Here is a 57,015-nt window from a genome sequence, read left to right as displayed (position 1 = left end):
GAGATCATATTGCAAATATACGCTGGTTACTGGAGTGTACGAGAGAATTTCAGAAGAAAATCAGCTTGTGTTTCATAGATTACAGCAAAGCTTTTGACTGTGTGGATCATGAAAAGCTATGGCTGGTTTTAAAGGAAATGGGTGTGCCACAACATCTGATCGTTTTGATGCGCAACCTGTACTCTGGACAAGAGGCCTCAGTTAGAACAGAATATGGAGAAACGGAATGGTTTCCAATTGGCAAAGGTGTCAGACAAGGTTGTATTTTATCTCCCTATCTCTTCAATCTATATGCAGAACATATAATTAGGAAAGCTGGATTAGATTTAGATGAAGGTGGAGTGAAAATTGGAGGGAGGAACATTAATAATTTGAGATATGCTGATGACACTACATTATTGGCAGAAAATAGTGAAGATTTGAAACAACTATTGCTGAAAGTTAAAAGAGAAAGTGCCAAAGCAGGACTACAGCTGAACATCAAGAAAACAAAAGTAATGACTACAGGAGAATTACACAACTTTAAGGTTGACAATGAGGAAATTGAAATTGTTCAAGACTTTCTATTCCTTGGCTCCACCATCAACCAAAAGGGAGACTGCAGCCAAGAAATTAGAAGGAGATTGAGACTGGGAAGGGCAGCCATGAAGGAGCTAGAAAATATTTTGAAGTGTAAGGATGTGACTCTGGCCACCAAGACTAGATTAATTCATGCCATCATATTCCCTATTACTATGTATGGGTGTGAAAGCTGGACAGTGAAGAAAGCTGATAGGAAGAAAATAGATTCCTTTGAAATGTGGTGTTGGAGGAGAGTGTTACGGATTCCGTGGACTGCCAAAAAAACAAATCAGTGGGTTATAGATCAAATCAAGCCTGAACTGACCCTAGAAGCTAAAATGACTAAACTGAGGCTGTCGTATTTTGGTCACGTCATGAGACGACAAGAGTCACTGGAAAAGACCGTCATGTTAGGAAAAGTAGAGGGCAGCAGGAAAAGAGGAAGACCCAACAAGAGATGGATTGACTCAATAAAGGAAGCCACAGCCTTCAATTTGCAAGATCTGAGCAAGGCTGTCAAAGATAGGACATTTTGGAGGACTTTCATTCATAGGGTCGCCATGAGTCGGAAGCGACTTGACGGCACTTAACACACACACACACATATATATAGATATCTATATATAGATATCTATATCATAATATAATATATTATATATAATATAATATATATTATATATAATATAAAACAAAATAAACAAATACAATAACAAAAAAATAAAAAGAAAATACAAAAAAATACAAAAGAGTATCAATTATAATTATACAAAGTTATAAAGTTCAACAAAGCCAAAATACCCTTTTGACCCTCCACCCACCTTAAAAAGTGACCCTGGTATTGTCTATTCTGACCGGCATTAGCATTCCAGGGTCTCAGGCTAAGGTCTTTCACATCACCGACTTGCCTGGTCCCTTTAACTGGAGATGCCAGGGATTGAACCTGGGACCTTCGGCATGCTAAGCAGATAGGGTTGCCAACCTCCAGGTAGTCCTGGATAGAACTGAAGGCTCAGTGCTGTAAAGATAATGGAAAAGATTCAAAACAGCACTCACAACAATATCAAATAAGTGAAAATTTATAAAGGTGAAGAACGTGCAAAAAAGGTGAATAATATATACAATAAAGATACACACAAGCACAGATACAAGTTGGCAATAAACTGCCAGCAGAGCTCAAAAATCAATCAAAGGATATCATTATCATGAACAGAAGGTAAGTCAAAATTCATTGTCAATTGTCAACATGGCTTCATCAAATAAGTGACTGCCTTGAGACCAACTGGTCCTCCTTAAGACCTTATTTATTATGAGAAATCTTACTGGATACATATAGCTGATGAAGCCATGTGCGAAACGTGATCTTGATCTAGACGACACATCCTGAAGTCTCCTCCTTTTGGCTTTGCAAATTTTGCTTGACACCCAGCTGCTTGGATATTTGATATATAACCATAGAAGAAAAGAACTTTGTTGGACTATAATTGACAATGAATTTTGACTTACCTTCTGTTCATGATTATGATATCTTTTGATTGATTTTTGAGCTCTGCTGGGAGTTTATTGCCAACTTGTATCTGTGCTTGTGTGTATCTTTATTGTATATATTATTCACCTTTTTTGCACGTTCTTCACCTTTATAAATTTTCACACTTATTTGATATTGTTGTGAGTGCTGTTTTGAATCTTTTCCAACCTCCAGGTAGTAGCAGATCTCCTGTTATTACAACTGATCTCCAGCCAATAGAGATCAGATAACCTGGATAAAAATGGCCACTTTGGCAATTGGACTCTATAGCATTGAAGTCCCTCCCCAAACCCCGCCCTCCTCAGGCTCTGGCCCAAAAATCTCCCACCGGTGGCGAAGAGGGACCTGGCAACCCTACAGATGGAAGATCTCTATGTATTATCCCTAATTATGTTTCAGAAGGTAGCCGTGTTAGTCTGCAATAGAACAATTAGATTTGAGTCCAGTAGCACTTTAGAGACCAACAAGAGATTCAAGGTATAAGCTTTTGAGAGTCAAAGCTCCCTACATTAAACACCCTCCTCAGGCTCCACCCCAAAAACCTCCCGCCGATGGTGAAGAGGGACCTGGCAACCCCACAAGCAGATGCTCTATCACTGAGCCACAGCCCCTCCCTGAATGTTTGGGCTGCCTTGGCGTGTCAGTGATTCTTTTACACGTTACGTAAAGGCGATAAGGGGTCTCCTGAGTTCATTCGTTTTCGTATATATGACTAATCGGCAGTCAGTAGGAGTGAAGGTGACCATGCTTGTCTTCCTGGTTTATACTAAATAAGCCTGTAACCAGATTTTCTGTCATTAAACAGGGATATACTAAAACGAAGGACAGCTATTGCCCATAGACAACACATAATTGCCAATAGAGAATGCATGACTGCCCGTAGGGAATAAAGGAAACCACGCTTGCCCACAGGGAATAAAGGAAAGCATGCTTGCCCATAGGAGTGAACTGTTCGCATAAATCAGGAATGTCTTTCTGAAGCATTTAAAATTAAGCAGTTAGTGTTGCTCATTTTCAGATATTGACCCCAGAAAGCCTTGAAGGGTGGTGTTCTGGAGTTTTTCCAATAGATGCTAAGGCTTCGTTGAAAATAATAGAACTCTGGATTCAGAATTCTGTTAGAAGACTAGTACTGCCTCACTGGGTTTAGAATACTGTTCTTAATTAGTACTGTGCAACCGGATCCTTCCAGTGGGTAAGCAATATCAGTGTGTTTGAGTCACTGGTATTTTGTGGAATACATCAAAACTTATTCGATACACTACAGCATTTGAATTATTACAATTGATTGTGCTAAGAATGTTGCACAAGTAATGCTTATTTTTTTAAAAATACTGTTTTTAAGACCACACTTCCCAGGGTTTCAGTAATTGAGCCCACTTATCTGTATGTTATTTTTGCACTTATTGTTCCATGAGGAAGGAACAGATCTCCTTTCTAATGAGGATGTATTTCAGAGTGCTGTGTGGTTATCATACCCTAAATGAAGATTGTCCTTTTATGAAATATTGCATTATTCAACTCCATCTCATCATCTTACAAGACTTTCAGGAAAGGTCCATAATTCGTTACTCACATTTTGTATTAAATATAGAAATGTTCCTTTCCAGTTAGAAATAAAGGCATTACACATTTTTTTAATATTCTGCGTTGTAAATTATATCATGTTCTTCCACTTCAGTGCTCAAAAGGAGTCCATGTATGAGTAAGTAAATGCACTTATGGTTTGTTTTTGCTCTGTCATCTGCAGGATTAGTTAAAATGGATACTAATCCGCAGGATTAGTTAAAATGGATACTAGTCATGCTGCATACCTATTCTCTCTAGTATCAGAGGAACATGCCTATTATATTAGGTGCTGTGGAACATAGGCAGGATGGTGCTGCTGCAGTCATCTTGTGGCTTCCTAGAGCACCTGGTTGGCCACTGTGTGAACAGACTGCTGGACTTGATGGGCCTTGGTCTGATCCAGTAGGGCCTTTCTTATGTTCTTAGGAGTTTAACAGTGCAATCCTAAACAGAATTACACCCTTCTATATCCATTGAAGTCAATTATAATTGTTTACGGTTGCACTGTAAATACACTTAACAGAGCAATCCTAAACAGAGTTACACCTCTTAGCCAGTTGACTACAGTGGATTTAGAAAGACATAATTCTGTCTAGGATTGCACTATAATCCACTTTGTGATTTGATCTACAGATCACCCTATGTTAACTTTCTGCAGAGATCGATGAATTTGACAGAGTGAAGCACAGGTCATTAGGCAATGCAGTTTAATCATCAAACTGTTGATCTACCAGGTTATTTTTTTTAAAGGAAGGCATTATTGCATTATTGGTTCATCAGGCTGTACTTTATTTACAAACACAACAGAAATTGAATACACAGCAACAGTTTATATCCTGGAGTTTAGGATATTGTAAAAAAAAATCTGTAAACATTAAAGTACAAGTCACACAATTTCCCATCAAGTCAAGTGCAAGCATTTATAAAACCCTTCTCCAAAGCAAAAAAATCATTGGTCATCGGTTTGCTATGTTGATATGTTTCTTCATGCTGCAACTGTAAAGTCAAATGGAACATCACTATTTTCTCATATAAAAACACCAGGTTGGATACAAAGAAATTGCCGTAGGATTTCCCAGTTTCTCCTCCCTCCTGTAGCCCCTTCAGTACCCAAAAAGTCACTCTGGGGAGTTGGGGGACCCTCTAGAACAATGTGCAATATAGTGCTGCAGACAGAGGTGGGAACCAGGGATCACAAAGCCTTTCTTCCAGCCCTGTAGGTTCCATTCACATTGTTGCAGGACTAGGTATTTTATTTGCAATCCATCAGAACAACTCTCTTCTGTTTGTAAACATTCAGTATTCTTTTGTTTCAGCTTGCTTATTTGTATTTCAGTCACAAGGATATACAATTCAGAAAAATACTGCCAGAGATTTAGGGACAACACTTGTTTATATACTCCAGTCTTCTATTACCATAAACCTTGCTCCTTCACATTTGTCAAAATACAAAACAATTCTTGGGCAGGTGCAAATGCTTTGATTACCCCTCACCCTCAAATCACCACGAACTATCATCTTTATCCCCCACCCCCCAATCAGCTTTTATGGCTAATACTCCTAATAGTTGTTCATAGATGTATACAGTGGTAAGTCAATGTTGTATCTTGTTCTGCTGAAGAGTTAATTCCACAATTTGAGTAAGAGTGCTTGTTGTTGCTTCACTGTGTAAGTGGCAATAACTCCAGGAAAATGATGCTGAATGCAAATAGGTCAGAACAAAACACATGCATTCATTTCATGTGTATAGATTTACTGTTGATGTATGCATAACTGATCCTTCTGAAAAGTCTGAATAAAGAGCAGGTTTTGTTAACTCAGGTGAGGTCTCTTGTGTGGGCCACATTTCTACCCAAATAAATGATGCCCCAGACATTTTCTGGCTGCTCTTGCTTCCTGAGGATCTTTGCTTGTAATTGTGCCAAACTTGACGAATTGTTTCCCTGAAAGGCCTCGTGGTCAGTGTGTAGAGAATAGGGTTCAAGGCGCTGTTGATTGGTAATATAAAAATCACTACCCAGGAAGTTATGGAACCTGCAGGGTGGGGGGGAGGGGGCGGGAAATCAAACATTTAACTCAACAGTACCAGTAAGACAAGGCATGGTCTATAAATAAGGGATCTCACAGGCCCAGCTTTAAGTTGGGTAGGAATACATGAGCGTTCAAGTCCAATCACACTTTTAATCAGTACAGAAAAGCAGAAGAACTTTGCTTGAGAGGGTGATCATATAATTAATTATATCCTGACACACACTGGAGTAAACAAGCATGACTTTTTCTCTGCTTCTATCTCTCTAGAATAAAATATCAAAGCCACACTCCTGCTGGTGGGCAAAGAGATTGTAGCCTCAGAGTTCCCAGCCAAAAAACTGGAAAATGTGACAGAATAACTAAAAGAAATTAAGACCATACCTGGAATTTCTACTTGAAGTAAGGAAAGCAATTTTAGTATAAATATGGGAATCCAACACAGTGCATCAGTAAATACGATGAAAAAAAATCGTTTGGCAAGAGTCATCTCTTTCTTCACGTGATTCCGGATTTCAGTGGCAGTAATGGCTGTTTGATGAACACTGTAAAACATGCTTCCATAGGAGAACACGATGATGATGAATGCTACCAAATTAACACCTGTTGCCAAAAGACAAGGTATATTGACATTTCGACTGCTGTCTCAGGCCACATTATAAACCTGCATCAGCCTTACAACAGGTTGCAGGTATTTATTTTATTTAATTATTTACATTATTTAGAGTCCACCTTTCTTACGGAGATGGATTACACAGTGCAAGTCAATACAATTAACAGGATGGAACATCCAATAAACAGTGAAAAAGAATTTGGATTGCAGAAATCTGAAACCTAGCAGATAGCCGAAACAAAACCTGAGCTTTTAACATGACGTGTTAAACAATGCAGAAATTACATAGAATGATCCTTCTTTCTGGATACAGGTTCTGCACTGGCTGAGGCACTGTTCCTGGGGACTTCACCTCCATGCCCATTGTTTCCTATCTCTCCTTCTGTTCTGCCCACACCAGACTCCTCTGGGCCATCGATTTTAGGGCTCTCCCCAGCATATGGACATGCCCCCTGGCTGAATCCCACCCTCTTCTATGCCATTCCAGGCCTTTCACAGCAATAAGGGAAAGTCCTCTCCCCCAATAGCAGCACCTAACCAGCCTCTCCTGACAGTGTGAGTCCCAGGCAACATCTGGCCCATGGGCTTTCCCTGCTGTGCTGGCTGTTTCACTTGGTCTTGGTGGGTGGTCCTCAGGCCCCTCCCCAATCAGGTCCTCCCCTGCTTCCTGGTCTGGAGGAAGCAGGCCAGGATCTCTCGACACAGTAAAATACAAGTAAAAAGATGCTATCCCTTTGTATTGTGCAAGAAACAGATTAAGAGAATATCCTGAGTATCTAGACTTATTAGTGTTGTACTTTGTTCACTGGGAAACAGGTTTTTCATACAGTTACTACTTAGTGCTGATACACCTCAGTCAACATACACACATACAGGTAATTAGTTTGTTTTTCAGTTATAAACTAGAGTGAATAAGAAACGTACTTACCTAGAAAAATTACAACAGAATAGATTTGACCTCCAGTACTTTCCGATTGCTCAGAATGAAGAGGGAAACAGACACCATTAGTGCCATAGTAATTTTGGAAAAAGTTCCTATTGCTTAGTGGAATGAAAGCAACCACAAACCCTATAATCCAGATGAGAACCAAAATGGAAATCGTCCTGTACCTTCCTCGCTTCAGGCATCTAAAGGGGTAAACTATGCAGATGTATTTTTCCAAAGTCAGATAGGCTAACAATAAAACGGACACTTCTGTGGACAATACGGCCAAAGATCCCACCAGCTGGCACTGAATACTGTCCATCCATAACTGAGCATGTCTGTTGTATTCCCCACGATACTTCAGGTCGAAGGCTCCAATTACAAATAAGTATATGCCCATAAGGCAGTCCGCACCTACAAAGAAAGTGACATAAGAGTTCATGGGATTGCTATACATACATAAAATGTTTTTTTAACAAATATATAGTATAATATACTATATACATTATACTATATATAGGTAGACTTTGTAGTATAATTTCACAGATGCGTTACTAGTTGGGATCCAAATATGCCTTCTTTATTTAAGCTCGTTTGGAACCCTACACAGAATTTCTTGTTTTTATACTACTATGACTGGTTTAAAGCCATAATATTTTGCATGGAAAAGTTTTCACATTCCATATGTGGGGGCCTTCCTCTGACCCCAAGTGATGGAACTACCTTTCATAACTTGAATGTAAGGTGAATACTCACAGCAGAGAGACACTATTGACATGGCGTGGAGTTTGTTCTCCGATCGTATGTAAGGCCTCATGCAGATGACAAAGATGTTTCCAAAGCAAGTGACAGCAGACACAACCCAGACAAACACTCTCTGTATAATGCTGGCCAACAAGTTCTCAAAGGAAGAGATTCCATCAGTATTTGGTTTACAGCTGCGTACATGAGGGGCATAGCCACAATACTGGAATTTTGTAAAATATCTAAAAAGGAAAAAAAAGGAAAGGGGTTTTGAAGCAATGTGCATGGAGTTCTATTTTTTCTTTTTAAAAAACTATTAATATATTCACATAATTAGCCAAAAAACGTCTTTGAGAAAGAAATTCTTAAGAGACTTATAAGAAAATGATCTGCATTTTTGGTTGATGCTTGTTGAAAATACTGTATGTATTACTGAACATGAATACTAGTTACATACATTATACAGCATTTTGCAAACTATTGTAGAACCTGAACTAACTTTTTGAACAAGAAGAAAAAATTACTAAATAGTAGCAAAACAAAATACCAATACCCCCGACCCCCCAAGAGTGTTATGCCAAAGTGTCTGTATCTCTTTAAGAAATGTCAAGTTAGTGGGCCTGGGATAAAGTATGTTAGGAACCTCATGAAAGAAAGCAATTCAATTAACTTGGCCTTTCTCTACTTTAAGTGTTTCTATCATCAAAATATGTCAGTCTGTGAGTTGGTGTGTGTGGGAGAGTATGTGTGAGAGAGGACTTTCATATACTGCATTGGGTTCAGTGATACATATGCGGAAAGGAAAATATACTTAACACATTTCTGTTTGCAGAAGCATAGCACAGTAAGATACAACACTAATATAATTTCAGTTAAATGATGTGCACATGGTGCAACGGAATGTGCAACTGATGGTTGCATGGTTTTATTGCATTTTTTTCTGGAACTATATCAGAAGAAGAACCTTCAGCTATTCCTTGTACACCTGGAACAGTTAGTAGGGACACAATCACTTTTACTTTTGCACAAGCAGATAACGAGCAATTTTAGTGCTTTGGATTGCACAAGGACTAAGATTTGGGGGAAGAAATACTGCCATACTTATTTTCAGGTCAAGATATTAGCCCCAGTCCAGAGAACTACAGAAGCAGCAGGCTTTACACATTGTGCTTATGGAAAACCATGCCTAGAGTGCAAATACTTGTGGAACTGTGAGTCGGACAAGCACTGGCATTCTGGATGCAGTATTCCTTCTTCTGTGGAGTGGGCTTATGAGTACTTGGTTCAGCATATCCATATGTGAAACCTGTTTCAACAAAGGATTGTATCTGCTGGGTTGGGAACAGAATATATCCTCTCTCAGTGATATTGCTAGGCTTTCCATTCGCCCGGTTATGGTGGGCAATTGTCTGCCAATTAACTGGGCATCCTGCCACACCTCAGCTGATCAACAGGCGGAAGCATCTGTGGGCACAATGTGCATGCGGCGCAATGACGTCATTTCTGGGTTTACCCCGGAAGTGACGGCACTTTGACAGGGATGCTCTATCATTCTCCACCATATAGTCTATGGGTTGCAGTGCTTTACTCTTCATGGTAATTTATGTGGAGGGCTATATCTATATATAGATAGCTAGATAGACAGATATAATGTAAAATAGCTATTAATATATTATACTTACATATGGGAGAGATTTCTAAGTGGACTGAACATCCTTCTCTGGATAGTTGTAATTTCAATACCCTCTAGGCTACTATAAACATTAAAATAAAGTTTTCAGTATAAACAATATGTGAAGTCATATACATGGGAAGAGTGACTGGAAAAAACTACATGGAAAATAGATTATTTGATCAGCATAATTTATGGATCTTTCACATTTATTTCATAGACTCCCTAAAAATGGCCACATAAAATCTACAGAATACACCAAGCATTGACCTTTCAGCCCAGCCTAGTTCATGCTGAAGTCGGTGATGTCAATAATATCAATGACTTACATCAAAGAAATTTGACTTAATGAGTTTTCAGATATAATAGTTTAGAAGGCAGTGGCCTGTGAAGTACTTTGCTCCTTAGATTCACTACTGAAAGGAAATCCCACCCATTACTGATAAGCATTAGAAATGTGCTGGTCAAATAAAAATAATGAATATCTAGCATGCATATTCAATGAGCAGTTTTACAGAGCTACAATTCTCTGTGTATAACACTAACAAAATATTTTTCAAAAAGACTACATACACTTACAGAGAGTTGAGTTTTTCAAGATAATCGAACTGATCTGCTTGTATTTTCTGTACTGGATTGCATGAAATATTCCTGTAAAAAAAAAAAAACACAGTAAATTGTGGCTTACGATAAATGATTATTTGGTGGCTACGTCATGTTTATTAGATACTTTCCTTCCTTGGTCCATTGACTGGAAGTTGTGTGAAAGATTAATGCTAACATTTGCTGGGAATTTGAAAGTATCAAGTCTTGGCTAAATTTTACTTAAAATAAATTCAACAAATGACATCTAGTATAAAACATTAATTACAGTATATGTTGTATACTACAGTACACTACAGTTATTATAAAAACTTACAGTTGTGAGAGTTCCTTCAGGTCCTTAAATAGATATGGAGAAAATGATTCAATCTTGTTGTCAGCCAAGTCTCTGTGGGAAAATCCCCAGAATTTAGATCTAAATGGATTATTTTACTATCAAAAGTTTCTAACTTTACAAGTCACAATAAGTAGTTAATGTGTGGTACTTAAGTTATCTACTTACAATTCAACTAATCTGTGAAGATGAGAAAAGCTCTTTTCATTTAGAGAGCTGATTTCGTTTCTTCTCAAAACACTGAAATGATGAAACATTTAGTTAGTATATTCTAGGAGTAACTTTCCCCATTTATACCCTTCATGTCTAGTATGATCTTTAGGTCAGGCCCTACTCATGTGACATCAGAGAACAAAGCTGATTTTATAGTTTTTCTCGACTTTGTGGTTGTACCTATTCTATGGAATTTCCTCCCCAGGGAGATGCGGTCAGTGAAGGAGAGTAAAAGCAGAGGCCATTTCAGAGCCAAATTGGTTAAAAAAAAATGCTTCTTACTTACAGGACAGTTAAGTTGTTGCAGGAGATGAAAGTGGCATTGTTTAAATGATGGATTTTGTTGCCTTCGAAGTCCCTAGAGAATTCAAAAATTCTGTTAGTGTACAGTCATTAATTTTAACAGGACTAAACAGAACCTGCATAACATGGAAGTCCTATTTAATAGGGAAGTCCTTTGCTCTCTCAGAACGTTTGCTGTAGAAAGACATCACAGTTAATTGCAGTCAGATGGCATTGGGATCAATGGAAATATTTAGATTGTTTTCAGTGGTCAAAGTAATAGCTTTTTGCTACATGTAATTGTTAAACCTTATTTTTTTGTCCTTTAGGAAAAACTCTTTGCAAATGGGAAATAGAATGCATTTGGCTCACATTAAATCTAAGTTTAACTGTTTTAGAGACTGATGGACTCACAGCCAGCGCAGCCTTGGCATATGTTGGCAAAGGTGTTCATCAGGTAACTGTGCAAGAGCATTATTCATCAGAACTCTGGAAAAAAGTAAAAGGAAATCCCCAGGGTGTTAGTTTGATGACAATGAATGTGTGGTTTCATATTTAGGACTTCATCATAACAACTTGAGCTTCATTAGCTTATTTACATAAATTGTCTTATTTTAAGTATTTCTTAAGAACATAAGAAAGGCCATGCTGGATCAGACCAAGGCCCATCAAGTCCATCACAGTGGCCAACCAGGTGCCTCTATAAAGCCCACAAACAAGACGACTGCACAGCATTATTCTGCCTGTGTTCCACAGCACTCTTGCGAGGATCCTTCAAACTCCAATTCCTCACATGGAAATATAGAAATACAGAAAAGGGGTCTAAATCAGGGCTAGGTTCCTGAACTTGAGCATTGTTAGTCTGTTGCAGCAAAAGCTCACTGTAGCAAGCTATGATTTAAAGTGCCTGACACACCGAGCAATTATTTACGCATGAGCCTTTGCAGGTAAAACCCCACTTAATCAAAAGCAGGCAGTAAATCTTTTAAATTAGTTTTACAATCTGCTTCTAGCCTGAGGACTGTTATGGGTATCATTTAGACTTCCAAATGTTTTGTACTCTGGGTTTGTAAATGCTTTTATACTTCTGGATTTTTATCAGTTGTGTTTTTAATGGCTGTTAATCTGGATTATTTTATCTAGTTTTAGTTTGAGAGCTGCTTCAATCAGGTCTCTGAAGAGGTGGTATATAAATGTTTTAAATGATGAATATACATAAATAGGCTTAAAAGAAGTATAAGAAATTTATATTAGTAACAGGGATATAATAATCATTATAGCTATAGTGTCATTACATTCAGGCAGACTATAATGTTTCTCCAACTAGTTTCTGTAGTGTATCTATTTTTAACATCCATTCATTCTTTTACATAGATACTGTCTTGTGTATTGTATTGTAAAAGTAGTTGTATCCCGGGTGGTTTTAATAGTTCTCCTTTGACATACAAAATATATATAGTTTGTATGTCAAAGGAGAACTATTAAAACCACCCGGGATACAACTACTTTGTTGAGTGAGGTAACCATTGTTTTATTTAGGGTTGTTGAACTTCAGTTCTGAAGTTTATTTTTTCAAATATCCCATAAACTGTATTTTTATTTATTTTCATTATAGCTATAGTGACATTACATTCAGGCAGACTATAATGTTTCTCCAACTAGTTTCTGTAGTGTATCTATTTTTAACATCCATTCATTCTTTTACATAGATATGTCTTGTATATCGTATGTCAATGGCAGACTGAAAACCACTAAAAGAAAGATAATTAGTGCAGATTAAAGTACTTTAAAGGAGCCTGAACCCATCTTGTTCAATTCAGTACCTGGACTGTACTAGTTAAATTCAGTACTAGTTAAAATACTAGTACGTCCCCCTTAAATAGATCAGTATTCATAAGTGTTCTTGTTCTGAACAATGTTTTAAATTAACACCTCAATACTTACAAGAGAATAAGTGAGTTGAGCCCATAAAAGGTTAGTGGAGAGATGCATTTGATCTTATTATTTTCAATTATGCTGTAAATCAGAAAAAAAATATGCTTCTCAGTATGGAAAATAATAACTCCAGCTTTTAAGTATATGATATACATTATTATGCTTACTGCTATAAAAGAGAAATAGGAGTGCCTTAATTCTGACTGGGTCCACATGGAGAAGAAGAGAGTAATTCTTTCATCCCTGCATAGTTTATCCAATTAAAACTGATCTCTCCCATCCCCCCAAAAGACAGGTGCAGGTCTTCCTTCCAAAACTAATAGCAACAGGAGTGGGGTGGGAGTTCTGATTGCTGGGCTGGAAAAGTTAACCCCCCACGTAACCTTGGTCTGTATTGGGGGTTTATGTGGCTGTAATTGCTGCTTTAAAAATACTAGGAAGCACTAGGTTTGCCAACCTCCAGGTACTAGCTGGAGATCTCCTGATATTACAACTGATCTCTAGCTGATAGAGATCAGTTCACCTGGAGAAAATTCCCCTTCTTCCAATTTTCATTTTCAGCTTAGACATTTTTCCAACTGCTCTACAAGTCGGGTCGTATACGCAGTCTCGTGTGGGTGCTCTTTACTTTATATTGGCTCCACAATGAGACAAATCCGCCTTCGCATAGGTGAGCACAGGTCCCGCATCAGGGCGCGGAATTTTGAGGCGCCACTCACAAATCATTTCGTGACAAAAAAACATTCTGAAAACGACCTGTGCTTCTTTGTCCTTTGGGTTTATAAGGATCACCCTCATAATGATGACAATGTTCAGAAGATTCTTTTACAAAATGAAACGCGCTTCATTTTTTTGTTCAATGCCCTTACCCCTAATGGTTTAAATAAGGAATTCGACTTATCTTGTTTTATTTGAATATATCTTTAAGAGCCATGCTTTGCTCAGCAGCTGTTTCTAATTGAGCTAGACGTTTTCACAGTCACTCTTACACATGATTTATCAAGCTAGCAGCCCGTCAGGGAGCTCCATATTTATCCTAGGAATAGTATTATTAAGACTTTTTTGGTAATATATTTAAGCATGTTCACATTAGTATTTTTGTAGTTTAATTATAGAGTTTGTTTTGTATTATTGTGTACATGTATTTTTATATCAGGCTGATGAAGCTACTTTTGTAGTGAAAATGCTGGAATACATCTGGAGCCGCGTTACCATCTGCATCTCCGTCGCCTGAAGACACATTGAAATTGACTAGAACATGACTCTATGTCTTATATGAACTTTCTTACCCTTCATCAGCTTTTTTAGCTGGTTCCTTTTCTTCTTTATGTTGTTACTTCTCAGCTTTGTAACCTCGGTTGCTTAGCCTTGTTGCATATTATTTTCATTGTCATGTAATATAATCACAGCTTTGGCTGTTTTGTTGCCTGCTATCTATTGTCCGTTGCTTGTTTCATCTTTGCCTACTACTGTTTATTTGCCTCAATACTTTTTATAGTAGAGTGAGTTTTTTGGTATAACCTCCAGGTACTAGCTGGAGATCTCGTGATATTACAACTGATCTCTAGCTGATAGAGATCACTTCACCTGGAGAAAATGGCCGCTTTGGCAATTAGACTCTATGGCATTGAATTCCTTCCCCTCCCCAAACCCCCACATCCCGCCCCAAAAACCTCCCGCCAGTGGCGAAGAGGGACCTGGCAACCCTAGGAAGCACAGATCTTCAAGTGTCTAATCCAGTTACTAGTGGGCATACAGAACCATGCTGAAGGTGGATACATAACTCAATTCTAAGAGGCTTTATTAAAAAAAAATCAGCAAAATTCAAGACTGAACTAATATCTTGCTGGGCTAAACTTTCTGAACCTGTACATCTGTTCTCTTTTTATTTCAAGGTAAGGAACTAGATAATAATCAACTGACAATAGAAACCATTATTTCCAGAGACGTGTGATATCCCTTTTTTGAAAATTTAAAAAAAATGTAAAAATGTGAACAATTTTCTTGTCATTTGCTGCAATGATTTGATTGGTGCCTTGACACCATTTCACAGAGCATAACTTCAGAGCTAGAGTGTACCACAGTTTCCATAAGACAATACTTCACATGAAAAGGCGTACAGAAGAATATGTCAAGCATTTGTTCTTTAGAAGAATGGCAGCTGTGTCATTATTCATTCAATGCTGTTTGCTTCTAAATTGTCATTATTAATAAAAATGGATCTTCTTTTAAAAATTTAACAGTTGTAACCATGTCAAGCTTTCTAGTTACTGGTATTGATTTTGGAGGCCAGAATGGTGAAGAAAGATAGACCTTGGTTCTTGTAGGTTATCCGGGCTGTGTAACCGTGGTCTTGGAATTTTCTTTCCTGACGTTTCGCCAGCAACTGTGGCAGGCATCTTCAGAGTAGTAACTCTGCCTGCCACAGTTGCTGGCGAAACGTCAGGAAAGAAAATTCCAAGACCACGGTTACACAGCCCGGATAACCTACAAGAACCAATGAACTCTGACCGTGAAAGCCTTCGACAAAGATAGACCTATCTGTCAAAAATGCCTTGGCCAACTTAAACTTGAACCTTTCACATTTTAAAGCAGCAAAAATTTGAGTGAGCCTTCCCATCCCTCCTACCCAGAATACTTCCAGACAATAATGGTGGATGATTTACTACAGTCTTTCTTATTTAGGACTGTGTTGAAGTTCTGCTGAGAAAAATGAACCCTGTGAAAGGTATGGGGTGAAGACTTTTATCCAAATAGTAAAACTCCCTTAGCAGGGAGAGTCTTTTGGTGAAAAACTGCAATCCCTCACATACTCTTGGAAGCAAAGCACCTAACAAGAAAGGGAGGATGACATACTGCAGAGCGTCTCACTGAAGAGACAACTACTACCTTAGGAAGGCCATCTGAGTTAGAATCAATATGACTCCCATCACTTTGAAAAGCATATGCTTGGGGAGGACATTACATAAAATGCACTCTGGATTTGAATCAGAACTGCCGTTGTCTACTATACTATGAAAACAAAGAATGTGTCATGCTCTCTTAATTATACAGATTATATTTGCACGGTCAAGATGGCAAAATTATCAAATTATACAATTAAACCAATGCAAAAGCAGTACGTACAGCCATTCAAGTTTATGTAGATCTTCAAAGACATGGGGTTTCAGATAAGTTATGTTGTTGTGACTTAGGTATCTAAAACAAAAATAACACATCACAATAGGCAACTGTGTTAGAAGGTCATTGATTGGGTAAATTATTTGTGACTCATCCTTCCTTTAACTTGTTCTGAAATGCGTTAAACACACAATACCTCTTTGACTTGTCTAAAGCCATGCCTAGCATTAGAAGTGGCATCCTAAACAGAATTACATCCTTCTAATCCCATTTACCTCAATGTATTTAGAAGAGTGTAATTCTGTTTAGGATGGCACTGCAAGTCACTATACCACATTGAAAGGTACTTTGTAATGACCATTACAAAGCAAAAGTACTTTGTAATGACCCTAATGATCTTTGGCGGCATGTTTGTTGAGGTAGGTTAGCTGCCTGGCTTTGGAGTCTTCCACTGACTACGGACCAGCAACACTTTCTATTTATGTATGGATGCTAGCTCCTGCACTGAAGCTACTTTAAAATTATTTAAGTGGGAAAGTATTGATAGGTCTAGTGTATAACTGCAGCGGTGATACCTACAGTTTTGTCAGACTGTAAAGTCCTTTGAAAGCATATCCTGACACAAAGCTTATTTCATTATCTTGAAGATACCTGTGGAGATAAAAATATTTAAATAAAAATGCTGACAATGGTCATGAATGACAGGACAATCCTAAGCGAACTTACCGCCTTCTAAACCTTCAGTGGAGTTAGAAGGGTGTAGCTCTGCTTAGGGTTGCACTGTTTACATCTTTAATCAAAACAGTGCACTTTTATACATCATTTAAGGGATGCTATCAAGACTATGTTAAAAGTCAACTCCTGTTCACAGAATATTAGAGGCTGGTTAAGGGCTAAATTGAAGACCCGAGGCAAAAAAATCAACAGTGTTCTGCTATTCAAATTTTCAGATATATGAAATGACCTCCTTTTCCTGTGGAATTAACTGTACGTAAACTTGTGACCAGAAGAGGGTGCTGCAAAATATAAAAACATCTGAACTAGATGGCATCTAGTGGAAAAGACAGTTAAAGGGATGCATGCGATCTGTATACATTTTCGGAGTGCGCAAACAAAGAGGGAGTCAGATTTGGATAATTTGTCATCTTAACGTATGTTGGATTCTTTAATATCAAATTAAAACAAGCTGTAGTGGGACATCAATCCAATAATTGTTTTCATTGGTTGCTATGGGAAATACATTCCAGGGTGCAACTTCCCCCACAACTGGGATGAATATTTCAGGACAGAGAAATAATCCCTGCTATACAAATAAATAATCTCATTAACAGAGGGAACACAAGCAGCTATGAATTGGTGTGTGAGTGAGTCTTCTTTTTTGCCAGGATCATCACACGAAAAAGGAGGTGGATTTGGTTCTTTTTTCTTAAACAAAACAAAAATGGAGCCAATGGATGAGGGGAACTAAACCTTGTCCCTCCTGCACCTTTCTTCACTGCCTTCAGTGTTTTCCCCCAGCCTGGATTACATTCCCTGTTAGAGCCTAATCCAGGAGAAAAAAATGATTCAAATAGTGGGGAGCAAAGATGCAAGGTGTGCGGGTAGGGTTGCCAGCCTCCAGGTGGTGGCTGGAAATTTCCTGCTATTACCACTGATCTTTACGCAACAGCGGTTAGTTCCCCTGGAGAAAATGGCGATTGGCAATTGGACTCTATGGCATTGAAGTCCCTCCCCAAAATCTCCAGGTATTTCTCAATCTGGAGCTGGCAACCCTATGAGTGAGAAAGGCCCCACCCATCTTGCTTCTCACATGACTGGATGGACATATATATATATATGGTCTCCTAGGGTTGCCAGCAGCTAGGATTAAAAGATGCAATCTTCCTTTAATAAATGGGATGTTATTTACCAAGTGTTGGTATTTACCCCCTTGCCATGAAATGCTTCAGCTTTCCACATTAAACCTTTCTTAAAGGGACAGGGCTATTTTTCCTCCAGGCCTGTTGGTAAATGTAGGCCCCCCACTAGGGCTAAAATGCTTTTAAATACAACATCTGTGAGATCTCAGATCCTGAATCAGTAGTACTCTCACTTGTAAAGACAATATGATCCTTCATCATTACTGATGTACCCTGCATCTCCTAAGAATATGTTTGCTTGCTTGGGTTAGTGTGGAAAGTCTGCCTTTATTTACTACTATTCCCAGTTTGCAGGACTGGCAAGTTGTCACTGCTGTGGGGGAAGTGTGAGCCACAGCCTCTGATTTCCCCTGATCTCTGTGATGCTGAGTACCTTCCATTATATACAAGCAAAACCTTTGTCTCTTTTCCTGCTAAGTAGGGGGAAGGTATATATTCTGAGGATGAGCTGTTGTCTGTCTCCTCCCGCCTTGTGTTACAGCATGTACAAGCAACAATTTTGTCCCAGCCTAGCAGCAACAAATCCAACCCCAGAGAATAAACACCAAGTGAGAAGATTCTCATGTCCTTAGGATCTCATGTCCTTAGGATCTTAAAAGTAAAAAAAATAAAAATAAACAAACAAAAACACTTAACCATCTGTAGATTTGCCAATTGTTTTTCTAGGTGTAATTTTTATCCCCCCTTTCTCTTTGTCTATCTGTTTTATTTAATTTTGCCCTTCCTCTAACGAGTTCAGTATGGCATATATTTTATCTCCCCAACAATCCTGTGATGTAAATTAGGACATAAAGACCCGCCTAAAATCACTAAGTAAATTATCAGGAAGCAGGAACACTGCATGGTTTAGTGTACAGAGTGTTGGACTGGGGAGGCTTGGGTTCTAATCCTCACTCGGCCATGCTTACTGAGTGATAGATATTAAGGGATTAGTTTACTAGAAATTAAAGGTAAAGGTAGTCCTCTGTGCAAGCAGCAGATCATTACTGACCTATGGGGTGATGTCACTTCACGACTTTTACTAGGCAGACTATGTTTATGGAGTGGTTTCCCCAGTCATCTACACTCTACCCCCAGCAATCTGGATACTCAATTTTACCAACCTCGGAAGGATGAAAAGCTGAGTCAACCTTGAGCCGGCTACCTGAAACCGACTTCTGTTGGGATTGAACTCAGGTCACGAGCAGAGTTTTGACTGCAGTACTGCAGCTTATCACTCTGCGCCATAGGGCTCCATTACTAAAAATTAAGGTATCTGAATGAGAAATATTGGAAGAAATACGAGGCTACAAATACAATTGGTTAATAGAAACGCTACTGGCTTATAGAGTTTTAGGGAAACTTAAGACAAAGCAGAGACTTTAGTATACATAAGGACTTTCTGGCTCCAGATCTTGACAAATGTATCCTGGAAATTTCAGCTATGATTACATGTAGGTGGAATGATAGTGTTAATTTAAGATTGGACTATCAGTTCAACAGACAGCAAACAGAGTTAGCATGCCTCTCATTGTTGGGCAATTGTCCAACAGAAAACAGAATAATATGTGCAAGTAGAATCAGACAATTAAACAAACCATAGTTCAAGTTATGCAAAAAAAATTATATGTGATCTTTTCTTAATCACTGTGCCATAAAACAATGACATAGCAACAGTTTGAAGTTAAAACAGCGTCTTACAATTTTTTAAGATCCTGATATTTCTTGAAACTGTTGTCAACAAGCTTTCTCAGAAGATTCCTTTTCAGGGACCTGTAATAAACAATATGTTTACTGGATAAACTTGTTCACCAAGCCACTTCCCAATATAGCAGGCTTAACTTTCACTGTAATGGTAACAAGTATTTAAGGTGGGTGTACATGTCAGGTCCTGACCTGGATGGCCCAGGCTAGCTTGTTCTCAGCAGATCTTGGAAGCTAAGCATGGTTGGCCACCAAGGAAGTATAGGGCTGCTAGGCAGAGGCAGGCAATACACATGAACACATAAAGCTGCCTTATACTGAATCAGACCCCTGGTCCATCAAAGTCAGTATTGTCTAGTCAGACCAGCAGTGGCTCTCCAGGGTCTCAGGCAGAGGTCTTTCACATCACCTACTTGCCTATTCCCTTTAACTGGAGATGCCGGGGATTGAACCTACCGTAGGACCTTCTGCATGCCAAGCACATGCTCTGCCACTGAGCCATGGCCCTTCCCCTCTGTTTTCTCTTGCCTTGAAAATCCTACAAGGTTGCTATCCTTCAGCAGTGACTTGACCGCACTTTCCACCACCATATATATCAGAGCTGTCAGCTTTTTAAAAAATGGCCTCTACTCCTGTTCTTTGAACTGCAGCTGGATATGCACAAATTAAGCAGGAAAATCCCCCCAATTGCTTTTCTCTCCTAGCCAGGAAAGGTTTCTCCTGCTAAATTTCTGCATGTTGGACTACAAGAGGTATACAAGAAGAAACACTAAGAAATTTGACATGGTTTGTGCTCATGTTCATGTCAATTTGTAGTTTGTTCAACCGCTTGGCCCCCCGCCCCCAAGAGATGCAATTCCAGCCATGCCTGACAACTAGTATTACCCATGATGTTCTGTTGGACCAGGAGAGAATGTAGGCAGCACTACAGAGGGGGAAAAATGGGCAAAGATATTTTCCAGAAGCAAAATACTTCTTTAATTTCCCTGCACTTAACCAACACAAACCCTAGAGGGCCTCACAATATAGCAAATAATTTGGGCAAAGAACTCAGGAATGGAATTTCTCCAAATATCTATTTTATCTTATTGTATAATGGGAACAGGTCTCCCACAGTACATCCTCTGCACTACAAGCAAAGGAGCATAAATGAATGAAATGTAGGTTCTCAAAAACAGGAAACTTAAAGCACAATACTAAGCAGAGTAAGGCAATGGGCCTAGCAGGGTGTCACTGTTTAGGACTGTGCTGTTACTGTCCCACATGAACATTATTATCCCACAGAATAAAACCTTGGCTATACAGATGTTTAACAAAAACCTTCCTGGGTTCTTAGTGTATGTTTTTCTATGGAGTAAGTCTTGAAAGATTATATTGACGGTGAAGACGATGTAATTATTTTATTATTTAAAACATTTATTTCCTTACGGAGCTCAAGGCTGCTACCAACATAGACAAATAAATAAAATAAAAGACATAAAAACTTAAAATCCCAGTGCCGAGAGGTGGCTCAGTAAGATACTATGGTCAATAGTAATGAAGGCTGCTGAGAGATCCAGCAGAACTAGCAGTCCCCCTGCTAGTTCTGCTAGTCACACTCCCCCTGTCTAGTTCTCGGTAGAGGTAGGGTTGCCAACCACCAGGTACTAGCTGGAGATCTCCTGTTATTACAACTGATCTCCAGCCGATAGAGATCAGTTAACCTGGAGAAAAATGGCCGCTTTGATAATTGGATTCTATGGCACTGAAATCCCTCCCCAAACCCCACCCTCCTCAGGCTCCACCCCATAAATCTTCTGCTGGAAGTGAAGAGGGACCTTGCAACCCTAGGTAGAGGTCATCAACCAAGGAAACCAAAGCAGTTTCTGTTCCAAACTCTGGCCTGAAGCCAGACAGGAATGGGTCCGGAAAATCAGTCTCTTCCAAGAGCTGCTGAAGATCAGATAGGGTTGCCAACCTCCAGGTAGTTTATAATTCAAGGTGCAAGCACCAGCAAAAGTAAACCTAAAATAAGGTAACTACAATACAAAATTGCTCTTAAAATGTATATTAAAGGTAATTACTAACAGGCACAACCTTGGTTGAACAAACAGGAAATTTACAAAAGGTTCAAAGTGAATTCAATGTAACAGCATACAAGCTTTACACAAAGATAAATATAGGCAAAAGTGCTCAATGCATAACATAATTTCATGTCCATGCATTATGATATGCATTATGATATGCATTGAGCTCTTTTGCCTATATTTATCTTTAATATACATTTTAAGAGCAATTTTGTATTGTAGTTACCTTATTTTAGGTTTACTTTTGCTGGTGCTTGCACCTTGAATTATAAACTCCCGAGTAGCACTTGCAGCCGAATTTTGACTACTAACCTCCAGGTAGTAGCTGGAGATCTCCTGCTGTTACAACTGATCTCCAGCTGATAGAGTTCAGTTCACCTGGAGAAATGGCCGCTTTGGCAATTGGACTCTATGGCATTGACGTCCCTCCCCTCCCCAAACCCAGCCCTCCTCAGGCTACGCCCCAAAAACATCTCTCCAGTGGCGAAGAAGGACCTAGCAACCCTAAGATCAGAAATAACAGCTCGCTCAAGCACCTGGCCTAAGGATGGAAGATTGGAGACTGGCAGGAAATTCTTTGACCAGAATCAGTACAACATTTGGGACTGATTCTTAACTCAAAGCTGTCATTTCCCCATGAAGCTAATCAGATATTCCCCTTCAGTTCCCCTTCACATTGATGAACAACTCTGAGTGTAGATTTGGAATTTTTAGGTCTAGCAATAAAGGCAGCTCCTACAAAGGCTTAGGATGTTCTGTATGCTGGTAGCATAGATGACGATTTTCACAGTGCAATTCTAAGCAGCCTTACGCTGTTGGAATAACTCTGTTTAGGAATGCATTGTTGGCATTATGAATATAATATAATTTAGTTTTAGCTCTCAAAGATTTATTTCAGCTCTATTAAAATGTCAGAAGCAACAAAAAATCTGCTCAAGAGTTGGAGTTTTGGTGTTTTTGCCCTGCTTTACACATTAGCACTCTTGTCTTGACATCTGCGAAGAGCTTCAGTTTGACATCTATCGTGACGGGGTCAAGTGATGGAAGAAGTTAGGATCTGAGCCACCATGCAATTATTTACAAGAAAGCTGAGGTGTCTTGTTTCTGGATCAGCAAGCCATCTTGAAACTGAGCTTCAGAAGCAATTTGTTATATAGCTGGAGGGGGGGGGGAATCTTCTGCCCAGCACTCTGGATGTCAGCTAGAGGTATATAGGGAAATTAATTCAGAAATTAATTGGGAGGAGATATCTGGAAAACTCATAAACAGTGCATGAAGGCAACAGTGTTCCCTGGTTATTTCTACCAAGCATTTGGTATTCAGAAGCTCAGTATTTTTAGCTGTTATGGCTGATAATAAGGAGTGTCCAGCTGTGGTGGGGAAATTAAAAGGGTGCTGGATGGGAGGAGCTGAAAAAAGATGTAGTGGTAGTGGCTTAGCAAGAAACGGGACGTGTAGCCTCCACTGGCTTCTGTTAACTTAAGTAGTAAATTATAGGTGTTGGCAAAATTATGATCACAGTGACTTGTGCAATGTGGCTTTAGAAGTCACAAGCTAAAATGCAAAGGAGCAGCCTCAGCACTTGTCTGCACATCTGTATGTACTGGAAAAGGCTGCATGGAGTAATATTAGATTTGTGGCCTGCTCCTGAATCATAAATTGAATTGGGGCAAAAATGTTTCTGGAAGTGTTGGAAGCACCACCTCACAGGTCCTCCATAGATGTTTCCTCTACCTCCCAGCACAGAGTGGTGCTCAGTAGTTATCTCTAGGGGGAACCCTTGAAACATCTTTTCCATTTCTGCCTCAACTAAAAGCCCAAAAATAAAAATTACATTACAAATTATCTTAGTTGCAATACGGACATTGATTAAGGTTTTGCCCTTTTCCAAAACAGCACATGCCAGTCAACCGTGTGCAGTGAATAAGAAGTCTCTGGTGACAGCAGCTTATTGGATTCTGCCAGCTTTTTCACCCAATTCCTTTACTTGTTACATCCCCTCATCCTGCAATATGGCTTTTGTCCATGCTGGTTTCATGATCCCCAGCACAGCCTTTTCGGTGGTCAACGGGGCCCTTTGGAAAAGTAGGCTGGATCCTTTCCTTTTATCCCTTAGAAGCTCCTTGATCAATTGATCTTGAGCAGCATATATCTAGTGTTGGAGGGATATAAGGATTGAAACAAATCTTGCCACTGACAATGTAGCCTTGGATAGGCTGGATCCAGCCCTCTACTCATGCCCACTTTCAGGTTGGTTGCAAGAGTGCTAACAGGAGCTGCTTAAAGAGAGAGGAGCGCTTAAACACTAAACTGACTTGTATCTCATTCGGTCTAGACCAGTGGTTCCCAACCTTTTTTTGACCAGGGACCACTAGGACTTTTTTGTTCGGTGCAGGGACCCCAAGGTTCAAAATAAAAATTCCGAGAATTTGAAAATAAACTTTAAGCATAAGTGTTAGTTAAACATTAAACTCAGAATAATATTTGAATATATATTTTTATAATAGAGAACTTTTAATTGAAAATATTAATTTATTATGGGTTTATAACTTTGTTTCGCAGACCTTAATTTAGTTCTCGCGGACCCCTGGGGGTCCACGGACCCCTGGTTGGGAACCAGTGGTCTAGACAATAACTCTATCATATGGTGTAAAGGTCAAAAGGGCATGGAGAATGATTAGGGGCTGCAGACCCACTGGCTTATAACATTATGGCCTGCAGAAGGAGGTTTAAAATTACACCCAGAAGCTGCTGCTTCTTTACTTACATCTTAGTGATATTTGAAGAGACTGAAGGGATTGCGCTCAAATTGGCACCATCACAGTCAAGTTCTAGCCCTCGGCATAAACATTCTGTTGGCACAGAATCAACCACTGGATAAAGAGAATATCACAGATGTAGTAGTATTGGAGTGATGATGTGGAAAGACAAGAAGAACATATGGAATGAAAGCATCAATTATAATAAAGTCATACTTCATTACACAGTAAGATGCCCATTGTAACGGAAAAATATTTATATCCTTGTTCACCATCATGTAGAACTGAAACTGGGGTAAACATGGTTTATGTGATTTTTCCTAATCCTTGCCCATCCTTTCTGTACAATATATATTTTATATCCTGCCCTTTTTTCAAGGCACTCGGGACAGCATATGTGTTCCCCTCTTTTATCCTGACAATAAGAGAAAAACTCTGACTAAATACAGTTAACAATTACTTATGCAAATAATGTTTAGCTATCAACTTCTGCAAAGGAAGCCTAGTTCAGCCTTTCATAAAGAAGATGGTTATGCTTAAAGTTATGCTTAAAGAGATACTCAAGGCTATGAAATAAGTCAGGAGCGGAGTCTTATCTCCCCTAAATGAAGTCCATTATGTTTATTTAGAGTTACTTCATTTATACCTGGCCTTTCTCCTCACTGGGAGACCAAAAGCAGTTTATATTGTTATCCTCTCTTCTATTTTATCCTCACAACAACCCTATGAAGTAGATTAGGCTGAGACTGTGTGCCTGGCCCAGCAAGCTTCCCTGGCAGAATGGGTGTTCAAACCTCAGTCATTCAACATTCTAACCACCTCTGATGAATATTTACCACAGGCTTGAAGGGCTATGTGCGAGACCAATATGGAATATGAATATAAACATTGTTGGGGTTTCCCCCCCTTCTGGCTCTGCTAGTATCTTACCCTACCTTTAGCACAACCAATTCGAAAATAACCGTCTAGCTGTATAAAAATGTTTTGCTTATATTAACATAAAAATGGGAACCTACAAGGACTTGCAGGAGGCATCTCATTTCCCCCTTATCCACAATTTCCTCTTTCTCTGTCCTGAAAGCACCCATACCCTCTCCCTTTTTTCCTGCTTCCTTTTGGTTTGCCTGCTCCACATTGGGAAATTCCTGGAGATTTGGGGGTGGAGCCTTGGGAGGCGATATTTGGGGAGAAAAGTGACCTCAGTGGGGTATAATGCCATAGACTCCACACTCCATAGCAGACATTTTCTCCAGATGACAACTGATCTCTGTCATCTGGAGATCAGTTGTAATTCCTGGTGGTCTTCAGCCCCCACCTGGAGGTTGGTAACCCTAGTTCCCATGGAGGAAATGGATGCTTTGGAGGTTGGAGTCTATGCCATTATACCCTTCTGAGGTCCATCCTCAAATCCCACTGTCCCCACCACTGTATTTTGTTGTATGGACAAACCAATCTAGTTACAAATGATCGCTAGGGTGTAACAATAGATGTAAATCCAATGATGTTTGGTGCAACCTTTCTGTATCTGCTGAAAAACTGATTGTATGACAGCTCTATCTCTTCAGGCAGGCAGCACGTGATCCTCCGCCAAAATGGCTTCCACTTCCCTGGATTTCTAGCTCCTCCAACTTAGCGCCACTATATTTCAAACAGTTGTTAGAAATCATTGTGTATTGAATACTAGGTAATCCAGAGGCTGCCACAACAAGAGCAAACCTGTGTATTGGGGCAGAGTGGCAACCCTGGGTTCAAATTCATTGCCCATATTCCCTTAAGAAGTAGGGTTGCCAGGTTGCTGGTTCCGGCGGGCAATTGCCTGCCAATTCCCCGGGCTGTCCGGAGCGGTGATCGCACATGTGTGTGGCCATGCGCAATGCAATTACTTCACTTCTGGGTTTACCCCTGGACACACCACATCACGATGGGATGCTTTAGCCCTCAACACCCCCCCAACTACGTAAACCAAGAAGTGATGTATGTGCGTCAGACATGGCTGCGCAGGATTGCCATCCCAGCCCTGCCCCAAAAACCTCCTGCCAGTGGAGAGGGGAGACCTGGCAAGCCTATTAAGACGACGCATGGTTCAGTTGAACAATATGGCTTAAATTAATTTTTAGCTACAGTCTCCTTCTAAAATGGAATTACACAGCTGTACTGAAATTATATTTCATTCTGTGTCACTCTGCATTGGAATGTGAAAAACTTGCACATGCTACTGTAGGGAGGTACATTTCTAAGCATCTTTTGTATTTAAACATTCTGTAGTTAGGCAACGTATTATTTGTGCTACTCACAGCATTCGTGGGTTTTCACTTCAAAGGCATATTGAGACATCCTTTCATTGTAAATGGCAAAATATTTATCCAGCTGCTGAGACCATCCATTGTTATCACCTAATACCAATTATATGAAAGCAATGTTAGAATCATTATTATTCTGTATGTATAAAAGCACCTACAGGATACAAGATATTACAAAAAGGTGCAAGATAAACAAATAACTGCCTTCCAAGCACAGGGTGTTAATGAAAATGCTACTCCAAAATAATGGGGCATGACGACAAAATTGAACGAATGAAGGATCCTCATGAACAGCACCAATATGGGCATGTCAGAGTGCACAAAGGAATTGGTGCAGCGGCTGCCAACACACAAATGTCTTTACCTTAAAAGCAACCTTGGAAAGTGGAAATGTTTGTGTGCGTGTGGTGGGGAGGGGTTAATCCTTTTCCTTATACCATATCGCCAGTACAAGTCAGCCCCCAGTGGCTACTATGCAGCAGGAATGCTGCCTATTACTTGGTGGCCTCCTTAGCTTCTGGTCTGCTTAGCTTCTGGATATGACGACATTGGGCTAGCCTGGGTTACCTAGGTCAGGGCTTGCCTTATATGAAGGAATTTAAAGATACGTAAATGTGTAAACAAAGATTAAGAGTTTGGCAGTTGCTTACAGAGCTATGTCCCCACCTGGCCACTTCAAGGTAACATTAATTCAGATGTGTTACTAAAAACTGTAGGGAGCCCTGATGACACAGGCTAATGTGCTCAATGTTTGGACCCTTTGGGTATGTTAACTGCATGCCAGAAAAGTGATATACTATATAGATCAAGGTGTCATTCTTATATCTTGTTACGCTTAAAAATAGGAATAAGCCCCATTCACTTTCAACAATAAAGAAGTTTTTTAGAATCTCAAACTCTTCAGTTTTCTGCACCCCATTGTCTTTGCATTTTAAAATGTTGTGTATTTCTTTTTACTCATAAAGAAATTTAAAATAGTGAATATAAAGTATTTTGTGGTTGTTATACCTGTGTTTAGATAGGTAATGAACTATAACATAGCTATTATAGCTTGGCAGATATTCATCTAAATTACTTGTCTGTGCAGTTGTGTTTTCTTCAAATGAATTTTAGATCAAGAAAATCAGGCTTCCATAAATACAGAAAAAATAGGCCATTTATGGGCTGCCTCTAGATCTTTATGTCCACCTTACACTTCATACCAACACTAAATTTTAAAAAGTTATTTCCAGATCTTATGGCAGAGAAATACCATAATTTTTTTTCCAATAGTGAAGTGACTGTCCACTGTTATAACAATGAAATCAACAAAACCTACAGGCGATGTTTGGATCCAGTGATGTACAAGTGGGAACATAAATGGATTTAGTCCAGTTCCACATATACAAGATCTACTTGAACATCTAGCACTTTCCTCCCTAAATATTAGGGTGCCCAACATTGGTTGCATAATATCTTGCACAAGCAGAAATACAAGTAGGGATACAACAGGTTGGATACAGTACAAAATTTCTGCTTGTGAATATGTTGCAAGGTTTATTCTCAATTATTCAAACAACTGGTATATTGGGTTTTTGTTGTAGTACTGGTTTGTATAAGTCTCTCGTATATTTTGTGTGCAGATATCAACCTGGCGAAGCAGATATCCAACCTGTTGTATCCCTACTTGTATTTCTGCTTGTGCAAGAATAATTGAGAATAAACTTTACAACATATTCACTTACCTGGTTGGGTTTTAAACTGTTTGTATTTTGTATGTGTATTGGTTCACATAATTGTATTTCTATATATGTGTGCAGATTTTAGAAAAGGTTTTAACTAACCACTGATGAAGGCCTTAGAGACCTAAACGCATTTGGGTTTGTGGTTACAGATATCAACCTTAAGTTTGGCCATTGTGCTATTTTAATGCTTTTAAAGATTTTTAAATTTTGTATAGCACTTTTAATAAATTATATTTGTAATATTTCCACATAGACTTACATAAATATTCCTCTCACCCAACCCCGGGTACCCAGCTTTTGTGTTTAGGTTGGGTTTCATTCCCCTCTTTTCTTCCGCAAATTAGGGGTACCAGACTCCAACTGGAACCTGGGATCCCCTGGAATTACAGCTCATCTCCAGACTACAGAGATCAATTCCGCTAGAGAAAATGGATTCTTTGGAGGATTGACTCTAAGGTATCATATCCTACTGAGGTCCCTGTCTTCTCCAGGCTCCATCCACAGATCTCCAGGAGTTTCCCAACCTGTATCTGGCAACCCTACCCCCCCCCCCAATTCCCTGCCAGTGACTGGGGGGGACCTGGCAACCCTACTCCAAAGTCTTGATCATACTTCATGATTAATGTGAGGACACATATTGGGAGGAGGCCAGGATTGCAACTGCAAACTCTGCCTGAGCCACTCATTAATTGGAATGCATAATAAACAAATACATATATTTGTATGTTTGTCCATGCATAAAGCCGGGATTCCAACAAGGGGGGGGGGAGGGAGAGGGAGGTAGGTTGAGAGCGAGAGAGAGCAAGAGAGAGCGAGAGAGAGAGAGAGAGAGAGAAACCAATACACATAGTTAAAACAACCAGTTTACTATTCATAAAATGCCCTCTTGACCAAAATAGTCTTACATGCTTTCCTGAACTTGGCAAGTCCAGAGGCCAATGCAGGGGAATGAACCTACCACAGAGTACAGCCATAACCTAACTAATGCCTACATGAGAGTATAACCAGGAAAAGACTGTGGGAGGCGCATAACTGGCACATAGGTGTATACTGGGAGCTGTGGTTTGAGAGATCCGAGGGTTACAAGCCATGAAGGAATTTAAAGGTGATAAGTAGCAAACTGAATCGGGTTCAGAAACAGATAGGCAACCAGTGCAGACACAGCAGTATGCATTTACAATAGAATAAGTATTTCCATAAGTAGTCTTATAGTTTCCATTTAGGGTCAAAACTCCTATGGCTTTATGGTGATTGGTTTTGTGACTGTCTTTAGGGAGCAATCCAAAGCAGGTCTACTTGGAGTTAAGTACCACTTTAATCAATAAGGTTAATTACCATAAAAGTAAGGCTTTGATCCTAAGAATACTTAGAAAGGTGTAGCTCTGCTCAGAATAGCATTATAAGTCACCTATATTGTAAATGATGTCACTAAGTAAAAAAAAATGTATGAAAATATATCAAAAGAGTTGACACCTCCTCTAAGCAAGAAACTGATTAACTGATTTTACAGTCATACTAATCCAACAACATTAGAAAATGGCCTGTTAAAATGGCTCTTATAAAATATGAATTATGATGTAGTGCCAAGGTAACTTACCACAGTTTTCTTCATCTGCTTGATTCCCACAGTCATCTTGCCCATTGCAGTGGAGAAACTGAGGCAAACACTTTGTGATATTTCCACAAGGGAAATAGCCAAGAGAACATGTCACACCATATCCAAAATCAGGGCTTCTAGAAGTAGCATGGATAGCTAAAGAGAGAGATCAAGGGGAGAAGGAGGGAGAAAGAGACTATGCATTACTTAAACAAAGATTGTCAACATTTATGTTTCTTTATTGAATGGTTCAAATAATTGAATTACAACCATATTACTACCTGCATATTTTAAGTTAATCTGTTGCATTCATTTCCTGTATGATATTTGCAGTGATTTGCCCTTCCTTGCCATTCCAAGCAAACAAGGAAGCTTATCAAGTTCCTGATGGGCAGCCAAATAGAATAGAGATGTTTTCTCCTCCCATCCTGAGTTTCACACCACATACTGATTACACTTTGGGATCTAAAGTTAATTTGACTTTGTTACATTACATGTATCTTAATTTAAAGGTACAAAAAAAAAGAAGGGGGTAAACCTTCAACCAACATACAAATTAAACAAACCGAAAAGGCTGAGGAGCAAAAATAAAAGTAAAAATTAAATCTATTCTTTGACATCAATATAATCTAAACAAATTAAATATCCTTTATTAAATAAACAAAGTATCTATAGTCCGAGGAAAATCCCTATTATATACCATAAATGAACAAACACTTTTTGATGTATTATCTTGTTCAGTGGTCTGCTTACAAAATTTTATAAATACAACTGTTCCCATAAAAAGCAATCCAAAAACCATAAATACAATATATAGAGTTAAAATATCAAAAGTGCAGATAAATTGTCAATATCTTATTAAACCATGCCCAGTCAGTCGTGCTATTGACCTAAAAATGCACAATAAAAATATGTATTATGTATTTATAAATAAATAAAACACACCCAGACCAACTACCTCTCTACCCTTAGTACCCTTTTAGTGATGTGCTCAAGTGGGGCTTATGATGGTTACAGAAGAAAAAACTTCCAGCATTCAAAATAATAAATTTATTTTTAAAAAAGGTTCATACACATATCCTGCACAGCAGTGGATCGAGCAAGGTTACAAAATAAAGGTGTGTAAACATCTGTCTCTTCTCTCTAAACACACTGTGACTGTTGTTATTCTAGGGGTGGTTTCTCATTCTTAAAGTTACATAAGTTACATAAGTCCCTTAAGTTAGAAAAAATGGAGGGGGCTTAAGGCCCTTCCACTTTTTTTCCATGGCTGAGGCGGCAGCAGTGTAGCAATGTAGGTGGGGGAGAAGCAAGAGTCTCTGCCACCAAGATTGCTAGCACCAACCCTTCAGTTTCTCTGCTCTTCTCTGTAGGCAAGGAGCAGAACCTACTCAAACAAAGCATGCCCTGGGCCTTGGCAATTTAGGAAGGGGCATCAGTACGACACCCCAAGCCCTCCTGGTGAGAAAGAATGAGGGTAAACCAATAATTTGCTATTAGCCTAGACAACCTCCCAGCTCTTGCTTCTTTTCTTCCCTTTTAGCAACTTGTTGCCAATGAAAGTAATCTGAATCCTCCCCTCAGTGCTTGTCATCTGTTTCTTGGGCTGCATGCCTTCCATCCTATGCTGCCTTTCTGCTCTTGTGTTTGACCGCCTGCTTACTCTTCGTCTGCTCCTGGGCAAACTGTGAATGAAAATGGATCAAGATCGTTTAGGTAATGGGTCTGTATTAAAGAGTAATAGCTTCAATCGTGGCATAATGTTTATCACCAGACTGTTGTGATAATAGCCATCATAAATTTCAAATCACTTGTTCTGGAGTGGAATTTATTTGTTGTCTATATAAGGATGCAGGCTTTAAAAAATGCATTAAAAAAACAGACAATTTAAGTAGTTAAGAAATCATCCGCCACCCCCAAAGGAATGAATAGTAGAAGGACATTTGTTAAGATCATAAACAGAAGGGAGAGCAAACATTTTCCGAAAGGCATCCTTTGTGCCTTTTCCATGAAGTTACATTTGATGCCAGGAAGCATGAAAAATATCAATCAGCTAAAGCTTGCTTTTTCTCTAACAAGGTTTATCTACATATTTGTCAAGAAATAAGGCACAGTGAGATTGTTTTGTAAATAGCAATTTACCCTGTGTGCAATCAATAGTACCTAATTCTGAGGTGATCAATAGGAAAAACTATGAATTATCAGAAGTACCAAGCAGGGGAAACTGTAGGGTGTCTTATTTTTCCCTTCCCCAATTATTTCCCTTCACTGAAAAGCACCATAGCTTCTCCTCTTTCCCTGCTTCCTTCTCTTTTTCTCACTCACCAGCCAACCTATCTTTATCTGCCTCCATCTTCAGCTGTGTTTACTATTTATTTACTTCATTTACACCCCGCCTTTATCTACAATGAGGACAAAGCAGCTTACATCATTCTCCTCTCCTCCATTTTATCTTCGAAACAGCTCTGTGAGATAACAGCTGAGCATGTATAACTGGCCCAAAAGTTACCAAGTGAGCTTCCATATCCGAGTGGTGATTTGAACCTTGGCATCCTAGATCCTAATCTGAAATTCTAACCACTACACCACACTGACTCTCATTCCATGGCTGTTGTTGAACAGTGGGCTTGAAGGCTGGCAATACTGTTGTTGCCTAGCTACCCATACAAAAGCCACTGAGCGGGCATTTATTTCTTAAAACTGTAGGTGCTGTTTCTATGGGGAGAGGGTTAACCTTTCAATGCTTTTTAAAAAAAATATTTCAGATTTTTCTACAAACCTGGGACTTTTCCAGGTTTGTAGAAATAACAGTCCTCTCTGTTCATGGCTCCAGTCTCTGGGTTTAAGTATCCACAGATTTGGCCATATTGAGAATTTATTATACCTAGAAACATACCAGTAAAATAAATTGTGTATGTGGGGGGGGGGGGGGACAGGGAGGCATTTAAGCAAGAAGACAATGAGATGAAAATTTTACTTACAGGCGATATGTTACTTAACCCCAAAATAAGTCATGGATCTACACAACTTTCCTCATCTCTGTCCAAATGCCATTAATGTCAGTTCTGGTCATTATTGGCATCCTATATATAAAACCCAGTTCCTTGGTTATTTGTGACTTTCAGCAACATGCCCCATCCTGACTTTTAGAGCATGTGCACACCAAACCAAACGGCCAAGTTTTTACCAAGAGATGCATCCTTGTCAGTAGTGATACTACATTGCAGGGGGAAGGGGTAGAGGGGAAGACACTAGCTTCTCCTGCTGCAGCAGCACTAAACGAAAGCTTATGTCCTTTTCTAGTTCATTGGGGGCAGCTTGAAGCAGCCTATGACTCTAATGAAGCCTTCACTAACAAAATTGAGGCTTGGATCCTGATAATGATCGCCACTAATAGAAGAGGAGTGATCTTCACCCATTTCCCCCTACCATTGTGGGCCTCTGATTTGCAGCACTTTGGGTGAATAAGCAGGCTGCAGTAGGACAGGGGAGGAAGAGAATATCTTTGGGATCCAATCCATGTTTTTCAGTTTCCTCTGTTGTCCCCAGGTCATCATACCAGTTGACTTTAGTTACGATTCTAAATATCTGAAAGTCCTACCGCTGATTTTATTCTTAGCTCTTTCTTAGCTCCCACGTGATCCTAGTTTTCATAATTAGTTTGCAGCACTACAATACTGTAGATAAACTGGTAAACAAAGACAGCATGTCTGCCATACAATTTTGCAATGTTGTGCTAAAAAGACTAGCAATAACAGTCCATTAAGCTGAAGGGGGATGGATAACTCAATTTTTTGGATGATCATGAGGATTGCAGGGCAAATTTAGAACAAAGCAAATATTTAAAGGTATGTGCTAATGGATAACTTGCAACTGATCACTTGTTTCTATATGACTTTTAATATGACAACTTTTGTTACAGACGTTCAAGAAGCCCAGAAGAATGAGCTGGTCATTTGTCTCCTTATGGTCTCATAACACAACGAAAACTATATGTGAAAATAAGGAAGGGAGGTAAAAGATGTATTTTCTGTTCATCTAACTTCTTTCCTGAAGTCAGCCCCATACTTCAGAATTTAGAATGACCTTATGAAGGTATTTGAATTTCTCTGTTTTCAGTTACAATTCTTCTAGACTCTACAAGCAGTAAAATAACATGGCACTTATCAAATACACATGAATTCAAAAAAGGGAAAGGACAAGCAGGAACACTGACCTAGATAAGCATTCTCTCAGTTTTCATTAAAAAAAAACACCCTCAATTATCTAGCCCTTTTGGTTTCAGGGATATAAGAGGTACACCTCTCACTGACAATATGATTCACCAATCATTCTATTCCAAAGGACTCAACCATAGCCCAAGTTGATTGCAGAATTTTAGATAAGTTTCCTGATTATACCATGTATTTTATCTACCAATATTAGTAGTTGTTTTCTCTTGCTTTATCTATCACTGTTTTTATTTTAAGTTCCAGAGGTGTAGTTCTGATTAAACCACAGGAATGAGATTTGGGTTTTTGGTTGCATTTCTGCAACCAATGGGAAAGGTTTTGCTTACCTTCCTCTGGCATGTTTTAAAGCAAGATTTTATTCTGAAATAGAATTTAAGTAAACTAATGTTGCATCTTTCAGTTAATCCTCGAGCCATTGTGATATAGTAGTTAAGAGCATCGGACTTTAATCTGGAGAATGGGGTTCGATTCCCCACCCCTCCACATGAAGCCTGCTAGGTGACCTTGGGTCATTCACAATTCTCTTAGAACTCCCTCAGTCCACGTGGAGGCAGGCAATGGCAAACCACCTCCGAATGTCTCTTGCCTTGAAAGCCCTATGGGGTCACCATAAGTCAGCTGTGACGTGACAACAAAATCACATACACACACAATGTAGCATCTTTCCGTTGGGCCTTTCTCTCTTCCATACAGATCTTACTTCTACTACACATGTGTTTTCCTCTTCCATGATGATTAGGAATCCTCCCCCAAAAAAGCTACAGGATTTATTGCACTTTTTTTTAGTGTACTTTCCCTAATTTTTTAAAAGAACTATAAAATAACTTTTCTGCAGGTTATAAAAAACATATATATCTCAAGAGAACAGAGTATTAGCAAAATGAAATTTAATGTTTAATTTAATGTTGTTGTAAGGAAATATGAAAGTTTGTATAGCCATGAACTTTCCAAATGATCCTTTTCATACTTGTGCTTAATTCATTAACCATAATGATTTTCTCTATGGCATTTTACAGATCTTTTTGTTTAAAATAGGTGTTGTGAAAGTTAAAAATATGCAAGGTGAGTCTTCCATATTAGTAATTGCTGCAGGACAAGATGAAATTTGTCTTGACACAGAACATGAAAATTGAACGCCCATGGAAATTGAGGCAAGGAGGTTTTTTCTTGACCTTTCGTCTTAGCTTGTTTCTCTCAAAAAAATCAAAGCATGGGAAAACTGCAGTAATTTTCCAACATCTAATTATGGGAGGCCATCAGAAATGCCTTATAATTCTTTAGAAATACACTCAATATTTTGATATGCATAAGTCAAAGCAGTTGGGAAGGGAAAATCAAGACAGCAGATCGCATTTACTTAACTGAAATTAAAATGAACATTGGATTTATTTAAAAAGAAAGCAGAGTTTGCATGCCATTTGACCATGCAAGCAAGAATATTCTCACTGTGCATTCCTGAGCTTTCGGCGTGGGAGATTGGTGGGGAGGAGGTGCCACTGTGGCACCTCCTAACCCGTTTCCCCTGCACTGAAAACTAAAAAAAAAAAAAAAAAAGCCTTTTAAAGGCTTTTTAAATTTTAATTTGGGCTTTTCACCTAATGGCAGCTCCTTCCCCTAGCCTGCCCTGGGAGCACCACCTGGGATGCCGGAACGCCCCCCGGAACGCTGGTGCAGCCCTTTACACCGGTGGGATGCCTGCCGAAGGCCCCGTTGGTGTTGGGGCCACTAACGCTGGCATAAGAAGCCTGAACGCTGGCGCGGGGGCCCCTAATGCCAACACAGCGCCTTCCTGGCCTCCTAAGGGCTTTCACCCTTAAAGCTCAGGAATGCGCTGTAAAAGTACCCAAAGCATAAAAAAGTAGAAAAACATGAGCTGCTTTTTAGGCAAGAGGCATTCACTGCAGATCATGCTGTGGATCAATTTCCCCCGGCCCCACTAACTTCAAATATGGCATGGAACGCAATTGGTTCTCAGAAATTTGGTCAGCCAATTAGGACAGGGCTTTACTCAATGACACCCTTTCACCTTCAACATTTTGCTGTAGCTGAGACTGCTGAGTTTTGGAGATCTAGCCCTTTAATAGACAGATGCCTCTCTATAGTGACAAGAAAAAATAATTTTCATCTCCCCCCACCCTTTTTTTTTAAAGTGTGAAATGATAGATGAATAGCCAATGGCTTTTAAATCTAGGGAAAGGAATAGAAAATGATCTTATAAGAAAAAGAAATGGCCAGAAACTTTATGTTGGAACTGGGCCAGTCTGTATTAGACATGGCGATATAATACTAGGCTTGTAACAACCACTCAGAGAAACTGATGTGGTCTCTGCTGCTTATACAAAGAAAGGGTAATTTAAACTATCCTCCGTCAAGCATCGAATAGTTAATTAGACTGAGGAAAAATATAGGGATACTTCACACCCCAGAGGATCATCTAAGAGGAATTAGGAAATGCTTTTTAAAAGCTTACTACTAATCAGGGAGGGGGCGTAGCTTGGTAGTAGAGCATCTGCTTATCATACTGATGGTCCCAGGTTCAATCCCTGGCATCTCCAATTAAGAACCAGGTAGTAGACCTTTGCCTGAGATCCTGGAGAGCCGCTGCCAATCTGAGTAGACAATACTGACTCAATGGACCAATGGTCTGATTCAGATAAGGCAGCTGCATGTGTCCATGGGTGTTCGTGTGTATTCAACTTCGTTTGCAGCACTTAGCAGGACAAGGAGTTAGGGTTGAAGCTACTGCTGCAAAATAATTCAAAACACACAAACAAACCATCTGCTTGAGAATGGGGGGTTTGACCCTAGAAATAGGGAGCCAGTCAGATCAAATGAACCAGACATTAGAAATCCAGCCAAATCAGGTCACATTTTTCACAGAAAAAATGCCAAGTCTCACACCAAATTAGATACCAGAGCTAATTAATCCCATCTGGTTTTCTTCTATTCCAAGTATTATCAATGGTATTTCCCTCACAGTTTAAATATCATTATTACAGCATTCTGAGAGTCTGTTACTGCCCATATTGAACTCATGAAGCTGCCGTATACTGAATCAGACCCTTGGTCCATCGAAGTCAGTATTGTCTACTCAGACCGGCAGCAGCTCTCCAGGGTCTCAGGCAGGGGTCTTTCCCATCACCTACTTGCCTAGTCCCTTTAACTGGAGATGCCAGGGCTTGAACTTGGGACCTTCTGCATGCCAAGCAGAGGCTCTACCACTGAGCCACAGCCCCTCCCCAAATTTATTTATTCGCATGTGAGCATGTTTTGGACTTCAGCCTAAAACCCTTCTATCAGTTATCTGATTTCCATTCTACAGGACTGCATGTACTAATTTCATGGATACTCTTTATTTATTCCCCACTTTTCTCACAATGAGAACCCAAAGTGACTTACAACATCATGCTCCTCCTTAATTTTATTCATAGAACAATGAGAACTGTGAAGCGATTATGAATTTGATTACTGACTTCCATTGAGTCAGTGGTGCATTTTACTTTTTTTGCTACCTCCATAATGCACATGGTTGTTATTATCAACACAATCACTAATATATTTTTAAAAAATATTTAAAATACTTTTGTGTCTTTCTTTTGTCCTTTCTCATTTTCTAGTTGTTTGACCCTAGCTGTATGGTACACATTTCATCTCTAGCAATTTCAAAACATTTACTGAATTTGAAGGAAAATCTGTACATGCCAGGAAACTTCCTTTTTAATGTATTGCTTTCATTTTGAATGACATGCTATCCCAAGCAGGGACATAACCAGGGACAGCCTTGACTACCAAGATCCTTGAGACAGACGTGTGCCTTTCTATCCTTCAGATTAAGTCAAGCAACCTGGTTCATTTAAAATTTATCTGACAAGATCAGAGGAGCATGCCTATTATATTAGGTGTTGGGGAACACAGGTAGGATAATGCTGCTGCAGTTGTTTGTGGGCTTCCTAGAGGCACCTGATTGGCCACTGTGTGAACAGACTGCTGGACTTGATGGACCTTTGTCTGATCCAGTATGGCCTTTCTTATGACAGTGCAATCCTATACAGAGTTAGCCCAGTCGAAACCCATGTACTCCAGGTTAGACTGGAGTAACTCTATACATTATTATATTGTAAGGAAGTTTCCATTCCCCATCTTGCAGCAGGAAATGTCCCATACTCTGAATGCTTGACCAGTGACTAGCTTTTTGTATGCCTCTGAAAACTGAATGGGTTGGATCCTGTGCAAGGGCTGCAGTCTCCCCAGCTTTCCCCTCTGTCCAGCACCTATTTCTGACCTTTGGAGAGTATAATCCTGGGGACTCAGTGTGTGTGTGTGTGTGTGTGTTAAGTGCCATCAAGTCGCTTCTGACTCATGGAGACCCTATGAATCAAAGCCCTCCAAAATGTCCTATCTTTGACAGCCTTGCTCAGATCTTGCAAACTGAGGGCTGTGGCTTCCTTTATTGAGTCAATCCATCTCTTGTTGGGTCTTCTACTTTTCCTGCTGCCCTCAACTTTTCCAATCATGATTGTCTTCTCCAGTGACTCTTGTCTTCTCATAATGTGACCAAAATACAATAGTTTAGTCATTTTAGCTTCTAGGGTCAGTTCAGGCTTGATTTGATGTATAACCCACTGATTTGTTTTTTTGGCCATCCACGGTATCCGTAACACTCTCCTCCAACACCACATTTCAAAAGAATCTACTTTCTTCCTATCAGCTTTCTTCAATGTCCAGCTTTCACACCTATACATAGTAATAGGGAATACAATGGCATGAATTAACTTGATCTTGTTGGCCAATGACACATCCTTACACTTAAGAATCATTTTTAGCTCTTTCATGGCTGCCCTTTTCAGTCTCAGTCTCCTTCTGATTTCTTGGTTGCAGTCTCTCTTTTGGTTGATGATGGAGCCAAGGAATAGAAAGTCTTCAACAATTTCAGTTTCCTCATTGTCAGTCTTAAAGTTGTGTAAGTCTCCTGTAGTCATTACTCCTGTAGTCACGGGGTCTCATTACCATGTGGAATAATAGCCATGGGGGTAAAAAGGCTGCAGTAAGGAGGGTGAAGGGGGCAAAACTGTTCCCTTCTTCCTCTTCCCTCAGTGAAGTTCCACACGTGTAAGAGATGGGAAGGAGTGTCATTGCTGCTGCAGCTTCCCAGCCTATATGCTTATTACTCCATCTGAATCCTGCATCTCCAGGAATAAACACTCTAGGGGTCAAAAATGGCTGATGGGGGATGAGAAAGCCGGGAAGATAGATAACTTATAGCAGCTTCTGCTAACGAATCATGGGATCAACCCAATGAGCAGATTTAGAAACACCTAATATTTCAAAGATTGACTTCAGCAGCTGATGAGACACTGGGAACAAAGTATTGGTTAGGGGCAGTATGTGCTTCCGAAATTGAAGAGAGTTGAAGATATAATTACCTTGATGACCTGTTAAGACCTGTTACGAGATGTGGGGGAATCAGGAAGCATAAGGGGCTCATGTTTCCTGCTTTCCAAATTTATGTCTGAACAAGCTCCCTCTTTTGTATATGCTAAACCACACTCAGCAGATCCTTTCAGTACACAGAATAGACTCCCATTACAGAATACAGACAACAACAATTGAAACATACCAAACATACCATAACAAAACCAGAGAAGGAACCAAGGTGTACCTTATGAGAGATGCATTCATAACAAACTTGACTAGATACTTGTTGGGGCTGTGTAGAATAGACCAGCATGTTCCTTGGAACTTTTGAAGCTGTCTGCTTATTACAAGATAACTTCAGTTCATTCAAATATTTTTTCTACCTTTCCTTTGTTTTATATAACATACTAACATGATCTGTTCTTATTTGGCATACTACCAGTAAGCATATCTGTACTACATATGTTTATAGCCCAAATGGTGTATTAAAAGCTCCAGCAGTTCGTTTTGTCACTGACTAATTTTATGTTTTATTTTTCTAAACTCACTTGTATAGAGTTACAGCTATAGTTGAAACGTACCCCAACCAAAAACACACTGTTGTTATGAAACACGTTTGGTTTATATTCCTAGCGGTGAAATCCTAAGCAGTTACACCCTTCTAAGCCTATTGACTTAAGTGGACTTAGAAAGGTGTAACTCTGCTTAGGACTGCACTGTAAGGGAACATTTAACTTTCCCTTAAATGACTATTGAAGTCAGTGGGGTCATACAAAAGTGATCAGCTGGAAACTTGACAATCCTACAATGAAAGTTTAACCAACTGGAAATACATGCCTCTTTGAATATTCCAAAGAAACTATCAAAAATTTCTTCTGAAACACAGAATAAACTGAAAGCTACCACGGTGAAATCATTTAGCAGCTTAAGGAAAGCACTGAGATCTGAATGCTCCTCCACAGTCTGTCAAAAGGGCTATTTGTAATAGATTACCTTCATGAATTCTGAGTATAAAGTTGCACATCATTAAAATCATGTCTTATGTTGACAACCTAGAGAATAACAATTGCCAAACAAAGATACCTGATGTTTGCATTTCTGAAACATCTGTAATGTCAATGTATCAAAATATCAGGAATTTGGCAGCAAATAGCCACAATCTTTTTATATATATCACAGAGGTTAATGAAAAAGAAATCATTTAGTGAAGTTTGCCATATACCTCTTTAAGTCACAGTAATAATACTTACAATTTGCTCCAATGGCTAAGAACAGGTAGAATAAGCAGCTAGATGGCATCTCTCACAGCAGTGAAATGAAGAAATTAATGTTGTCCCCCAGATTTCACACAGAACCTCAACAGTTCTATTTCTGGTCAAACACTGTATGTGGAAAGCTTCCGTTTACGTTCCTTTCGTCTTCTCTCTTTCTGCTTTGCAATCTCTCCCCCCCCCCCTCTCTCTCATACTGTGAACAGAGGCATGTGAATACACTATCCAACCCCGAAAGAGAGAGTGAGAGAGAAAGAGGAGGGGTGGTTCTGGTGGAAAGTTTCAAAGAATGGACAGTCTTTGGGTTCTTCTTTTTCTGCCCTTTGCCAGACTAACGTTTGGATGGGAATACTAGAAAATATATAGTTTAATCAAAGCAGCTGTGATCAGAATAATCTGTAACATTTTATCAATACAGACACATTTATTTCAAATCAGTAACCGGAGTGATTAGGGCAGTGTGATCTCACTTCAGTGGACCTATTCTGAGTAAAGCAACATTTAACTTTGGGAGAAAGGAGATTTTCTTCTGCTTTTCTTATTGAGGGAAGTTTAGCTTACAATGGAAAATGTGGCAGTGCAAAAAAAAAAAATCCATTTAAATGTAGAAATATAAAATGCTTAATTTGTTTCATAGAATAGACATGGACAAAGTTCCAAACATGGTAATGATTGTGTTTCTTACTTACTAGTACACAATATCACACAGATAGATTTGGTGAATTTTGAATATATTGTGATGCAACCATCCCATTTTGTGAATCATCATAACAATCCTTTGTATTTTCACTTTGTGTAAACTTTTGAATTAAATACACTTGGGTAATTTTTGTTTCTTTTTGAATTATTGTTCCACACCTCAGATCCTTGGGTTGACAGGGCCCAATGGCCACCGGTGGGGGTGCTGTGGGCGGGTAGGAATGCCAGATCCAGGTTAGGAAACTCTTGGAGATTAGGGGATGGAGACTGGGTAGGACGGGGACCTCAGTGGGGTACAATGCCATAGAGTCCACCCTCCAAAGCATCCATTTTCTCTAGGTGAGCTCTCAATCCAGGGGATCCTCAGGTCCCACCTGGAGGCTGGCATCCCTATCAGATTCAGAAGTGCTGTGAAACAAACAGGGTATCTATGACTGGTAGAGTGCCGTTTCATCCACAATAAATATGCCCTTCTCTTACTTGCCTAAGGTAATTACGAACAGCATTATTGATGCTTACAGTCTTTAAGCTGTCAAGAGTTTCTGTGAGTTCCAAGGAATCAGTAATCACCATCAATATTATTGGTTTAGTGTCTAAGGTGTTATCCACCTTAGTCCTTGCCCTTAAGCTAGTATAGTACAAAGTAACGTAGATGTTGCCCGCAGAGATTGAAATATTCCTTCTCACCACAACATTTATGTGTGTGTGTAAAGTGCCGTCAAGTCGCAGCCGACTTATGGTGACCCCTTATGGGGTTTTCAAGGCAAGAGGCTTACAGAGGTGGTTTGCCAGTGCCTTCCACTGCACAGCAACCCCTGGTATTCCTTGGTGGTCTCCCATCCAAATACTAACCAGGGCTGACCCTGCTTGGCTTCTGAGATCTGACAAGATCAGGCTAGCCTGGGCCATCCAGGTCAGGGCCACCATAACATTTACTGAGTGTGAAAACTGCTTGCTGACCCAGGGTTAATTAAAAGGAACGTCGCTGTTCAATAAATCCAAACATTTTAAAAGTTAACATTTTATTAAAACACAACTTTATTAAACAACAACATTATAAACATTTAATTGTAAGGAATTGGATTGATTTTGGAATAAATTGGCCACAGCTTGCAATTGGCAAACAGCTGCGACCCTTGTGGCGCAGCATGCGTGATGTGTCAAGCGCCCAGGCCGTGTCCACCACGGCCATGAAGTAACCTCCGCCCACAGCGCTCCCGCTGTGGGCAACTGGGATGGCAGTACCAGGATGACACCAGGACGAACGCCACTGGGTGTTATCCCCCACCACTTGGGAAGAGGCGGACACCTGCCCTGCCGCCAGGGCATGTCCCTGAAGCCTCTCCCCAAACCCCTGGGATAGGGTTCCCAAAACCAGGGAAGCGACCAATTCCTATGGAGCTTCCCCCCCAAAATGACACATCCACATGCTAAACCGCAACAAGCTGCAAGGAGACCGAACTCACTCACGGGCCCCTGCAGCCGCAGGGAAACCAAACTCAACTCTCGGACCCGAACTCAACTCTCGGACCCTTGCAGCTTCCGCCACACTTCACAGCTGAAGCCAATTCCTTAAGCCTCCCCGAACATTGTGCAGCCAGAGGTCCATGCCCCAGCTGGTGAGGTGCACGCCATCCCGGCGATAAAGTGACGCTATGCAGAAAGAAATGTCCCATTGTCGTATGATCATTCCGCCTAGTCTGATCACTGCCCTCCCAACAGCGTTGGTGACTTTCCCCCTTGCCACGTCTACCCTTTGCACATTGCGGGCACCTCTCCAGCACCTCCTTTCTAGGAGATCCGACCAGCAGATCACCGTTGCTGGGCATAATGATGCCAATGTCGAAAGATCATGACAAATCTCAGTAGCAAAGTCTTTGCCTTGAGTATGTACTAAGTCGTTCTCACCCAGTTGGAGGACCAGTGCATGAGGAGCTCCAAACCTTTCAAGCAAGTGATGAAGGACCGGCATCAGCGAACGCCAACGCATGCCTCGTTGGCCGAACCATCGCACCCGGACTGCTTGCTCCAGTCCCAAATGCTGTCCCCATCCAGATGCAGCCGCATAACGTCCATTCCAGAAAACGATGCTGTGGCCCACGACCCACACAGTCCGCCACGGTCCTAAAACTCGGAGCACAATTAAAAGAAAATGCGGTCAGGCCTGACATAAGACTTATACGATGCAGAACGCCATCGGCCGATGGCTTGTATCTGGCTGACAGCCATGCCCTCCCCAGCCGCCTGTGTGGCTGCTCCTATACGAAAGGAATGGCCACTAAAATCAGAGGTGGGGAAGCCCATGGAGCTGACCGAAGCCTTAAAAATACTGATAAATTGATAGCGGGTCAGCGGTGTGCAATCAGCATGAATCAATAAGCATCCTTTTATGCGTGGCCGTATAGCTAGAAACCTTTTTAAAGCTCTGACAGGGCAAGGCCGAACAGTGGTGGCCTTGTGCAGCCGGACACTCATCCCTTTTCCAGCCTGATCAGTCTTAGACCGACGAATGACAATCGTCAGTGCTGAGCTGTGAAGGCATATGTCACCCAAAAGTAAAGCCCTGCTGGTCAAATCATGACAGGATTGAGCCACAAGTTCGCTAAGACGGAACACCCCAAAGAAGGCTAAAGAAAATGCCGCCTCAAATAAGGTGGCCTCATAGCTAGAAGTGCACAAGGAGGGCAGTAGCCGTACAATCCTTTTTAGCATAGCCAAAGTGACTGGCCTCCTGACGTCCCTGATGGACGGTGCCTCGCATTGCCAGCCCTTGACAGCCTTTCTGGCTCGAAAGGATGCACAAGGATCATTGAAACCATGTGCTTTTGAAAAGAAAGAAATAGCCGCCATGTGAACCCCGATAGTCCTAGCAGCGTAACCAATGTCTTTTAAATGGGCTAAGTAAAGTAGAGCCAAAGTTTCTGTGACAGGCCGCAGACCATCCCGACCCATAATGGACAAAAAACTCTCAAAGTGGTGCACAGCTCTATCATATGCCCGAATGGTGGCAGGGGCCATTGAGCTCCGGATGCCGGTCATAATGACGTTTCCCCAAGAGCCCATAGCTCTGCTGGAAAAGGTTGTGGTAACCGGTCCGCTTCTGGTGCCAGGAGACGGAATCTGTCCATCTGAAAACGAGACAGAGCATCCGCTAAGCAATTGTCTAGGCCCGGGACATGTTGGGCTGTCATAGAAATGTTATTGGCCAAAGATGTTAACACAAGGAAGCGCACAAGGCGCATGACCCTGACTGATCTGGAAGTTTGCCTGTTAACCACCCTGACCACAGCCTGGTTGTCGCACCAGAAGCGAACTCTTGTATTCTGAAAACGGTCAGCCCAGATGCAAACGGCAACCACGATGGGGAATAATTCTAAGAATGTTAAATCCCGGCATACGCCTGACCCCTGCCAACCCACAGGCCAACGCTGTGCACACCATTGTCCATTAAAATAAACCCCAAAACCGATGCTGCCTGCAGCATCAGACTGGACCTGCAGATCCCGTCCTAAATCAAGGCTGTGTTGCCAGAGGGATATGCCATTGTATTGCTCAAGAAACTGAAGCCACGTTTTTATATCCTCTTTCATGCCCGTGGAGACCCTGATACGATGGTGTGGGGCTCTAACGCCCCTCGTGGCTTGGTTAAAACGAGCACAGAAAGCCCTGCCCGGGGAGATAACCCGGCAAGCAAAATTTAGATGGCCAATAAGAGACTGTAACTCTTTCAAGGTGCATTTTGCTTTATTAGCAACTAAAGATAGCAAAGCCCTTAAGGCCAGGAGTTTTTCTTCAGTCAAGCTGGAAGTCCCATTGATGGTATCGATCTGAATGCCCAGAAATGTAAGGACTGGTAAGGGTCCCTCTGTCTTTTCTGCTGCCAGTGGCACCCCTAATTCCTCGGCCAGAGCAGCAAATGCTGTCAAAAGGTTGCCACATAAGGGGTCACCACGACGTCCGATAAATAAAAAATCATCTAAATAATGAGTTACTGTGGACGACCCTGTACGCCAACGTATTGCCCATTCCAAAAAGGAACTGAAGGCTTCGAATGCAGCACATGCTACAGAGCAACCCATTGGCATGGCCTTATCTACGTAGAAGGACCCCCCAAATTTAAAACCAAGTAAACAAAAATCTTCCGGGTGTACTGGAAGCAACCTAAAAGTTGATTGAATGTCGCATTTTGCTAACAAAGCTGAATGCCCACAAGATCTTACCAAACCCAACGCATGATCGAATGAGGAATATTTTTACTGTTGACAGCTCAGGTGGAATCCCATCGTTAACAGATAACCCTTTTGGGTAGGACAGGTGATGTATCAGCCTGAACTCCCCAGGTGTCTTTTTGGGCACTACTCCCAGAGGAGATACTCTCAGATTGGGGATAGGTGGGCAGTTAAAGGGGCCTGCAATTCTGCCAAGGTCTAACTCTTTGTTGATTTTTAGAGCTACTACGTCAGGCATATCTATGACTGATTTTAGGTTGCCCGATGACATAGGTGGTCTAGCATTAAAGAATGGAATGCGGAAACCCACAGAGAAGCCCTTTAACAGATATAAAGCTCCAGCCCTATTTGGATAATGAGTCAACATAGATCTTAAATTGTCCAGTTTAATTGGTGTGCAGGCCAGACCCTGTAGACGCCCGTGTCTACTTGGTAGCAGATGTGGTGGTATTGGTGGAACTGCTATCTTTCTTGCTACCTGAAGGGCCTGACCTGCCACCCCGAAAGGGCTGACGACCAGAAGTGCCGCCCCGTGGGCACGTGGAACGAGGGTGGCGGCCAAAGCACAACTCACAGGAGTGGTCATATCTGCATGCTTTTCGTTGACATTTACCAAACCCATAATCCCAGCAGAAACGTCTATCAGATTCCCTACGAGGTTTTATAGGCCATGCGGCTTTGCTAACCTCGACTCTGGGCTTCATAATACATGGACCAACTTTGAGTAGCCATAAATTGCTATTGATGAGGTCCCAGCGAGTCCTCTGATTCTTAGACGCCCGTTTTCGGAAGGCTTCATCGTACTCTAAGGCAGCAGAATCACCTGCCAAAGACCTAGCCTTGAGCACATTACTCTGATAATTTAAGAGGTGCCATGCCCTTTCAGGGTAAGAAGAAGCAATGACACTCGCAAAGATAGTAAAACCGGCCATCCATTTATCAAATGACCTGTCCCCAACAAACGCTTTTTCTTTCCGCTTATCTTTTGAGGATGGCCTGGACTTACGGCCGTCTTCTTCCTCAGGCTTTATGAGGGAGAAGACATCTATATAATAGCCATTGAGAATATCCTCCCTCAAACTCCTGGAAGGTGAATACCAGGAGGATCCTCGTCATCCTTAAATGCAGGAGTGTGTGTGTGTGTGTTGTGTGTGTGTGTGTGTGTGTGTGTGTGTAAAGTGCCGTCAAGTCGCAGCCGACTTATGGTGACCCCTTATGGGGTTTTCAAGGCAAGAGGCTTACAGAGGTGGTTTGCCAGTGCCTTCCACTGCACAGCAACCCCTGGTATTCCTTGGTGGTCTCCCATCCAAATACTAACCAGGGCTGACCCTGCTTGGCTTCTGAGTAGGGCTGTCAAAAAAAAAAAAAATTCGGTACAGTTCGGATTCGGCCGAATTTGACCCTTGTGGGGTCGGTACGTGCCGAAGTCCGAACTCCCCCGCTTCGGATCCCCGGTAATTCGGGGGGATCCGGAGTTCGGGGGGAAATTCGGCCGAAGCGCGCCTTCAGGGATTCCCTGAAGGCGCGCGGGGGCCCTTTAAACTCATCTGAGCCTCCCAGCTGGGAGGCGCAGATCAGTTTAAAGGGCAGCCGCGCCTCTCCAGCGGGCTCCGCTGGAGAGGCGCGGCTGTCATTGAAACTCATCTGCGCCTCCCGCCCGGGAGGCGCAGATGAGTTTCAATGACAGCCCGCCCCCCTTCAGCGGGCTACCCTGAAGGGGGGGGGCTGTCATTGAAACTCATCTGCGCCTCCCGCCCGGGAGGCGCAGATGAGTTTCAATGACAGCCCGCCCCCCTTCTGCGGGCTACCCTGAAGGGGGGGGCTGTCATTGAAACTCATCTGCGCCTCCCGCCCGGGAGGCGCAGATGAGTTTCAATGACAGCCCGCCCCCCTTCAGCGGGCTACCCTGAAGGGGGGGGCTGTCATTGAAACTCATCTGCGCCTCCCGCCCGGGAGGCGCAGATGAGTTTCAATGACAGCCCGCCCCCCTTCAGCGGGCTACCCTGAAGGGGGGGGGGCTGTCATTGAAACTCATCTGCGCCTCCCGCCCGGGAGGCGCAGATGAGTTTCAATGACAGCCCGCCCCCCTTCAGCGGGCTACCCTGAAGGGGGGGGCTGTCATTGAAACTCATCTGCGCCTCCCGCCCGGGAGGCGCAGATGAGTTTCAATGACAGCCCGCCCCCCTTCAGCGGGCTACCCTGAAGGGGGGGGGCTGTCATTGAAACTCATCTGCGCCTCCCGCCCGGGAGGCGCAGATGAGTTTCAATGACAGCCCGCCCCCCTTCAGGGGACCCCGCTGAAGGGAGGCGGGCTGCCCTTTAAACTGATCTGAGCCTCCCAGCTGGGAGGCGCAGATCAGTTTAAAGGGCAGCCCGCGCCTTTCAGCGGGCTGCCCTGAAGGGAGGGCCGAATTGGCCGAATTTATTCGCGAACTCCCGAACTCGCTGAATTCGGCCCCCCCGGTTGCCCGCCAGATTTGAGTTCGGATCCGTCCGAACTGAAAATCACCGAATCAGGGGAAATTCGGTTGATTTTCAGTTCGGACCGAACCGAATTGACAGCCCTACTTCTGAGATCTGACAAGATCAGGCTAGCCTGGGCCATCCAGGTCAGGGCCACCATAACATTTACTGAGTGTGAAAACTGCTTTCTGTGATCCTGTTCTGAAGATATAGCAGTGCTTGGCCACTGGGGGTGCGGTACATGAGGGGCACAAAATTCTCAGGGCCCAAGTCAGCTTGAGGGTCCAGTGAAGCTAGAATCATCCTTCACTGAACCAATGCCTTTCACATTATTTTTGCTTTAAGTGCAATTCTGTACTGCAGCCACTGGGGTTTGCGGGCAAGGCAAAGCAGAGCAAACAGTAAGAAGCTCTGGCCTTTTATGCACTGCCTGTTTTTGCTGGATCTGCTGCTCTCTAACTGCACAGTATTTGCAGTCAAATTCTCAAAACACTATGCACAGGGGCTTTTTTGCCCTGAAGAAATTCCAGGAGTACTTTGTGATCAATTATGCATCCCCAGTGAAAATACAGAACTTCTGAACCCGTGGGGGAGTGGTCACTGATGTCATCGTTGCCACCCCCTTCTTTTGATTTTCTTTCGGTTTGCGCATGCGTACTAGTGACAAATCACGAGATCGCTACTTCTAATCAGCCTGGCTCTGTTCCATCTAGCCAAGGAATGAAAGTGTTGATCTAAACTGATTCCGCCAGACTTTTCTTTTTATAAAAAATGGTTTTAAATTAATTTCCCTTCTTAAATTGCTACTTGCCCTGACCTGGATGGCCCAGGCTAGCCTGATCTCGTCAGATCTCAGAAGCTAAGCAGGGTCAGCCCTGGTTAGTATTTGGATGGGAGACCACCAAGGAATACCAGGGTTGCTGTGCAGAGGAAGGCCCTGGCAAACCACCTCTGTTAGTCTCTTGCCATGAAAACCCCAAAAGAGGTTGCCATAAGTCGGCTGCGACTTGACGGCACTTTACACACACACAAATTGCTACTTTCCCCTAGCCCATACGGATTATGAGGATAAAGTGCCATGGCCTCTTTTAAAACCAACATTGGTTGTGCTATGTTGCTAGCGAAACAAAAGGGAGAATCAGTAACTTTCATGTTTCCTCCCTTATGTCATAAAGAAATAGTCCATTTTTTCCCATTTGTAGAAAGAACTCCCACATTTTATAGCTAAAATCAGCATCTGATAGAGAGAAATATGGTTATGGTTATGTGGTAAATTTGCCTTTGCCCAATGATAATAATGATATAAGTACATTCAACATCAATCTACACTGCATCAGTAGATGTAAATAGTTACATTTCAGTTTTTAATTTATTGATATTAATCATTAGTATTCATAATTAATCAAAGGTATGACAGGCATCATTGTATTCCCCAATAAAGTTATACATCGTAGCGTAATTGTGCACAGGACTGATGTATAGTTCACTTTCTTCCAAAAGCAATCTGCTTCCATTTTTTTAAATTGAATTTCTGTAACTAGCTTGAACTGATATTTGTAGCTTGTTGTAATTAATGCAACAACAAAACAGCAGTAGGATTTCTGTAGCAGAGAGCTGCTAGAAGGCTGCTCTCCCGTTCAAGGCAGGAAATAGAACTGGTCACAAGGGGACGTTTACCCTCAGAGGTCAGAAAAATTTAAATATTTGGTTCCTGCCTCCCGAGATAAGAGGAAAAGGAAACACCCATAATGAAGATGCCCTTCTCCCTCTGAGCAGAAGAAGCCTTCACGGTAAGTAGCCAAGGCTCTTTCTCATGGAATATCTGTCCCACATTACAAAATCAGTTAGTGACTTTGTTTACGGGGTGGTTTGCCAGTGCCTTCCCCAGTCATCTTCCCTTTACCCCCAGCAAGCTGGGTACTCATTTTACCGACTTCGGAAGGATGGAAGGCTGAGTCAACCTTGAGCTGGCTACTTGAAACCAACTTCCGTTGGGATCGAACTCAGGTCATGAGCAGAGCTTTTGACTGCAGTACTGCAGCTTACCACTCTGCGCCACGGGGGGATGGGTTTAAATACCTGCTTTTTTCCAGAGGGCCTTTGAGTTAGATCAGTAGGAAATGGTGTGATGAGAGAGTGGCACTAATGATAATTTTTATTGATTTTTACTGTATTTTAACTGAATGTTTATTGTATTTCACTTTTTATTGATTTTTGGAGATTTATTGAATCGTCCTCCTTTACTAAAGGAGCTGCGATTCTGGTTCCGGTGGTTTCTAGGTTGATCAGGTCTGTATCTTTGAAGTATGTGGTATGCACGAAAGGACATTGTCAACTGCCTTGGAGATTTTTTAGTTGAGAAGTGATCAGTATAGTAATTAGCTAAATAAAATCATTAATGAATGCAGTGTACACTAGGAACCAGGATGATTTCTTATCTGGGATGAGCATCAGTTGGGCTTTTCAGTTTCTATGAATTTGTGAAGATACATCAACAAGTCAGCACACGCTAATAACCAACATGCAGTAGTTTCCCTTGGGTTTGGTACTCTCCACACACAAAAAAGAGCTATAATCAAATGCAACCTAATTTATATGCTGATTAGCTCAATAACAAGAATAGAAGCTACAGGTAATTCTCTTAACATTGCCAAAGGACAAGATATATAATATCAATCCCGCTGAGTAAAATGCTACAACTTATTATACATGCTAGTTTGAAGATTCTGAAGTATGTAAGATTTAACACAGAAAATTTGTTCACCAGTTTAGCAATAATTTATCTACCATGGCTGTAAAGCATCATTAACATTTTCAGTAAATATTTCAAGATGTGAATATTCCAGTTTCATGGCAATCGTATTACTTTTATAGGTACCTCCTAGTTGCTTAAAAATGGGCATTGGGCAGATGAAGCTTTAAGAAAAATGCTAGGGGAGTGATAAATGGTGCATAAAGTATTCAAATATTCTGTGGTAGCTGTTGACTGCTAACATGTGCATGTTTTAAAGCCAATAGGACATTGTATAGTTCTTTTAGCCCATCTTGCATTTTAAGTCATTTGTCCTTATAAAATTCTCCTTTGTGTCTTCCTTTCCTTGGAAGGTCCAAGTGAAATTGAACATAATACGATGAATTGAATGGTATATTATCTTTGCATGGCTACTGCTGATGTGTCTGTCAACTTGCTTGCAATACCATTGCACTTCTGCCTTAAGCACCAGCAGGCAAAAGTAGTACAATATAGGGAGGTTTCCTGCTATAGCAGGAGGCTTGGTGTCCTTAAGTGTGAGACTTGCATTTCCTCATTTGCTGTTACCCATAACATGAAAGAGCCCGTATTCATGTGCTGAAGAGAAAGATGTGGGTTGAGTCAACATGGTGGTTACTCTTTTTTTTTTTTTTTTGTACTCAGAGGTTTGACTAGGAGAATTTTAATAATACTTAACATGCATGTAGTACTTCTGAAGTATTCAAAGTGTTTCACATAGTTTATTTCATTAGCAATTTAGGACCAGGGTTCTTGAGAGGTTGCTTCCTCCTGTTCAGTCTAGTACAGTTAAGGTCTTCCTCACAAGTCCTAGTGCAGAGGTGAGGTGGCTGATGACCAGAGACAGGGCTTTTCAGTGGTGGTAACTCGCCTTCCCTTTCAGCCTCACTTGGCACCTACTCTCTTTTAGGCACTAGGCCAAAGCATTTCTTTTTACCCAGGCTATTAACTAAGGCCTTTAAAAATTGTTTTTATGTTTTGCTCTAGGCTGAGGACTTACTATTTTTAATGGCTTGTTTTCATGATATATTTTTAATGCTCTGCCTCATTCTTAATGGCGGTATGGTTTCACTGTGTTATTTTAAGCATGGGCTGCTTTGAGCAGGTCTCTGAAGAAGATGCACAAAATGTTTTAAATAAATACATAATTAATACTCCTGCAATGTGTTCATTTCAGTGTCATCCCCATTCTCATATTGAAGAGGGACTGAGGCTGAGCAGTAGTGTGATCTAACTAAGTTGTTCTAACTCATTCACAGCTGAAGTAAGATTGAGCCAGGCAGGCACTTGTAAGCTCACAGTTAGCCCTTAGCCATTAGGGTACATTTGCTCTCCAAACAATTTCTAGTCCATTGCAGCAAAAAGAACAACTGGTTTTATTGCACCTAAAAGATTAATTAACAGATTTATAGTGGCGTAAGCTTTTATGAACTAGAGCATAATGGCCTTAGCTTAAATACATACTGACACACATACACTCTAGAGAGCTGGAAAGGGAGCGGAAAAGAGAGAGAAGGAAGGAGAGGGGGAGAGAAAAAGAGTACCATGAGTTTATGCAAGAGGAATAGACTGTGACATTTCTATGCAGATGTCAAAGGTGTTTGAGACAAGCAGAGGTAGTATTCACAAAAGCAGTAATAGGTGATATCACAATCTTGCAAGACCTGTTAAGTGAATTTAACACCTGCTGTGTGAGAGGAACTGAGAATGCCTGTTGAGTCCTAAGTAGATAGTACTGAGCTTCCCGATAAATTCTAATTTATCATTTTGATGCTGAATTTTCACTCTGAAGGTTTTATTTTGGTTGATGAATGGTGACTTACATTGAGATGATTCAGTTTTTGCAAATAAGATGTTAGAAATCCAAATGTACCGTAACTGACTACTTTTTGAAGGGCTTTCCTTTAATTTGGTCTCAAGTCAAACATCCCATGTCATTAGGCTGTGATGACTGGTTTACATTATACAATGAAAAAGGTTTGGGTAGCTTTGTGTCTGTCCGGTCGATTGCTCTCAGCATCACAGCTAGTAGCCTCTGTTGGTGCATGCTCACAATTTATTGGCTTGCTTTAAAATCAGGTACATTTCAAGTAGATGGGCTACTTCTCTGCATGGGCAGCATTAATCAGACAGAAGCATTCATTCCTGCTGGTGTGTGCTTGGAACCTCTGGGGGAAACGATAGTTTCCAGGTAGTAGTGTGAGTATAAACAAAGTATTTGTGATCTATTGTAAAACATTATGTCAACACAAACATGCTCAGCTTTATTCAGGGAAGAAAAACAGGCAAGGTTATAATACTAGAGTGACAAGGCATGCTAGGCTGGCAGGAACAAAACAATCAAGAAAGCACTTCTATTAAACATCAGCACAACTTTAACAGAAAAGAAGAGAGTTTAAGAATGAATAAGGCTTGGCTTCCTGTCCTGAAAACCTCCAGACTAACAAAGACTACAGTCCGCAATAGCCATGCGGATTAGCCTTAGATTCCACATGTTAACAGATCACTTCAGGATACAATGGTTCCACATTAACATACCGCACCCATATTAGCACATTATCTTGATACTTACAGGACAATGATTTGCACATTACCTTTAATACTTTGCAGGACAATGACTCAGCTCAAACCCAACCCCCTTCTGACTATATATTACTCTTCCTACACACTTGACACTGAGAGACACTGTCCTTCAGTGTTACTCCTCTGAAGATGCTGGCCACAGCTGCTGGCGAAACGTCAGGAAAGAAAATACCAAGACCACGGTTACACAGCCCGGATAACCTACAAGAACCAATGAACTCTGGCCGTGAAAGCCTTCGACAATACTTATTTTAAAGTTTTTTTTCTCTTTTCCAGATGGGTTGGGTGAATGGAAGAGGCAGATGGGGAGGCCATGGAGAAGCATTGCAAGCAAATTGTGATTTGAACAGAGGAGCATTTCCCCATCACAGCTTCTAAGGAAGCAGCAGAATGTCCCAGAAAACTGAAATGTTCCCTCTGTTGGATTGTGAGGGCTTTGTTATGCGCAAACCCCTGTTAAATTAGCAGAGTGCACAAAGGCTGTTGTGCACAGAGAAGCCCATCCAAACCTCTGTGTGTGCCAGGAACAAAATTGCTAGGAGCCTTTTGTCTATTTAACTAATATAGTTCATTTATTGTAGGAAATCCATTTCTGGATAGGATAAAGTATAGTTGCCTATCTATTCTAACTAACTAGGATGGAGGGAGATCCAGGACATGTGTCCTTCCCTCATGGTGGCAAGATGGAGAAGAGTGCACGTGTGGGTGAGGAAGTGGGGAAGAAACAGGAAGGAAGGAAGTTTCCCTAAGAGTAACAATCTACATATCAAAGGGATAGGTCAGAGCAGTAGAGAAAGGATGCCCCAGTGTCTTGTCCCCTCTATCTCTCTGACTCACTAGTCTTGTCCCCCCCTGGAGTCTGAGGTTAAGAGACAGCGCAAAGTCCTTCACTTCCAACACCCTCACTGTTTTCTGAATTTTCTGGAGTGGCTGTGCCAATCTGTTGCAGCAAAAGAAAACGTGAATCTTGTGGTACCTCAAAGACTAACAAGCTTTTATTCCAGCACAAGCTTTCATGGATGAGAAGCCATTTCATCAGATGCTTGTCAGATTTCTGTTCAACCCCATCCCAATGTCTATTCAGGCAGTACTATTAAAAGGCCATCAGCCATATCATTAGGGCCCATTCGCTTGCTCATCCACTAAGTAACCAACAATTTCCTTCTGATGTTTTTATAGGACAACAAATAAGTCAATGTGAAAAAGAATAAATGGATACTTTTCCATCTCCCAAGATATTTGGCATGGCAATATATAGGGCAGAGTTGTAAAGGTTGGGAAAGTTAATTCCTCTCCTGCCCTCACGTGCCAGTGTTATGGCGCAAATTTCCCTATTAAATTGAATTTCCCAGCTTCGGAAGTTTAATGCTGGAACACAAGCAGTGCGCTCCTGCAAAGCTCCATATTGGGAAATGCAGCCCTATTAGGAAACTGATAAGCCTGATATTGGAGCAGCAGGGAGGAGACCGCTCAAAAGGTCGTTTTTTTCTATGTAAGATACATATATCAAACTGTTCAAAGTAAAAGCCAAACTGATTTTATCGTTTTTACGATACTTTTTAAACCACCTTTCTCTAACAAAGGACTTAAGATAAGTTTACATTTACAATGATATGTTTAAAACAAAAAAGTAAGGTGAGAATCCTAAAAAAAGAAATGTCTTTCAAACATTTGCAAAAAGAATAGTATTATTTTTGCCTTTAATCTTTAATTTATAGGCCTATGGCTCCTAGAATGATACAGCTTTGATTCTATAAAAGCAAAATTGAACCTAATTGTGTCTCTTTAATGCTTACTTTCATCATCTGTATTAAGATCAGGTTTTAAGATACAATTTGGTAGAGAAACTGATGAAGAGCATGGAAAGCACGGGCTCAGATAAAAGTCAAGCATACAAAAATTTGAAGCCAATGAGGTTTTGTTTTTTGTTTTTTAAAAAAAATTAATTACATGCTATTTCTTAGGCAGTTTGGTTTATAAGTACCTCTAGAGTTACATTAGGAACTGAGTTCTGAGGAGATGCCCTGAAAAAACAAACATGTTTGCATGCCTATTCAACAGAAGTCTGGTGTTTTTTTTTTCTTCCATCCCATCACTCAATATCGTTGCTCTTAAAATTAAATGCAAATTGGACATGTTGTGCAAAAGGAAGGTATGCTGGGTATGGTCATGGGACTTGCCAGCAGAGTTTGGGCAGGAAAGTAGCTCCTGTCAGCCTCCATCTTGTCCTCAGTCTGGCTCTACAGGAAAATAAGTTGATGATCAAGGCTGTATTATTAGGTCTCTCATTTGTTGGCATGTTTTTAAAAAAATTCCTTAAGTTTCAGCTAGTAACTGATAGAATAATTGATTAAATTTAAATATCTTTACATTTTGGATCATATCACTGAAGGTTGTTTCTGGAAGAGCATGAAAGAGGTTAGCACTGCATTTAAAAATTACTTTCTTAGAAGGACCATCTTGAATATTTTTCATCACATTTAGAAGTGTGTGATATGATGGGAGGGGAGGAGTCTACCCCACTGCCAGGCCTCACCCTGCTGCCAGAGGCAAGGAGGGTGGGTGGCATCTTCCTACCTCCCTCGCCTCCCTGTCTTGTGGTGTGTGTGTGTGCGTGTGTGGAGGGTGAACACTGCCTTCCCCTGGGGGAGGGGAGATTTGGATGCCCTGGGAACCCTTGCCTAGGGCGTCCCAAATCCTCAGGATGCTCTGGAAGGGAAATGTGTATTCTACATTATTTAATATTTGGTTTGGATTCTATGGAATGAAGAGACTGGCACCTACATTTTACTAAACATGGCAGTCACTGTCCAACACACAGTGCAATTCTGTCCATCAAAATTTATTGAATTCAAAGGGCTTAGATTGGAGTAACTCTGAACAGAATTGTATTGAGACTGAACTGTATGTTAGCCCATTGATTAATTCCATCCGGTGTGCTTAGTTCTGTATTAGATTGTGGCCAACCAGCGTTCTCCATTCCAGTATTCAATTTCACTTATCAATGATGATTGTTGTTGCTCATAACCTGCTTTGCAAGACTTGTGCCTGTTAAAGTTTTATTTGTTTTTGCAGTTTAGTGCTATAGAGATGTGGCTTGATTGTTCCAGTAAAAACTGAGGGGCAACTCTTTAAAAACTGCTTATTGCATGGCGAATAATACACGTTGATGACAATAATA

The 57,015-nt window shown here is 40.9% G+C and overlaps 1 protein-coding gene across 1 annotated transcript; it reads right to left on the bottom strand.

Moving 5' to 3' along the window:
* Positions 1-5,393: 5,393 nt before the first annotated feature.
* Positions 5,394-41,213, bottom strand: RXFP1 (relaxin family peptide receptor 1). Its single transcript, XM_056855247.1, has 18 exons — positions 41,070-41,213; positions 30,173-30,328; positions 26,846-26,944; positions 24,560-24,665; positions 19,724-19,795; positions 16,704-16,775; positions 16,131-16,202; positions 13,014-13,085; positions 11,484-11,558; positions 11,074-11,145; positions 10,743-10,814; positions 10,557-10,628; positions 10,217-10,288; positions 9,648-9,719; positions 7,978-8,207; positions 7,225-7,635; positions 6,068-6,286; positions 5,394-5,689 (listed from the first exon to the last, which is right to left on the bottom strand). The coding sequence occupies exons 1-18, from the start codon at positions 41,116-41,118 to the stop codon at positions 5,394-5,396; spliced, it is 2,289 nt and encodes a 762-aa protein (XP_056711225.1). The 5' UTR covers positions 41,119-41,213.
* Between the last annotated feature and the right edge of the window lie 15,802 nt (positions 41,214-57,015).

The sequence above is a fragment of the Euleptes europaea genome, chromosome 9 (assembly GCF_029931775.1).
Source record: "Euleptes europaea isolate rEulEur1 chromosome 9, rEulEur1.hap1, whole genome shotgun sequence".
NCBI lineage: Eukaryota > Metazoa > Chordata > Lepidosauria > Squamata > Sphaerodactylidae > Euleptes > Euleptes europaea.
This window is presented reverse-complemented; position numbering and strand designations above follow the sequence as displayed.

What these genes read in the sequence shown, in the direction of transcription:
- RXFP1 (XM_056855247.1), bottom strand. Translation starts at nt 41,118, where the DNA reads ATGCCATCTAGCTGCTTATTCTACCTGTTCTTAGCCATTGGAGCAAAT. An exon ending in TATCAGGATCTTAAAAAATT is followed by an intron (nt 16,776 to 19,723) that starts GTAAGACGCTGT and finishes TTATCTCCACAG; the next exon opens with GTATCTTCAAGATAATGAAA. An exon ending in ACTTCAAGTAGAAATTCCAG is followed by an intron (nt 5,690 to 6,067) that starts GTATGGTCTTAA and finishes CCCACCCTGCAG; the next exon opens with GTTCCATAACTTCCTGGGTA.